Source organism: Heloderma suspectum, chromosome W (assembly GCF_057233095.1).
Source record: "Heloderma suspectum isolate Gila_16-S chromosome W, 16-S_ref, whole genome shotgun sequence".
In the NCBI taxonomy this organism is placed as follows: Eukaryota; Metazoa; Chordata; class Lepidosauria; order Squamata; family Helodermatidae; genus Heloderma; species Heloderma suspectum.
In genome coordinates, this window is record NC_139475.1 from 635,323 (window position 1) to 702,183 (window position 66,861).

At 53.5% G+C, this 66,861-nt stretch overlaps 3 protein-coding genes across 7 annotated transcripts; 2 read left to right on the plus strand and 1 right to left on the minus strand.

The window, feature by feature from the left end:
• Window positions 1–13,020: 13,020 nt before the first annotated feature.
• LOC146333894 (uncharacterized) lies at window positions 13,021–37,654 on the minus strand. Of its 3 annotated transcripts, XR_014786411.1 has the most exons (3): window positions 37,054–37,631; window positions 32,537–32,754; window positions 13,885–14,661 (listed from the first exon to the last, which is right to left on the minus strand). XR_014786411.1 is itself a non-coding variant. In XM_084825063.1 (2 exons), exons 1-2 carry the CDS (start codon window positions 37,542–37,544, stop codon window positions 14,541–14,543), a joined length of 612 nt encoding a protein of 203 aa, XP_084681189.1. In that variant the 5' UTR covers window positions 37,545–37,654; the 3' UTR covers window positions 13,021–14,540. The 3 variants fall into 3 exon arrangements, 2 of the variants coding, with proteins under 2 accessions (XP_084681189.1, XP_084681188.1); XM_084825063.1 differs by lacking the exon at window positions 32,537–32,754 and having other exon boundaries at window positions 13,021–14,661; window positions 37,054–37,654; XM_084825062.1 differs by lacking the exon at window positions 13,885–14,661 and having other exon boundaries at window positions 32,443–32,754.
• On the plus strand, window positions 23,281–26,501 carry LOC146333895 (leucine-rich repeat and immunoglobulin-like domain-containing nogo receptor-interacting protein 3). Its single transcript, XM_084825058.1, has one exon. It carries the CDS (start codon window positions 24,608–24,610, stop codon window positions 26,423–26,425), a length of 1,818 nt encoding a protein of 605 aa, XP_084681184.1. The 5' UTR covers window positions 23,281–24,607; the 3' UTR covers window positions 26,426–26,501.
• On the plus strand, window positions 37,483–57,876 carry LOC146333896 (lamin-B2-like). Of its 3 annotated transcripts, none has more exons than XM_084825059.1 (12): window positions 37,483–37,774; window positions 41,368–41,504; window positions 45,610–45,766; window positions 47,885–48,010; window positions 48,379–48,549; window positions 48,850–48,975; window positions 49,720–49,940; window positions 50,589–50,862; window positions 51,008–51,115; window positions 52,068–52,187; window positions 52,817–52,918; window positions 53,299–57,876. In XM_084825059.1, the coding sequence occupies exons 1-12, from the start codon at window positions 37,568–37,570 to the stop codon at window positions 53,338–53,340; spliced, it is 1,791 nt and encodes a 596-aa protein (XP_084681185.1). In that variant the 5' UTR covers window positions 37,483–37,567; the 3' UTR covers window positions 53,341–57,876. The 3 variants fall into 3 exon arrangements, with proteins under 3 accessions (XP_084681185.1, XP_084681186.1, XP_084681187.1); XM_084825060.1 differs by having other exon boundaries at window positions 50,589–50,769; XM_084825061.1 differs by lacking the exon at window positions 37,483–37,774 and adding an exon at window positions 38,506–38,656.
• Window positions 57,877–66,861: the final 8,985 nt, after the last annotated feature.

The window sequence follows — 66,861 nt, forward strand, 5'->3', positions numbered from 1 at the left end:
ATCTCGGTCTCCTGCTGTGGAGGAAGATGGATTGGGTAGTGGTGACGGCGGCAGCAGCATGGAATGAGGGTAGAAGAAGCCGCAGGGGAGCAGACGTGCCAAGCGCTCGCTCCCTCGCTATCCAGAGCAAGGCGGCCCCAGGGTGCTCCCCTCATTAGCAGGTCAGGGGCCTGAAATCTATTTTGGAAGGGATGCTCAAGGGGGGGAAGACAGACCCATTTAATTTGTCCGCTACCGGATCTCGCTGCCTGAATTTGCCATCTGATGCCCTTGGTCATGGAATCAAAGGCAGCAACTCGGAGATGTCCCAGCAGAGAGGAAATGCTACTCTCCCACCTCTCTCTCTGGGCCGAAGAGTTTGCTTCGAGGGGGATTTGACTCCCACAGAGTTCCGAGTGTTCCGGCTTCAGTTGCTTGGCTCGTCAGCCTTGGCCAGCCTGGTGCTCTCCAGGTGCGTTGGGCTGCCCCTACCACCATTCCCAGCCAGCAGGGCTTGATTTGTGTGCATGTGAGGGAAACAGAGTCTGTGAGGGGCTCTCTGCTGGTCTCGCCAGTCCAAGGGATGCCACATGCACCATCAGAGAGTGTGAGCCATGGTGTGTGTGGGCAAAGATGGCATTTGGGTGTCGTCCCTTGGACTCATAGATTCATAGCATTTCTATCCCTCCCTTTGGCCAAAAAAGGCTCCTGATGCATTTTAGAAAGCTAAGCAATGATAAGACTTGCAATCTAAAAGGCACAACACAAAAGGAAAGGGGATTAGGAGGGAGGAGGAAAAGAGCAAACTTAGGCTCTAGATTTTTAGCTGCTTGGTTCAGCGGGTCGTGGAGGTGGATCTAAATGTGGGTGGTGGGAAGGGTGCCGCTTCCTCTTCCCCTGATATCCTCAGCAGTGGCTGTTGCAAGAAGGAAGGAGTAGAGGGGGCTCCTTGTTGGAGCTGACTCCAGACACGGTGGAGGCTGCTGGACTGCCACTTCCAGTCCTTCCGATGACCTTGGCAGATGTCCAAAAGGAGCTTGTGTGACCCCCTCTGCTAGTGGGGAGATGCGCAGGTGCTGCCTTCACACCTGGGGCAGGTGCATCTCCTCTTGGGCAGAGCCTCGGTAAGGCGGGGGCAGGAAGCACCATCCTCTGGTCTTCCTCCCCCCCAAATATGCAGCATTCCTCTCCGACACTCTGGGATTCCTTGCTAGGAACTGACACAGCTATCCAGCCCTCAAGCTTTCTCCAGCGTTGTTGGTGCCTGTCTGAGGTACGCAGCCTCCACTATCTGCAGTTAATCATTTGTTGGTCAGGTCTGCTGACAAATAAATAAATCTGCCAGTGTGGAGGGGCTGCAATCTCCCTGTTTCGGTTTCCTGGCCTGCGAAAGGCACAGATTGAAACCCACCCCCTGATCTGGCACCCTGGTTTCTCTGCAGTCATGAGGGTTAGCAGCTTGGCGGCTTAATTGTTTTGTTTTTTAAAGGGAACGTTCTTTTATGAAATGTGAATGTTGAGCTCTGTGCCAAGTCCTAGTCAGAGCACCATGAATTAAGGATGATATTTTTATCCCGCAGAGTAGACAGTCTGTTCTGAAGACCCAAATGTGCATGGTTGCACTCAGGTGGATCCCTCCAAAGATGCACCCGCAGGCAACCCTCCTCTCCCTCCTCTCTCTCTCTCCCCCCCCCACTGGGCCCACACCCAAGCGTCTCCATTACAAGCGAACATAATTAGGGACCTCTCTTCCTTCTGCCTGCCCCTCCCGGCATCTGCCAATTCTGCAGCCTGCATAATGGATGAGCTGCTGTAACCAGACTCTGCTCTCCGTTGCCACCTTGGCCGGGCGCTGGTTGGCACGAGGCGAGGAGGATGGGCAGGGGTGGATGCTGGGCTTTGCTGGCATCCCTCTGCCTGGGAACCTGTCGATCCTCCCACACACGTGCACATTCGCCCGCAGAAGCAAGCCATGAACGTCGTGGCCCCCTTTACGTCCAGAACAAAATACCTCACGTCTCTTGCGCTGCCTTTCTGCCTTCGTTTCCCCTTTGCCTGCCTTGTAGGGCACTCCACGGGGCAGCTGGTGTGGGTGGATGATGCACACACAGGTTTGGTACCCTTTGCGCACACACCCCTTCCACCAGCACTGTATAGGATGGGCTGGAGCTCTTCGTTGCCTTCTCCTAATGTCAGGGTCTCTATCTTGCTTGCCTGCTGTTCCTGAGCACCTTGATGAGAAGGGAACTTTCCACCCATCATAAGAACAGAAGAAGAGTCCTGATGCTGGATCAGAGCCGGGGTCCCTCCAGTCCAGCATTCTGTTCACACAGGGGCCAGCCAGCTGTTGACCAGGAACCCACAAGCGGGACACGAGGGCTACAGCACCCTCCCGCCCGTGCTGCCCAGCATCTGGTGCACAGAGGCTCAGTGCCTCTGATCCCGGAGGCAGCACAGTGCCATCAGGACTAGCAGCCGTCGCCAGCTTTCCCCTCCTCCTCCTCCAGGAATTTGTCTAACCCCTCTTAAAGCCATCCAAATGGGAGGCCATCACTACGCCTTGCGGAAGTGAAGTCCATACTTTGACTCTGCGCCCTCCACTGCTGCAGCAAAAGCGTTGGCACAGGAACAGGCGAAGGTGACCTATGCTGAGTCAGCCCCTCGGTCCACCTAGCTAAATATTGTCTGAGTCTCCAGGGTGTCAGGCAGGATTCTTTCCTGGCCCTCCCTGGAGATGCTGCCGGGGATCCAGCGTGGGACCTCCTGTGTGCAAAGCGGGGGCTCCCCCACTGAGCCACAGTCCTCCTTCTGAAGTCCCATCTTTAGGGCCCAGAAGAGCTTCTCTGACCTGCCGCCACCCCCAGTCTTAGGGCTGATCCTCCTCATTGGCTCACAAAGGGCCCAAACCGGGTCTGAAGCAGAGCTCTTTTGGCTGCCTGAGCTACATTCACGCAGAGCAACTCTTCTGTATTTTTCCGTCTCGACAGCTTGGATCTGCAGTTCTCTAGGCAGACAGTGCAGGAGATACCCAGCTTAGAATCTGCAAGAGGGGCAAAGACCCTCACCTGACGATTCCACCCTGGAAAGCACAGCGGGACGACGCATCTCGAGGAGTCTGGGGGCTGGCATCTATTCTAGAATAATGCTTTAAGAACTGCAGCTCCCCTGAGCGCGGGGAGGATCGTGCATCTCCTCAGCAGGTAAAGTGCTGGCAGGGTAGTGGAGGAGGTGCCGCATAAAGTTGTGGAACAACTTCTGTCAGAGCCAGGTCTGGGTGTTGTGGGGGGACCCCACTGGGCATCAGGGCCCCGGGTGGCTCTTTCCCGTTTTCTCTGAACTCACCCGCCTGGAAAGGAGAGCAGCGTCCCCCACCCCGTCTGTCCCGAACACCTTTGACTGGAAAGGACCAGAGGCTGCTCGTCGCTTGTCCAGGCCGCATGGGGAACAGCTGTCGCCCCGGCCTCCCTGGGCGCCTCGATTCTCCCTTGCTTTGCTGTTGGAAATTGTTTCCTCAGGTTTGTCACAGTGCAGTGATGAGATGCTGCATGACGGATAGAATGTCAGGCATCTGGAATATAATGCTTTCCTGTTGTGTCGATGGCCGGGGAGGCCCTGCCTGGCCAAATCGGACCACAGCTCTGTCTCCCGCCTCCGGCGCCTATCAGCTGGGCCCGGCCACTGTGCTTCCGATGAAACAAGCGGCCCAGGAGGCAAAATGGGGAGACACACCAGCCAGGGCATCGTCTGTCGTAGAAGTCTAGATGGCTGACGAAATTCCAGCTTGGCTTCTTGCCCCAGAGCAAGAGACAGGCGCTTCTTCCTCTGTTCTGGCTGGTCTCCAGCTGGGAGGCGCTTGCCAGGCCCCCGGCGTCACCCTGCTTGAGTTCTCCTCTCTCCTGGACTTCCCTGTTTCCTCTGCATCTATCCTTCAGGGTCAGCCTGACCCACTTGCTGTGGGAGAGAGACCCAAGCCCCTCTTTGCCCAGAGCTGCACGGACGCGTAGCACCGCTGCAGCATGTCCGCTATACACTCAGCAGAAGAGCCTTTGCTGGGAACATCTCTCTGCATCTTCTAGCAACCAGCCAAGAGGTTAGACACTGACTGGACCTGCACAGTTATATGCAGGCCAATGCACAGTCCAAGGCTGCCCATCCTCAGAGGGTCACCCACAGAGAAACCACTTCTTGGTAGGGGGTCATTTGAGGATTAGGGGTTCTCTCTAGGAGAACCTCAGAGTGGCAGGAGGAAAGGAGCGTAGAGCTGATGAATCTTGGAAATGGGGGATGGGGGCTGAGGTTTTTTCAGCCTATCTAGACGCTCGAGGGGGGGGGGATCACTGTCCATTTCGTTCCCTGCTGCATTCTGGCTTTCAGTCCTGGTCATTATTTTGAAATGGGTTTTATCACTGCTTTATTCAACAAAAGTGCCTTTTGAGCACTAGAGCAGCAGAGTACAAATAACACATTAAGAGTGTGTTTTGTGTCAGTGGCGAGATGAGGCCATGGGGCTGGCCAGAAACAGCAAGGGAGGGAGGGGGAATGCAGACCCTGGGGCAGAGGGTCGCCGTTTTGATACTTTCCTGCCAGGCACTGTACGAAAGGCATTGGTACTAGTCCTGGTACTAGTCTGTGTTTGCTAGAGAATCCAGAGATGCAAATTTGGGAAGAATGGCTCTGATTTGAAAGAGAAAGACAAGGCGTCTCTCACCCCAGTGGGGGAGATCCTGTGACCAGGTGAGCTGTGTGCCGCTACTGGGTCAGCTGCCCAGGTGCTGCTACCTGTGCATGGGCAACTCCAAGCCCCCCCCCCCCGGTTCTCCCTTCTTAGGGGGTCTTGATCTCTGAACCGGACTTGGGACAGATGCCCCATAAAACAGGGGACGCCTTCAAATAGAGGACCATGCTCTGCAAGGGAGGCCACCTGGCCACCGCGAGTGTCTGTGCATGCAAGAGAGAGCGCATGAGGTGGGCTGAGTTTGGCGGGGGGTGCAGTTGAATGAGGCTGAAAAAAGTATCAGTTCTGGATCCAGGAATCTCTCTGGGAATCTGCTTTCAGATTTAGAGTCCCGTCTTCATTGCCTGGGGGAGGAAGACCAAGTACAAAGGGGTCATGTCCTGACCTACAGTGTGTTGCACCCTGTGGCACTGTGGTGCTTTTGACGGGGAGGTGGGAGCTTTTTAAAGAGCAGAGAAACTATGGATGAGGTCCAGGGGGGCAGCTCCAGTAGCTTCTCTTTCTCCCACCCCCCAGGTGACAATACCCACTGTCCTTTGCACCTGGACACCCTGAGAGAGACAGGTGTTTGGGTTTTAAAGAATGTTACAATTTAAAAGCAGCTCCTGGCGTACGGGACCCTCTTTGAGCCAGCTGCTGGGATATGATCCATTCTGGCCCAGTGCCCCCAGCCTCCCTGCCATACCCAGAGGAGGCATTCAAAACACCACCCCCCAGAATGCCCTGGAACCCCTATTGCTTTAGAACAGGGGTCCCCAACATGGCACCCTTGGGAGCCATGGTACCCACAGAGACCTCCAGTGGCACCCACAAAGCTCTCCCCTCCCTGTCCCTTTAAAAAAAATTGTTCTAAGAAAAACCCTGGAAAATGTTCAGCAGTCTTCTTTCTATCCCTTTCTAGCCTCTAGCCTTGCTCTTTCTCTCCCCTCTACCTTGCTGTTTCCCCCTCCTTCCCAGCCTCTAGTATCGCTGTTTCTCTCCCCACCTCTTTCTCTTGCTGTTTCTCCCCCTCCTAGCCTCAAGCCTTGTATTTTCTCTCCCCTCTCCCCTTGCTTACTATTTCTCTCCCTTCCTCTTACCTACCCTCCTTTCTCTCCCTTCCTAGTCTCGCTCTTTCTCTCCCCCCCAGACCACTTTAGCTGACTTTTGACTAGCCAGGCACCCCACAGCAGCCATTATGTGACTAGCCACATCCACTGTGACAGCCATTTTGTGGTGGCACCCACAGAAGATTCTCAAATTCCCAAATGTGCCCGCAGGTCCAAAAAGGACCCTTGGGGGCCCCTGTGGGGCAGAGGCCTCTCTTGAGGCTGGTTCAGTCCCCTCCTGAGGGTTTCTCCTCCTTCCAGGGACGTGTGCGGTACAACCCTCATTTGCCTGTTGGAGATGGTGGCTTGGGATGTCTTTTAAAATAGTGCCCAATTTGCATTCCTGCAGGCTTGACTCTGAGGTCCCCAGTTTTCCAGGTATGGGGCACAGAACATGGAAGGGCCTCCAGGCATGTGAGGGTTGCTAGAAGCAGGGAAGAAGTCAGGCAGAAATAGGATGCCCAGTGCTGATCTGGGCAGGCCATTCCTCTCTCAGCAGCAGCCTCAGGACCCTCGGTCCCCCTCCTGCCTTGAGTTCCTCTCTGTTTCTCCCCCCGCCCTGCTTCTGCTCCCCCCTTCCCCCCCCCACTGCCAATTTTAATCTGGCAGTGCCAGTAAGGGATGAAGCTGCGCTGACAGCCGCCGTCTCCGGCTGTTGGGTATTAAGAGAGGAGAACGAGAGCCAGGCCGCCGCAGTTTGTGCAGGCAGTGTGGGACCTGCCTGCAGAACAGAGAGAGCCCCTCCCTGGTGGGCTGGGGTGAGTCAGAAAAGCTCTTCTGCCTTGGCTACCTTGCCTGGGGGCTGGGGAGGAAGGGACCTCTCAGGAAGCTTAACGCAGGCGGGCAGCCGGCTGTGGAAATCGGATAGTTTTCTGGGGTGTAGGTTTGGGGGCAGTGGGAAGAGGAGAGAAGGGGCATGGGGGGGCATGGTGTCACCCACGCCTCCCACTCCCCCAGCCCCTTGGCTGGGACAGGCACAGGCAGACCGGCCTCGCTGCTGGCCACGAGGCAGCATGCTGTGTTGTCGTCGGGAGTGCGCCTTGCTCCGAGGGGATGGTTTTCCTGCAACAAGCTATGCAGCTGGTGCTTAATGGCTTGGCAGCGGTGGTGCCCGCCCAGCAAGGCTGCCTGTGTGGAGACCCGTCCAGCCTGGTCTGGGTGGGGTGGAGCTGGGCACCCTGAAAGAGCGGGAAGGGGCCATTGAATCCACCCACTGCTTGGGGCAGGAGTCCAGTTTCAAGCCTCCCTGACCGGTGGCTGCCCAGCCTCTGCTTGGACACCTCCAGGGACGGAGAGCCGAGCGCCTCCCTCAGCAGCTGGTTCCATGGCCTGACTGCTCTGACCCGTTAATTCAGTCCTAAATTAGGTCTTGTTTAACTTTAGATCTTAATACTAATTGGGTTCTAGACACTCTGGTGGGTAGCCAAGTGAAGTCTAAACAGGCAAACGTCACTACAGACTAGAACACAAACTAAAACCTATTAAATGTGTATGTTACATTTTCCTTCAGTGCTAATCATATAATCACAAAAAAGCTTCTAATGCTCATAGAACTACCATGCTGTCTTCTCTTTTGTGATTTTCTTAAATAAAGCAATAGATTCAGTTTATGCTTTAGTCTGTAGCGGTGTGTCTGTTTTAGACTTAGTTTGGTTACCCACCAGAGTGTCTAGAACCCAATTAGTGTGGGTTCTGAAGTTAAATAGGACCAAATTAATATGACCATTAGGATGTTTTTCTTGATGCTCAACCCAAATCTGCCGCCCTGTAACTGAAGCCTGTTATTTTGCATCTACAGTCTCGATGTCTTTGGCTGATTGTTCAAAAATAGTGTTTAGATATATGTTATTGTATGCCATCTCTTTATATGTTTTTATATAAATGGCCTTACGCGTTGCATAATGTATTTAATGGTTTTTAATCTTTGTGAACCACCCAAAGAGCTTTGGTTATGGGGTGGTATAGAAATAGAATAAATGAAATGAATTGATGATGGAGAACAGGTTGCGGCCCTCTTCTGCGTGACAACAACGCTTTCGGGACTGGAGAAGTGCTCCCATCTCCCCCCTCGGTCTTCTCTTCTCAAGGCTACACAGACCCAGTTCCTTCCACCTTTCCTCGTGGGACTGAGTCTCTAGTCCCCTGATCCCTTTGTTGCCCTCTGGACTTGTTCCCGTTTCCCTGAATCCTCCTCCAAGGGTGGTGTCTGGAACAGCCCCCTTGGACTCTCCTCACACCTCCCTGTGGCTAGCTGCCTTGGCAAGGAGAGGAGCTTCTCCGGGTGGGGCTGTGCTTGTATCACACCCAGGGTGGTGAGGGCAGGAGGAAAGGTACATGTGTGGGGCTGGTCTTGGACACACCGCTCTCCTGGTGGGACGGAGCATGTGCAGAGATGGCCAGGCTTTGGTGACCTGCTTCATCTGTTTTGCAGGCTTCCCAGATCAAATCTCAATGCACCCACTGGATTCTTCTCTGAAGGACTCCTCATCTGGAGGGGCTCTTCCTTCGTCATGGAGGCGCTGCCTCCCCATCTTTGGCCCTCTTTCCCTTGTGGGGCTTGATGAAGTCCAAGCTTCCACATCCTTGTTTTACTTGCCAGGGTTAAGCCTGTCTTGGGTCAGTTGTCATTCTTTCTCTGTGTCCTGGGTAGCATTGTAATAGCGCTTGCTGCTTTGCTCCCCTGGAAGTCATTTTCAAACCCACCCACCCCGCTTTGAGCAGTCTTCCCCAACCTGGTGCCTCCCAGATTTATTTATTTCTTTATTTAAAGCATCTTTACCCTGCTCTTCAGCTAGAAAAAGCTCCCAGAGCAGCTTACAAGGATTAATATTGAGACAGTCCCTGCCCTCAGGCTTACTGTAGATAAGGCATGACACAAAAGGAGAGGGGATGGGGAGGGAGGAGGAAAAAAGCAAAACTCAGGCACTGCTTCTTAATTTCAGAGTTCTTCTAGGTGGTCTTTTTTTGCAGGGAAGAGGGAAGCAAGCGTGAGGCCAGGTCGGTGCTTAGTGCTCCTGCAGCTGGGTTCCCTCTGCCCACAAAATGGAAAGACCCAGAGAGCCACTGCCTGCCAAAGCAGAAGATGCTGTACTACCATTTGGCCTGAGAGATAAATGGCCTTCCTGATCTCTGCTTCTGCCTTGCTCTAAACTGGACCCCCCCCTTTCCCCCCTTTTTACGCAAGCTCCCTTTCTCTCTTCCATACACAGTTGCCCCATCGTTTCTTTTGTGTTCCGCTTCCCCACCATTGGTTTATTACATTCTACCCCGTCCTTTCTCTAAAGTGCTCAGAGTAGGTGTATATTTACATGCCCACCTTCTAGTCTTCACAGCAGCCCTGTGAGGTAGGCCAGGCAGAGGCCAGCCCCAGCTCGCTTAGTGTCCCCACTCAGGGTCTTCCTGGGTTAGGCCTAGCCCTCTCCCCATGGCCTCACCCTGGCCCTGAGTGCGGAGACCTTCCTGGGCAGCTTCCGGGCACTAGTTGCGAGGGAGAGGGGCCACCTGCCAAAACTGAGAAGTGCCTGACCTTGTTGTGAGGCGCAGGGTGGGGGGAGGGCGGGGGATGGATTCGTTGTGCTGACCCTAAAATGTCTCTCTTGTGTTAGCTTTCCTCTGCCCTTCTGCTGTCTCCCCCTCCCTCAGGGGCAGTGACGGCATTCCCAGCTATTTTAGCGTTCAATCAATTGAGGCTTTGCAAGGAATTCCCACCACATGTACGCATTCCCCTGGCCTCTGGGATGTGCAGATCCCCTCCCGCAGAGAGGCCGGTTCCTAATTAACCCCCCCCCACCGCCAGGCACTTTTAGCCATTTGATCACACCAGCCGCAAAATGCCCGGCCCCAAAGGAAAGATGGCAGCGTGACATTTTCCATTAAGTGTGTCCTGGGTAGGGATGTACGAAAGTCACTTACCTTTTCGAAGGGTGACATTCACGGTGGGGGGGAGGCGCTCCGTCCCTCCCCCCAAAATTCTCCCTGGCCGGCTCTACTCTGCGGCAACTCCACGGAGCTGCCGGCCAGGGCCACCCACAGCCGGACATCCGGCTGCTGGGCAGCCTGCATAGGGACGCAAATGGCGACTGCCGGAGCCGCCGCCATTTGCGTTCCCTTTTGGTTTTTTTTGCCGTGATATGGTGGTGGCCGCAAAAGCAGCGCGAACAGCATCAGGTAGGTGCTCCGTTTCGCACGCTTTTTGCAGGGCGGGGGGCTTCGTTCCGCCATGGATTTCGGGGGAACGGGGGAATGCACTGGCATTTGGCCTCCTGAGAGCCGTGACGGAATTCTCTGACATCCCTAGTCCTGGGGCATCCTGGGAAGGAAACTCAAGAACTTTGGGGCCCAGATAGTTTTCTCATCCATCCTTCCAGTAGTTAGAAGAGGGATAGAGAGGGAAAGGAAAATACTCCGGGTGAATGACTGGCTACAAAGGTGGTGCCAGTGCGAGAGATTTGGATTCTGGGACCACGGGCTATAAATGGACTGTTGGCAAGGGATGGGTTGCACCTCACAAGGGCTGGGAAGAATGTGTCTGGCCACAACATGAAGAACTTGGTTCTAAAGGAAGCAAAAGCTGAGTATAGTTAATTGCATACCCTGGATTTTAGGAAAGCTGATTTTAATAAACTCAGAACAACAAGTAAGGTCCCATGGCAAGCGACAGTAATGAGAAAAGGTGTCCAAGATGGGTGGGAGTTATTAAAAAAGGAAATTCTAAAGGCTCACTTACAAAAAATTCCAACAAGAAAAAAAAGGGGAAGACCACAGAAGAAGCCAACGTGGCTTCACAAAAAGCTTAGAGATGACCTGAAAAAGCACACATAGAGGAAGTGGAAACAAGGCCAAGCAACAAAGGAAGAGTACAGGCAGGTAGCACAGAATTGCAGGGATGGCGTCAGGAAGGCTAAAGCTGAGAACGAGCTGAGGTTAGCAAGGGATGCTAAAAGCAACAAAAAGGCTTTCTTCAGCTACGTGCAAAGTAAAAGACAAAGGAAAGAAATGGTGGTTCAGCTATTCAGTAAGGATGGCAAAATGGTAACAGAAGACACATCAAAGGCAGAAGTGCTCAACTCCTACTTTGGCTCAGTCTTCCCCCAAAAGAGGGTCTATGACCCCCTGGCAAAGGCAAAGTACAGGCAGAAGGGGCAGGATTGCAGCTTGAGATTGATAGGCATACGGTCAGGAAAGGAAAAGGAAAGGTTCATTCCTGACCCCTAGAGGGACGCCGCTTGCACTGGCGTTTTCATGGCAGACTATAGCGGGGTGGTTTGCCATTGCCTTCCCCAGTCGTGACTACCTTTCCCCCAGCAAGCTGGGTACTCATTTTACTGACCTCGGAAGGATGGAGGGCTGAGTCGACCTGAACTGGCTACCTGAGACCCGGCTTCCGCTGGGATCGAACTCAGGTCGTGGGGAGAGTTTCAGTTGCAATACTGCCGCCCACCACTCTGCACCACACAAGGCATATGGTCAAGAAACACCTAATTACTTTGAATGAGTTCAGATCTCCAGGGCCAGATGAACTGCATCCTAGAGTAATAAAGGACCCGGCAGAAGAACTCTCAGAACCGCTGTCTATTCTCTTTGAGAAATCATGGAGGATGGGGGAAGTGCCAGATGACTGGAGGAGGGCTAACGTTGTCCCTATCTTCAAAAAGGGTAAAAAGGAGGAACCTGGGAACTACAGACCAGTCAGTCTGACATCAGTCCCTGGGAAAATTCTGGAGCAGATCATAAAGCAATCCATCTGGAAGCACCTTGACAACAATGCCGTGATTACTCGAAGCCAACATGGATTTGTCAAAAACAAGTCCTGCCAGACAAATCTGATCTCATTTTTTGATCAAGTCACCTCCCTTGTAGACCGTGGGAATGCTGTAGACATCATACACCTCGACTTCAGCAAAGCTTTCGACAAAGTGCCCCATGATCTCCTGATGAGCAAACTAGCTCGAAGTGGGCTAGATGAAACAACGATCATGTGGATCCACAGTTGGCTACAGAATCGGACTCAAAGAGGGATCAATGGGACCTTCTCCAACTGGGGAGAGGTCACGAGTGGGGTACTGCAGGGCTCAGTCCTGGGCCCAGTGCTCTTCCACATTTGTATTAATGACTTGGAGGAGGAGGTGCAGGGAATGCTGATCAGATTTGCAGATGACACAAAATTGGGCGGGATAGCGAATACTTTGGAAGACAGAAACAAAATTCAAAGTGATCTGGATAGACTGGAGCGCTGGGCAGAAAACAACAGATTGAAATTTAATATGGATATATGCCAAGTTGTGCACCTAGGAAAAAGAAACCAAAGGCACAGTTACAAGATGGGGGATACTTGGCTCAACAACACTACAAGTGAGAAGCATCTTGGAATTGTGGTAGACCCAAGCTGAATATGAGCCAACCATGTGATGTGGCTGCAAAAAAGGCAAATGCTATTTGGGGCTGCATTCATAGAAGTATAGCTTCCAAATCACGTGAAGTACTAGTTCCCCTCTACTCAGCACTGGTTAGGCCTCATCTGGAGTACTGTGTCCAGTTCTGGGCACCACAGTTTAAGAAGGGTGCAGACAAACTGGAGTGGGTTCAGAGGAGGGCAACAAAGATGATCAGAGGACTGGAAACAAAGCCCTATGAAGAGAGACTGAAGGAACTGGGCATGTTTAGCCTGGAGAAGAGAAGACTGAGGATAGTGATAGGATAGGATAGCGCTGTTCCAGTACTTGTCCCAGAGAGGAAGGCCAGGATCTCTTCTCGATCATCCCAGAATGCAGGACACAGAATAATGGGCTCAAGCTACAGGAATCCAGATTCCGACTGAGCATCAGGAAAAACGTCCCAACTGTTAGAGCAATATGACAATGGAACCAATTCCCTAGGGAGGTGGTGGGCTCTCTCACACTGAAGGCATTCAAGGTGGACAGCCATCGGTCAGGGATGCTCTGACTTGGATTCCTGCACTGAACAGGGGGTTGGCCTTGATGGTCTTATAGGCCCCTTCCACTATTCTGTGACTCTATGATTTATGGTGTGGAGGTCTGGGAAGGAAGGATGAGGAGCTAGAGGTGAGGTCTGCGGAGCTGCAGCCAAAATGATGCTGAAACACCTGGAGTTGTGAATGTGAGAATTGGCTTTTGCTTGCTGACAAGACAGTTGTGAGAGGGGAGAGGCCCTTGCCCTCAAGACCTCCTCGGTCTCCCAGTAAGAAAGAAACATGAGTTTGGGCTGGAGGGAATTTCTTTTACTAAAACTCCCATGTCAAATCTTGTTGAAAACAAATCTTAGTTCCCAGCAGAGCGATTGGAGGCGTTTGGGCCATACTGCTTTGGGAAATGCCCTGACTGGACACTTTCCCTGTGCATAAAAGTTCCCCACACAGCGAACCCCACTCAGCGGCCTCCTTAGGAGTATGGTGCTACACTTTAAAAAGGAGGTGGGCAAATCGGAGCAGATTCAGAGGACAACGAAGATGTTGAAGGTCAGGAAACGAGTTCTTGTGTGAGGAATGGTTCAAGGAACTTGCTGTATTCAGCCTGGAGAATGGGGTATACGTCCACTGTCTTCAGATCCCTGAAGGGCTGTCACACAGACTTGTTCTCTGTTGCTGATCCAGAGGGCTGAACCAGATCAGAAGGGCAGGGTAGGTTTGGGAGGGTAGATTTTGGTGGAACATTAGGAGGAACCTCATGGCAGTAAGAGGAGTTTGATGATAGAATGGATGACCTCGAGGGCTGGCTGAGTGGGCTGTCCCTTGCTGAGCCTCTTCAAGCAGAGGCTGTGCAGCTGTCTCTTGGGGATTTCTTGCATCGAGTTGGAGGTTGGATGGCCTCTGGGGACCCCCTCCCCCCCCAACTCTGCAGCTCTGTGATCCTTTTCCCTGGCTTTCTGCTAGTTTCCATGTGAGCACAAGGCCCAAGTACAAGAAGGCAGGGCGGCCTTCTGACAAATATCCCGAACAAGCTAAATACACTTTAAAATGGGTCCCAAGGGCATCGTTGGGGTGTGTATCTCTCCCTCTCTCTCTCTCTTTGTGTGTAACTATGACACAGAGTCATAGAACCCGAGAAGCAACTTTGCTAATCATATAAAACTGAATAATGTATTTTAAAATGCTTTAAATACATCGGAAGCCTTGGGCTGTGAGAGGAGGGTGGGCTGCGCGGAGCAGGAGCCGGAAAGCGCAGAGCGGCCAGGTGAGCGTTTGGCATCCGTCTTTATGGCCGAAGATGCAGGAGATGACAAAGGGGCACAAATGCAGTTGTGGGGTTCCAGGGGAGGCCACAAGCCAGGCACAAAATTCCTGGATGCCTGGCATAAAGTAACCAGCCCACAGCTCTACGCTGCATAGATCACTGCATGCGTGCGCGCGTGTTTGGGCTGTGCGGGGGACTCATGCCGCTTCTGAGCGCCCCAGAGCCAAGCTCACAGTGGGAGATGTAGAGAGGCCGTGGCTCAGTGGCAGAGCCCTGCTTTGCGTGCAGAAGGTCCCAGGTCTGATCCGGCAGCACCACCAAGTAGGGTGGGAAAGCCCTGGAGAGCCCCCGCCTTCTGTGCAGAGAAGACCGAGGTACACGGGCGGAGGGTCTGACTTGACAGAAAGCAGTTTCCTGCGATCCTGCTTAAATCAGACATTGACTGAAGGACTGCAGACTGAGGGCAGACCTGTCTTTTTCCTGAAAGCTTGGACAGAAACGCTGCCAGTCAGAGCAGGCAATCTTGGCCTGGATGCTTCAGTGTTCTGGCTAGCACAAGGCAGTTCCATTTGTTGAGGGCAGGCTGGAGAGAGGCAGGACACCACTGTTCATGGTAAGATTAAGAGATGCTGAGGCCCTAAGCCATGTCAAGATGCAGAGGTGCTGCACCCTGGAAAATAAAGGGAGAGACATGGATTACGTTACATGAGAAAGGCAGACCATTATATTTGCATATATAGAGAGGGACAGGGGAGTGCGACCCTGTTAATTCTGCTTGATCTCTCATCAGCTTTTGATACCATCGACCGTGGTATCCTCCTGGATCGACTCTGCGGGATGGGTATTGGAGACACTGTGCTATAGTGGTTCTGCTCCTACCTGGGGGGCTGATTTCAGAGAGTAACATTGGGTGACCATTCCTCGGCCCCTTGGCATTGAGCTATGGGGTGCCGCAGGGCACCATCTTGTCCCCAGTGTTGTTTAACATCTATATGAAGTCGCTGGGAGTGGTCATTAGGGGATTTGGAGCCAAGTCCCATCAGTATGCTGATGACACGCAGCTCTGTCTCCCTGCGACATCTGAATCAGGAGAGGTTGTGCAAGTCCTGAATCAGTGCCTAGACTCAGTAATGGGCTGGATGAGGGCTAATACACTGAAGCCAAATCCTGGCAAATGGAAGCCCTGTGGGTGAGTGGTTCCCGGGTCCGGGAGATAGGCTCATTGCCTGTTCTGAATGGGGTTGCATTCCCTCTGGAAGATCAGGTCTGTACTCTGGGGTACTCCGAGATCCATCATTGTCACTGGAGGCCCAAGTGGCGACGGTGGCTCGGAGTGCCTTTTACCAGCTTTGGCCTCTCCTGGACAGGGATAGCTTGACCACGGTACAGGCATCAGTAACCTCAAGACTGGATGACTGCAATGTGCTCTATGCGGGGCTGCCCTTAAGGCTGGTCTGAAAGCTGGAGCTAGTGCAGAATGCAGCAGCTCGGCTGTTGTCGGGAGCTGCCCCTTTTCAGCGTGTAACTCCTTTGCTGAGGGAACTGCACTGGCTGCCTATTTGCTACCAGGCCAGGTTCAAGGGATTAGTACTAGTGTACAAAGTCCAAAACAACTTGGGACCAGGATACCTGAGAGAGCGCCTCCTTCCTTACCAACCTGCCTGGTCACTGAGGTAATCAGAGGGCATGTTCCTGGTGGTTCCACATGGACCCATGGCCCAGTTGGAGTCCACCAGGAAAAGAGCCTTCAGTGTGGTGGCCCCCTTCCTGTGGAATTCCCTGCCTTTAGAGGTCAGGCAGGCACCAACATTGTGTTTCTTCTGGCGCCTCCTGAAGACGTTGTTATCTCAAGAGGCCTTCCTTGCACGACCAGCCATGGTTTGTTAAATTCCACCTTGTTGGGGTTTGTCTTTTTTTTTAATGTTTTAAGTCTTTTAACCTGTTGTTTTATTGCTTTATGTTGTTCACCACTCCGAAATCTTCTGATGTGGAGCGGTATATAAATATTGTAAATAAATAATAAATAAACATCTGCAAAGATGCAATGAGAAACAACAGAATAAAACACTCTTCTTCCAAAAAGGGGGGGGGGCGGGAGAGGGGCCAGGAGGGGATTAGCGGAGATGGCGCCTGGGTGGAACGGGGCCTTAGGGTGGGTGCGTGGGTTGGCTCCCACGGCTCCCCAGGTGAGGCTGGGCAGCCGCAGAGGGTGCAACTCGCCTGGCAGCCCTGGACGGGGGGTTGATGGGACTGGGTGTGCACTGGGATGGGGAGGGCAGGGTCCAGGATCGTGGTGCAGGGTTTCACATGAAAAGCTATGTAAGCCAAAGTGATTCCAATCGTGGTAGAACTTCGTTCTCCCCAGGGCATCGAGAGGCTCCGCGTAGCATGCCGCGGCTCACTTGGCTTGTTCCTAAATCTGGTGCTGCCGCCACCGCAGGATGACCACCTTGGGGTTCATCCCCAGCACCTCCGGCTAAAACACGGGTGGGGGACTCAGACCTGCCCCCTGAGGATCCCCCATGGCCACACCCCCTTCCCCGGCTCCCCCCCCAGCCACTGACCATTGGGTGATTTCATGGCTTTTGTGCAGCCCCCCCTTAAAAGGCTGAAATGCCCCTTTGGAGGCAGACTGACTGGCAGGAGGAGCTCTGACCGACATGAAAGAGAAGTCTGCACTGGGCTTCGAAACCCACAGCACCTTAAGCACCAGGGCATCCCGGATGGGGAATGCTGAAGAAATTCAAAAGACTATCTTCTACAGGTGGCTTTTGTTAGGTTTGTTTGCTTGCTTTTGCCAGCAAGCTTGGTTTAGGCAAACGGGCTGGAATTTTATCTCTGTCTCAAATGTTATTTCTTTATTTTAACATTTTCTACCCCACCCTTCACCCACAAAAGCAGATTCCAGGGCTAAAATTATACAGCAACACTAGAATATAACAAAACCTCAATCCCTAAAAATGAGAGGAATAAAGCCACGATGTATTTATTTGGTTTGTATCCCCACCTTCCTACCCAAAAATGGCATGCAGGGCATCTTACAATCACTGATGAAAACAACAATAAGCAAAGACATTAAAACACAATGAAAAGCATGACTTGTCAACCAGCTGAAATCAGAACACGATGTTTACAATTGCCCAGGCAAATAAAAATGTTTTACCCTGATGCCTAAAAGACTGCAAAGTTGGCACCAGGTGAAAATCCCTTAGGTGAGTATTCCAAAGCCAGGTGCAACCACAGAAAAGGCCCTGTCCTTGATGCCTTCCTGGTGTGCTCAGAGAAGGGCCTCATCCAGTGATCTTAATGCAAAGGCAGGTTGGGATGGGAGGAGGAGCACCTTCAAGCAGGGGGTAGAACCCCTTTCAGCCCGAGGGCTGCATTCCATTGCAGAGAAGCTCTCAGGGGTTGCATTCCAGTGGTGAGTAGGGCCAAAGGGGCAGGGCCAAAATGCCAGAGATACCGAGAATATGAGCCTATTGCAGCCTCCAGCTCTCCCTGCCAGTAACGCAGCCCCTGGAGAGGCATTTCAACCATTTCAAAACTAAACAAAACCTTGGAAACCCCCAAAGCCTGGGGCGGGGAAGGGGTGGTTTTGGCTCCGGCACGTGAGAGCCTGCACCTCTGCCTTGAGGCCTTTGGGACCCGATCCTTTTAGGGCAGAAGGGGAAGCACCAGCACCTTGTGCTAACTGCCACCGAAGCTTTGGTGATGCCGGCTTCGTCCAGAAGCACATCCCGGATAAAAGCTTCCATGGGAAATGGAGTGGCTGCCTGGCTGTGCCCCAGATGCAGCTGGAAACGCCCCAAGAGACTTGGTTTCAAAGCCCGCTCTCCCTTTGGCCAAGAAGCCCCTCCCCACAGCCTCCCCTTCATGCAGTCCCTCCAATTCGCCCCTTTTGGTCAGACAGCGAAGGAAAATGCTCATGTGGCCTAAAAGGCAGAAAAGCACATTTTCTTCGGGAGCAAAGCAGTGTTGACCCCCAAGGGCAATTGTCTTGAACATATTACATGCCTGAAAAGAGGCAGTGGAAGAGGCGAGTGGCATGCGCGGAAAGGAAATGGCCGGCGGTGGGCAGGGAAGGCGGTTGGGTTTCCATGACAGTGCAAATGTAAAGACTTTTTCTTCCTGGAGCCACGAAAAATCCCGTTGGCCTGTCACAACCCTTGGAGTTGAGTCCCTTCGCGGATGCCCCCACAGCTCTCCTTTGCTGCCCAGGCAGAGTGTGCGACGCAGTGACTGAGTGCTCTGTCACTACAGCACACTGGCTCTGGGGTGTCATTAAAGGGCAGCCAACTGTTCGGGATTTAATTGATCTGTGCTGTATTTTTACTGCCAGGGCGGAGGAGAGGTGGAGTTTTTCTGCCTCAGGCGTCAAAATAACTTGATCAGTTGTGGGTTCAATAACGTGCCATGGCTTGCGGGATGGGCGGGGGAGAATGCACCATTTGTTGCTTTGCCTCGCCTCATAAAATGTCTCAGGCCGGGGATGACTCACAACCAACAGAAATGGCTCTTGGAAAAGGGCAGCTGAGGATTCTGATGGGGGAAGCCATGCCAAGGGCATCCATGTCCATGGAGCCACATTTGTAACATCACCAGGCTTGCCTCTTCACTGGTTGGCAAACATCGAACCCACCGAATGCAGCTGCACCTCGCTTTCTGGGTCATTTCTTTGACTTCAGTGGCTTCCTAGCGGCTGCAACGTTGCCTTGGCCATTTTGATATGCTCCGAGCCTAAAGAACGGGGCAGAAATCAATGTTCCACTGGAGGTCAAAATATCTGTGGTGGTCGCCACCAAATACGCCTCAGAGGAGGCCTCTGCCTGTCCGTCTGGCAGTGTTTGCAAGACTTTTCACATTGTTATGGAAGCAGAATTGGGTCAAGGGATGGGATTGCTGTTGTTATTCTGTGTGTGTGTGTGGGTGTGTGTGTGTGTGTGTGAAAGAGAGAGAGATAGAGAGAGGGTGTGTGTGTGTGGCACTCAAAGGTACCCAGCGAAGGAGAAAGACCTTGGATTTTTTCCATGTGGCTGGCAAGAAGCAATGTTGGAGGGGGCCTTTGCAGCCAGGGACAGACAGACAGCGTGATGATGCTTTATAGACTGCCACAGTATTTCATGTCCATGTGTAAGGGCACATTCATGAGTCCCAGGCAATGGCCTGTGGGTACACAATGCAGAAACCTCGAGGCTGAGCTGCTCTGGGGAAGGGTGTCCATGTCTCCTCTTTTACAGAGGACACGCATCAGTTTGGAAGGTTGGGAGAGGACCGTCCTTTCTTTGAAGTCAGCCTCTGTTTCATCCTCCTCCAAGCTGGTGCTGCCAGAAGTTCTGGACTTCATAAGAAGAGCCCTGCTTGGTCAGACCAAGACCCATCTGGACCACCGTTCTGCTCACACTGTGGCCAACCCACTGCCCATGGGAAACCCACAAGCAGGGCATCAGTGCAACAGTGCCGTCCTGCTCTTGTTTCCCAGTACTGCCTCTGATCCCGGAGGTAGCACAGTGCCATCAGGACCAGCAGCCATAGATAGCCTTCTCCTCCTCCTCCAGGAATTTGTCTAACCCCCCTTTAAAGCCATCCAGATTGATGGCCATCACTACATCCTGGGGTAGTAAATCCCATAGTTTGACTCTGCGCTGTGTGAAGGAGGACGTCCTTCTATCTGTCCTGCATCTTCTGCTTCCCAGCTGCATAAGATGACCCCGTTGGGTTCTAGTATTATGAGAGAGGAAGAAAACATCTCCCTCTCCACTTTCTCCACGCCAGGCATCACTTTCTCCATACCTCTATCATGTCTCCCTCCCCTTACTCCCCTTTTTTTCTATGCTAAGCTCCCATCAGGCCCAGTCAGCATGGCCAGCAGTCAGGAATTCTGGGAGCTGTAGTCCAAATCATCTGGCAGGCACCAGATTGGAGTCAGCTACTCTGTTTGAAAGGCTACCCAGTCCAATTCCAGTTTCAAGATCAAGAACCATAAGAACTGCGGCCCGTCACCAGTTAGCTCCTAGGCAAGTCTTCTGCACAATGTATTTGTTTACAGCATTTTTACCCTGCTCTTCAGCCAAAAAAAGTTCCCAGAGGGGCTTGCAGAGATTAATAAGACTATTCTGAGATATATTGTATTTCTACTTAAATTATAACAATTATTTCTACATTTTCATCTATATTATAAATCTGTTTATGCCCACTTTAAATACAAGTTGTTATCCTCTCTTGTGGTGATTTGTTTCCTCTTTTTTGGCAATTCATACATGGCAGCCTTAGCCGCTGGGCCTAGGGAGACCCCCCTGAGAACCCCCATTCCCCCTCCCATAATGGAAGAAAGGAGGGGTGTAAATGTACCAAATCAAAGCCACCGTGAAGTCTCCAGTCCTCAAGGAAAGAGAGCCTGCCTCAGGAGAGGCTGCCCTTCCCTGCCCCTCACTGTGACTGGAACTCGGGGGAAATTGGAATGCAGTCCTGGCCCTGCTAGGTTTGCTTTGTGCCACTCTCTGTGGCCTCAAACTCCCCCCAAACCCACCTTCTTCCCTCCATCTTGCTTTGCTGGGTCTTTGCCTCTGACGTTTGTTCCTCTGAGCCCCCTGCAAGCTCCCCTTGAACAGCTCAGCCCGTTACCCCTCCTACACTTTTGCCTTCGGCTGGAGGAGCCAGTCCATGGGACGGATGGGCACAGAGCGCCTGTTCGACAGCAGCCGGATCCCCGGTATCCCACAGCACAGTTGAGGACGTTTGAGGCCGAGAGACAGAGAGAGGCAGCAGTGTTCTTGGGGCTACCCGGTGGGTCTCTGACTGGACTGGGAATATTCCCCAGTCTCTGTGGCCTCCTGCACCCCAGGCTGGGCAAGGGCATTTCACCCCATTTCTGTCTGGTAATTGTAACGCTCAGGATTTCCAAAGCCATCCATTCCCTTGCTGCCGAGGCATAGCGCACAAGTCACAACGGCCCGGGTGGCTTCCGTGTGACCCACTCCCAAGGGACCCATACTCCGCCTCCCCTGAGACTGCAAACGACAGTATATTATGTAACAATAACCGGAGGAGGAGGAGGAGGAGGAGAGAGAGGAGAGGGAAATCAAAACAGCTGCAACACAAATTCCTGCCTATTCACCTCCCCTCCTGAAAAAGAGAGGAAAATGAATCCAGTGTATTTTTAGCCAGCTAAGAGGAGCCTTTGCATTATTATTTCTCAAGGGTAAGCGCCTGTAGCTATTAATCCATAATCTATAAAGAATGGATTCTGCAAGTGCAGCCCCCCCCCCAACATGAAATCTGCCAAGGATGTTTTGTGATCTGCGGAGATGGGGAAAATCCTCTTTGCTGTGTGCAGCCATGAGAGTGCTTGTTTTCCGGGCCGAGGGAGGATAGATCCCTGCCCCCCATGACACACCCAGGCACAATGTTCCTCCTAGCTCACAAGGCATTGAAATTATAGTCAATCAATCTCTCTCTCTCTCTCTTTCTCTCTCTCTCTCTCAGATTTATGGTATTGCACAGGGAGCTAAGCCAGAATCATGCAATATTTGGGGTGCAAAGTGTTTGGATGTTCCTTCGTGGTGATTATCTTTTTTATTTCTGTCTTTCATTTGAAAATCTATTTTATGAAGTATTATAGAGGTATCTGCAAGATCCAAATGATAATCTATCACCATTCCTAAAAAATCCAAAGTTATCTTGGGGAAATCATGAAATCCCCAAAGTTTGGATTTTCTTTTAAACACCGTAGTTGGTAGATTAGAAGCTTGCTTTTCTTTTTGAAACTGGCCAAAGGAATCCTCATGGGTACACAGAAACTAACTGTCTCTAATGAAGTGAAGCCATGTGTATGATTTTATTCGTTTATAGGGTGCTTCCCAGAGAGAACACGGCTAAGGCAACCAAGGCCCTTCCCCAAGGTACTTACAGTCTAAATTCTGCCAAGGAGGAGAGGGTGGGAGGTAGAGACAGCAGCACTGGATAACTGTCTCTGGTGCACACATTTATGTAGTGGCCTTGGTTTGGGCTGGGGGCTGAGGGAAAAAGTTCCAGAGTCAAGGTCCTCCGGCCACCTTCCAATGTAATGACATCAGTGGGCCTATTTTAGTGTTAATTACTCTTTATTAGTTAACTTGGCATCTGTCCAGTTGCCTTCTTTTGCTCCCATTGCCCTCTTCTGTTCCCTGGGGCCATTTAGCTGTTTTCCTTCCACAGGGAGCCCTTCTGTCATGCTTTACTTGGCAACCCACCCCAAGCCTTTGGGTCAGTGGCTGTTGAATCCATTTCAGCCCAGGGCCAAATTAGGTTTTGGAGAAGCTCTTGGGGGCCACATTCCACTGGTGGGTAGGGACGAAGGCAAACGGGGTGGGGCCAAGGCTGCACCCCCCACACACATACTGTAGCTTCAAACCCCTTCTGCCTTGGGAGGGGCATTTCAGCCTTTTCCAATCGGAGAGAAACAGCACAAATGCTGGGAAACCACCCCATGACCAGTGATGGGTGGGGCCAAGGGGAGGGGGTGTGGCCATCTGGGGCACACCAGAGGACCAGATTTGGACCCCCAGAGGGCCAGATTTGTCCCCCAGCCTGAGGTTGTCGTCCCCCCGCCCTGCTTTTGGTGCAGGCAGGGAGATGCAGGACCCTTGCCACGGCCTTGTTGCTGGGAGGCATACCTTACTCTTGTCCTGGGTTTGAATCCTGAAGTTACAGGAACTCTGGGTGAAGTGACCATGTTATACTAGAGTTCTTGGTTCTAATGGAAGCAAAAGCCAGGTGTAGCCAATCGCGTACCCTGGATTTTAGGAAAGCCAATTTTAATAAACTCAGGACAATGATAAGTAAGGTCCCATGACAAGCGACTGTAATGAAGAAAGGAGTTCAAGAAGGGTTGGCATTTTTAAAAAAGGAAATTCTAAAAGCACAGTTACAAACAATTCCAACAAGAAAAAAAAGGCAGAAGACAACAGAGTTCTGCACCTAGGAAAAAGAAATCAAATGCACAGTTACAAGATGGAGGATACTTGGCTCAACAACACGACAAGTGAGAAGCATCTTGGAATTGTGGTAGATCACAAGCTGAATATGAGCCAACAATGTGATGTGGCTGCAAAAAAGGCAAATGCTATTTGGGGCTGCATTCATAGAAGCATAGCTTCCAAATCCCTGGAAGTACTAGTTCCCCTCTACTCAGCACTGGTTAGGCCTCATCTGGAGTACTGTGTCCAGTTCTGGGCGCCGCACTTTAAGAGGGATGCAGACAAACTGGGGAGGGTTCAGAGAGGGCAACAAAGATGAACAGGGGACTGGAAACAAAGCCCTATTTTTATTTATTTGTTTGTTTGTTTCATTTCTATACCACCCAATAGCCAAAGCTATATGGGCGGTTCACAAAAATTAAAACCAAATGGCACACAATAAAACAATATAAAATATATAGAACATTAAAACCACAATATAACAATACAGTCACAATAAAACCTAGCAGCACTGCAGGAATTTGAAATACAGATTTAAAACAGCAAAGCTAAAAGTCTAGAAAGCTAAAATGCCTGGGAAAATAAAAAAGTCTTCACTTGGCGCCGAAAGGAATACAATGTAGGTGCCTCTCCTATGAGGAGAGACTGAAAGAACTGGGCCTGTTTAGCCTTGAGAAGAGAAGACTGGGGGGAGACATGATAGCGCTCTTCAAATACTTGAAAGGTTGTCCCAGAGAGGAAGGCCAGGATCTCTTCTCGATCATCCCAGAGTGCAGAACACGGAATAATGGGCTCAAGTTGCAAGAAGCCAGATTCCGGCTGAACGTCAGGAAAAACTTCCTGACTGATAGAGCAGTACGACAACGGAACCCATGACCTAGGGAGGTGGCGGGCTCTCCCACAGTGGAGGCATTCAAGATGAAGCTGGACAGCCACCTGTCAGGGATGCTTTGACTTGGACTCCTGCATTGACCAGGGGCTGGACTCGATGGTCTTGCAGGCCCCTTCCAACCTACTATTCTATGGTTCTATGATTCCCACCAGGGCTCACTTGGGGTCGGCTCTTGGGCAGCCAGGCTTTGTGGGATGGCTACATTGCCCCCGCCTGCCACAGCTGTGAAGCCTTATTTCATTCAGGTATGTATGTATTACATTTTTATACCACCCAATAGCCGAAGCTCTCTGGGTGGTTCACAACAATTGAAACCATAAAATATAATACCATAAAACAGAGATGACAAACTACACTATAAAGGTTTAAAACTACAATTTAAAAATAAAACCAAACAGAAGCCAGCAGCAGGGCAAAACTTTAAAATACAATACCAGCTATAAAACAAACTGAAAAACTAAAATGCCTGGGAGACTAAAAAGGTCTTCACCTGGCACTGAAACAAGTGCGATGTAGGTGTGCCAGGTGGACCTTTCTGGGGAGCTCATTCCACAGCCGGGTGCCACAGCAGAAAAGGCCCTCTTCTTGGTAGCTGCTCACCTTACTTCCGTTGGTAGGGGCTCCTGGAGAAGGACTGCTGGAGCTGAAACCTGCTTGGGGGCTGAGTCCAGAAAGAGTAGATCCAGCCTGTGCTGCCCAGGTTTCAATCACGTCTCTTTTTCTCTCTCTTTTCCAGGTGAGTGGGAAGATGGTTGCACGTGCGTAGGACCATGTGCCACACAATGCCATGTTGTCTCCTGCTCCTGGTCTCCCACTGCATCCTCCTGAGCATGACTCCCGTTGTGGCTTGCCCAGCGCGCTGCGAGTGCGTCCCCCAGATCAAGTTGGTCTCATGCCACCGCAAGCGCCTCACCGCCATCCCCGAGGGCATCCCGACGGAGACCAAGATCCTGGAGCTCAACAGGAACCGCATCCGCTGCCTCAACGCCGGCGACCTCTCCCCGTTCCCGCTGCTGGAGGAGCTGGATGTCAGCGAGAACGTCCTGGCCCACGTGGAGCCCGGGGCCTTCAGCAGCCTCCTCGGCCTGCAGAGCCTGCGGCTGCGCCGCAACCAGCTCAAGCTGATCCCACCCGGCGTCTTCAGTAGGCTGTCCAACCTCACTGTCCTGGACATCAGCGACAACAAGATCGTTGTCCTTCTGGACTACATGTTCCAAGACCTGCGGAGCCTCAAGAGCTTGGAGGTTGGGGACAATGACTTGGTGTATATCTCCCGGAAGGCCTTCTCCGGCCTGGTCAGCCTTCAGCAGCTGGCCATCGAGAGATGCAACCTGACAGCCCTCTCTGCTGAGTCCCTCTCCCGCCTCCCAAACTTAGAGGTGCTCCGGCTCCGACAGCTGGGCATTGCCTCAGTGGAGGACCAAAACTTCAAGAAGCTCCACAGCCTCCAGCTGCTGGAAATTGACAACTGGCCATTTCTGGAGGAGATCTCACCCAATGGCTTCCAAGGACTCAACCTCACCTCCCTCTCCATCACGAACACCAACATCACAATGGTGCCCACTGCCGCCCTGAGACCCTTGGTGTACCTCATGTACCTGAACTTGTCCTACAACCCCATCAGCACCGTGCCCAAGGGTGCCTTCAGGGACCTGATCCGGCTCCGGGAGCTCCACCTGGTGGGGGCTCTCCTGGTCTCGGTGGAGCCCCAGGCATTGAATGGCTTGCGGCAACTGCGCCTCCTCAACTTCTCCAGCAACATCTTGTCCACTTTGGAGGAAGGAGCCTTCCACTCTGTCAACACCTTGGAAGCGCTCCGCATTGACCGGAATCCCTTGGTCTGCGACTGCCGCCTGCTGTGGATCGTCCAGCGCCGGAAGACGCTTGACTTTGATGGGCAGCCACCAATGTGCTCCTCGCCACCAGAGATCCAGGGCAATGCTCTGCGTGACTTCCCAGACTCCGTACTCTTTGAGTTCTTCACCTGCCAAAAGCCCAAAATCAGGGACCGAAAGCTGCAGCACGTCATGGCCTATGAAGGACAGGTAGTTTCCTTTGTGTGCCGGGCAGACGGGGAGCCCATCCCGTCTATTAGCTGGGTGTCCCCTCAGCACCGGATGATCACTGCCAAGAGCACCGGCCGGATCGCAGTCTTGCCCAGTGGGACACTGGAAATCCGCTACGCTCAGGCTCAGGACAGCGGCACGTACATTTGCATCGCCAGCAACGCCGGTGGCAACGACACCTACTTTGCCACCTTGACGGTCCGGGGGCACGCAGGGGATGGTGCCCTGTATGCAAACCGGTCTTTGTACCTCAGCGAGTTCAATGACACTGCCCGCAACGAGACGCAGGTCTTCCTGAAGTTCACGCTGGACCTCAAAACCATCCTGGTCTCCACTGCCATGGGCTGCATCACCTTCCTGGGTGTGGTCCTCTTCTGCTTCCTCCTGCTCTTCGTCTGGAGTCGGGGCCGTGGGCAGCACAAGAACAACTTCTCCGTGGAATACTCCTTCCGCAAGGTCGATGGCCCGACCATCGCATCTGGGCAGGGGGGCGCCAGGAAGTTCAACATGAAGATGATTTGAACCCCTGGCGGGCTGGGAGGGTGGGATCCCTGACGAAGGTAGTAGTGGCCGGAGGTGGTGGTGGCCGGAGGGCCCTCCAGGTAACGGCACCTGGAAAAGGAGGGCGAAGGAGTGAAAGCCACCACTCCTCCATCAATATGGTTCCAACCACAAGGGCTTAAAGGCGAGAAGTGAGTGGGAGGGTCTGTCCCGCCACTCTTGCCAGAGACATTGTGAACAATGTTGCTGCCCAGTGCCAGCGCTGGCATGGTGGGGCAAAGGCTGGGGCCCACCACAACTTCTAGAGTTGGCTGCACCGAGCAAAGCTGTGGTCTGTTCGGTGCCTATGTCATGGCTGGTGGTGCCCTCCAATGACGCCGCACCCCCAACCCCGACGCGCGCAGGCAAGAGCGGGGCCGGTATCGTTAACGGGTCGCCATTGGGCAGTGGATGCACACCTTGTGGCGGTGTCACACTGTGGGCCCCCAAGCCTGGGGCTGTCTCGAGGGCTGCAGCGATGGTGATGGGCTTCTGATCTGTTACACTCTTGTGCTCTCTGGACTCTGCATTTACTGTGCTTCCACCCCAGCCCCGCGTTCCCACAACGGACAAGGCATGCACGCACATAACCTGTGGTTTTGAAGTCCTCTCACTGTAGCTAATTTGGGGGGGGGGGATATCAACTATGCATTTCTTAGATACAGAGGGCAGTATGTCTGGGCTTTGAAGACCCTTCATTCCTCTCTTTTTTAAGGGACAATTTTGAAATCCTGGGGTTGAGTTGAGGGGGTTCATTTTTACACCGTTTTCTATCTGTGTGCACGACCGATGTCTTCCTGTCCGGCTGAGGAGGCTCCGGTGTGGCAAGGATGACAGTTACCACCACACCTTCGCCTGTCCCACCAGGCCCGGCAGTGTAGGGGCTTTGGTTGTGGGGGCAGTGCAGTGCCTTTAAGAGCCCTTTCTAGCATTTTCTAGCAGGGGGTGGGCGGGTTGTTGGCAAACGTGAGTCCCAGAAACCTTCCACTGCAAAGCAATAATCGGCGTCTTCCATGCATGGAACTCGCAGGGTGGGTGAGCTCCTCTGTGGTCTCTTCCCCCCCAATACTCAGCATGCAAAAAAGAAAAAAATGCAGTGGCGGCTGCAGTCCTCAGCATCCTTGCTGGGAAGGAAATGCCCCCCGAGTTCAGTGGGACGTGCTTTCCAGTAAACCAGGCTAGACTCTGGGCCAGTGATGGGCACTTGGTTCAGAGCTGCCTTCTCCAACCTAGCACCCTATAATGCCCATAATCCATCCAGCAGAGCTGGCTGGGGAAGCATGGGAGCTGCAGTCCAACGTATCTGGAGGGCGCCAATTTGGGGACAGCTGGCTTAGAGGGAGCGACAGCCATGGCAAAACGCGAGAGCCGTGTTCATTCGCACAGAGACTGAACTGGCAGAGGTGGTTTTCTCACACTCTTGGGCCATGATTGTTGCGCCAGGCCCCAAGTCACCTGGAAGCCCCACCACCAGCCCTTCCACCTCGTGATTATCAGGCCACTTTGCCATTCCTTATTTGGGTGGGCTCGGAGCAAGACAAGGAGCTGCTAAACCACGGCCCACCTGTCCCTCCACCGCAGTGGCCGGCTGAGCCCCAAAGACCAAGTTGCCGTGGCGAAGCCCAGAAGCAGGGCATGACGCAGGCAGAGGAAACCCTTGCTGCCAGGCCTGGGCTCTCTCTTGTTTGGGAGGCCCCGCTCAAAGGGCTGGCAGCTGAAAACAGAGCGAGATCATGCAGCTAGATGGCCAAGGGTCTCCCAGGAAGTTTTGTGGCTGATTTGCTTCTTAACAGCTAGTCCGGGGCCTGGTTCTGGCCCCATTGCCTTCCCTGGCCGCTGTCTTTCCCATGAGAGCCGGTGTTGAGTGCTGGGCTGAGGAGACCTGGGTTCTAGTCCCCACTCGGCCATGAAGCTTGCTGCGGGACTTCGGGCTGGATTTTCAGCCACAGCTACCTCACAGGGTTGTTGTGAGGATAAAAATGGAGAGGAGGAGGAGCAGGGGAGCCGCCTTGGGCTCCTTGCAAGAGGGAAACACGGCAGGATATACATATCATCATAATAATCAATCATATCTTTGGGCTGCAAACCCCAATTGCAAAAAGCCCATGCAGCGAGCTAAAAGGGGCTGGAGCATTCTGCGAAAGAGCAGGGAGCTTTCGTCCCCCTTCCCTCGCCCCCTTTCGCGCTCTTGCCCAGGACAGAAATGTGCAAGGAGATTGCTGTGCAACCTCCATGTCTCTGCCTGCAGAGCGAAGGGTTGTGTGCATCTGTGTGTGTGCATTCATGCATCTGTCCACACAAGCTGGAAGATTTATGCCTGTTCACAGTTATGTCTTATTTGTGCTATGTGAGGTTTCAGCTGACATATTTCCCCGGCATCTGTTTCGCCTTCCACTGAAAACACCAACTGGCAGCTGAGACCGGGGGGGGGGGGGGGATCTTCTTGACAACAGGAAATTGGTATTTTTAAGGAGAGAGCAGGAGCCAGGCGGCCGGCAGAGGAGAGGCAAGCAGAAGTGAGCATTCAGCAGTGGCTGCGTGGCGCCAATTGTATTTGGTGTTTACCTTCCCGAGGAAGGTGTGGGCGTCAAACAAAAGGAGCCGCTCCATCTGTGAACGAAATGAATGCAGGATAAGTGCCATCCTCCCACTACCTTTGCCCCCAGTGGTCTGCGTCGTGGTGGTGGTGGTGGAGACAGCCCCATGGAAGGCCTCAAGCCTGAAAGATTTGGCTGGCTGATGGGAATCCATTTCAGGGTGCTGCTTCTGTGGCCTCCTGGGCCAACAGTCCTCCGACCTCCCAAGTCTTCCCTATCTGCAGTGGGGCACACATGGCTGCCCACCAAGCCCGTGCATCCTCCCACCTTTAGCGGCCTGGCATTGCTTGCCCCAGCCTCCCCAACAGGTGCTAGCTTTGGACTCTAACTCTCATTAGCCCCAGCCAGCCTGGCCAATGGCCAAGAATGCTGGCAGATGTTTTGTTTGTCCAAAATATCTGGAGGGCGCCAGGTGGGGGGAAGGCTGGCTTCTTTCCATTTCTTCCCCACCCCATAGCCCCTCCTCAAGGTCCATCTCGGGTACTTCCAGGTTCCAACTGAGTGGCATAAATGCGGCGTTCAGACTCCCAGCTGAGTCTGACGGAGGATGGCCTCCACAGATGAGCTTAGGCTGCTGCCCACCCCTAAACTGGCCATGGCATAACCTGAAATAGGCAGGAGCCTACAGAATTCCCATTTGCTGCTGCCTCTTCAGCCATTTGACTCTGCTTCTGTGATGTCATGGCATGCCCTTGCCTAGGCTGAATGCACAGGGAAAGATGTCAGTCCTAGAATATGAAAGGCAAGTCCTGGGAGCGGGAGGAGGGGGCAGTGGAGCGAAGAGCATTCCACTGGATGGTGTCTTGGAGATGTGGGCCCGAGCCCTGCTGTTGCCTCCTTTTGGAAATCGTGACTTCTCCACTTCACTTCCCCTGCTTGTACGATGGGCACAGCTCGCAGGACGGTCATTCAAACTGGCCGGGATAAGGAGCATCCCTAGCATGAACCACTGCCAGGCCATTGCAAATCCAAGAGGGGTTGACAGGCTCCTTCCCTTGGGAATGCACACAACGTTGCAAGACCACCGTGCCCCCGAGGTGTAACACATGGGAGTTACAGCCTAATGCCTCCACCGGGCACCATTGTTACGGGAGTCATGTTTGACAGGGAGCCCTTGCCGTTCCCAGATTTTTGCTTCATCCGCCTTCCCCACGAATGGTGCTGCCCAGCTGTTTTGGGAGTACAGCTCCCAGCATTCCTAACCCTTTGGCGTGCTGACTAGTGCTAATGGGAGTTGTAGTCCAACCTACCTGGAGGGCCCCAGGTTGGGGAAGAGTGGTGATGGATAAATTGGCTGTGGGCAAGAGCATACAGAAATAAAGAAGCATCATCGTTTGGTTATGCAGTTCAGCCATTTCCAGAGACAGGGCTCTAGAAAAGGGATTTAAACACCTTTGTGAAATGCCGAAGGGCAGACAGGGGAACCTTTTTATCAGCAGGGAAGCGGACCTTGTCTGCCACTCCCTTCAAGACTTCCTTGTTCCCTCTGCGCTTAGCTGCAATCCTCACAGTATCAGGGGCAGGGGGGAGGAAATACCTTCCCCCAGCAACAATAGATGGTTCCCTGATCTGGACTTCTCCGGACAGCGTAGGTCTCTTTGGACTGCCACTTCAACATACCAACCCCCCACCCCCTGCAAAGGACAGAACCCCTCATCCAGGGAAGGAAAATCACGAAGTCTGAGACAATTTTACACCTTTCGCAAAAAAACTAGAAAAGTAACCAAGCACTGCTGGGAGTAATAAAATAACCACATGCTGTTGGGGTAATCCGCATACGGACATTTGTTGTGGTTGCTGGGATGGGGTGCGGTGTGGTGGATTGGCAGAATTAAAATAGCCAGGACTGCAAATGTTTCTCTTTGTCCCCATGAAACATCTTGTTTGTACGGAACATGCACATTTTTATATGTATCGACGCATGAACAATACAGCAAAGTCATATATCTATATACACACATATGTCTCCTGTTGGTATTTGTTGCTCTTTTTTACTCCCCCCCCACCCACATATTAAAGTGAAGACCTTGGACTAGGGGGTGGGGACCAGACACGGAAGCACCAGAAAGAGCTGAATACTTTTGCAGAAGTTGGGGTCCCCTCCTCAGCGGTTTGGCATCAAAATTCACTGGCCAGTGAAGAGCTGGCAGCAAAAACATGGCAGTTTTAAATATCATTTATTATTTAGGCACAGACACAACCCCCAAGCTCTGCCTTTCTCTGCTAACACCTCCACAAGATGGCTCCAGGCACCTCTGGGTGCACCAGTTTCCTGGTAGGCGCTTGCATGCGCTGAGTTTGCAAGTCTGCCCATAGATTGCAAGAAGAGGAGCCAGCAAATTTAGGAGACGTGCTTCAAAAGCCATCCATAGCTACAAATGTTTCTGTTTCTGCCTCTTTCCCCACCTTTTGCTGGAAGATGCAGCTGGCAAACTGCTTTGCCGTCTCTCCCAGAGGCTTCCCAAGAAGACACAGGTGCCCTCGTGTGGAGGAATCATAGAATCATAGGAGGGCTGGAAGGGGCCTGCAAGACCATCAAGTCCAACCCCTTGCTCAGTGCAGGAATCCAAGTCAGAGCATCCCCGACAGGTGGCTGTCCAGCCTCATCTTGCATGCCTCCAGTGTGGGAGAGAAGGCTACTCTCCATGGCTACTAGGCAAGATGGCTATAGAAGGCCTCTGAACACCAGTTGCTGCGGGGCATGAGTGGGAGGGTGCCGTTGTGCTCCTGCCCTGCCTGTGGGCTTCCCGTTGGGGCATCTGGTTGGCCACTGTGGGAACACTCTGGTCCAGACAGCTGGACTACAGCGGCTCCCTTGAGACTAATCCAGCTCTTCTAGGGCTCGTATGACATCTGCTGTGTCAATGTCACTGTCCGGCAAGGGCCAGGTGAAAGAGGCCTCCCGTCTCAGCTGCTCCCACCCCATGTAAGAGGGCCTTTTGTCCCAAGTGTTGGCAGAACACAGCCCCAAACAAATGCTATCTGAAAACCAGCAAATGGTTCTGAGCAGCTGCTGCCTCTTGCCTTTGTCCCTGGAAAACTGGGAGGCTAGAAAGGGCTCCCACTACCCCGGCCCACTCCTGCAGTGCTGGGTGCCCTTGCACGGGAGTAAAACACTCTGTCCACACCTGGTCAGCAATTTTTAAGCAGGATTATTTCTTAACACCTGCCAACAGCCTAATTCTGCAAGGAGAAGGACAACCGTGGCTACAGAATCTTAAAAAGGGTGTGCGGGGAGGAATGTTTACATCATGAAGAGCACGTAGATGTCTTGGGGGGGGGGGGTGGATATAGGGATCTGCTCTAGATGAGAAGATACAATCATTGCTACAGTTTCACACAACCCCTTTTCCCAGAACAAGCACTGAGTGAGCAAGTGAGAAACTCCAGACTGACTTTTTTCGGTTTAGTTTCAGCATAAAAGTTAGTAAACAAAAAAAGATTGTATCATGCAAGTACAACATAAATGGCAAGTAATCAATTAACTGAAACTCACACCCAACAGCAAGCCTTCTTGTTGAATGTTTTTTTCCTAGGCCTTGACCTAATCCAGTAAACGACACACAGATTCGACCTCGCAGACGTATCATTTCCATCCCATTTAGCTGTTTATTTCTTATTCATCAACGACCTATTCCGCACGCTAGCCAAGTATCGTAGGCTGTTTACCAACACTTGTAGGACTGCAGCCGTTTCCTCACCGTTCTTTTTCACCTGAGAGCCAAAGTGACACAAAGACCCAGGTTTAGATCCAGGACTGGCCTTCCTCGAGAGGAAGTTCTCCCCTTGTGGAAGGTCCCTCTGCCTGATTTTTGGGTGTCCCTGCTCCACAGTGGACCCCATTCAGCAGGGTCTCCTGACTCTCTGTGTAGCATTTCAGGGGGGCTGGAGGAGACAGGGAAGTCCACTTCTGCCAGCGCAATAAATCTGCATCCAGGCCAACATGTTTACATCCAATTTCTCTCACTCCCTTTACAACCAAGAGCGACACCCAAGTGACACAATACATAACATGCCATTGACGAAGCCCTTCCTCAAGTGCCCCTCAGGCTGAGGGCGGCAACGAGAGAGGAGGCTTTTTTATGGTGGCCCCCCAACGCTGCAATGCTCTCCCAAGGGAAGCACGCTGGGCAGCGACCCTGCCACCCTTCCAGCACCAAGCTAAGGCTTTCCTGTTCTCCCAGATGTTGAGGACATTTCAAATCTTTAAAAATATTTTAGTGTTCTTATCATCTTTATTATCTTAGTCGTTGTTTATTATCCTAGTCCCTGCAATGTGATACTGCATCTTATACTATGTTGGCACATTTATTAGTTTTGTGTTGTTTTCTTTTTTATCACTATTGCAAAATGTCTGGAGAGATTTATTTTATGAGGTATTTAATAAATATAGAAAATAAAGGGTTCACAGGGACCTCATACTCCACAATATCTTTAATCCTAATATTGGGAGAGATCCAGTGTGATGGACTGGGACTCGGGGAATCTGGTTCCAGTCCCCACTTGGCCACGAAGCTCCCGGGGGGACTTCGGGCCAGTCACTCCCCTGCCTCACAGGGTTGTTGTGAGGATAAAATGGAGAGGAGGAGGGCCATGTAAGCTATCTTGGGTTCCTTGCAAGAGGAAGAAAGGTGGGATATCAGTGTAATAAATAAAAATAAACAATATCTTTAATCCTAATTTTTTTTTAAAAAAACCCTTTAGCTTATGAGAACAGTGAAGTCACCTACACATTCCCTGAGCATGGATACTTTAAATGGAAGCCTTGACTTCCGCCCCGTGGAAGCGGTAAGCGCGTCCTACAGTCTTGCTTGCAACTTCGCCTTCTCCTGCTGACCCTTTCCCGAGGCTGTTCAGCCCCACTCTTCTTTCTCTGCAGCAGGTGGGGGCAGCACCAGAGCTCTGGGCCCTCCGGGGTCGAACGCCACCCACTGACCCTCCTGCTTTGCCTGTGTGCTGTCGTTGGAGAGCCTGGCGTCTGTTAGTCATGGCAAGATGTATGTTGGAGCAGGGAAGCTGAGGGATGGAGGATGCTGAGACAGAGACCCAAGCCAAGGGGGGGCAGCTGAGCACCGGGGGAAGCAAGCACCTGTGCCCGCAAACGGGAGGAGGCAGAGAAGAATGCCCGTGCGTACGATGAAGCAGGCCCAGGAGCGCCTTTTGCAACAGGCCAGCTCAGTTTAAAGCAATGGAACAAGACCTTCAGAGCAGCCTTCTCCAACCTGATACCCTCCGGATGTGTCAGGCTACAACTCCCACCATTCCCAGCCAGCATGGCCAATGGGCGCTGTAGTCCAAAACATGATATGGGAGTTGTAGTCCAGTACTTGAGTTCTTGGTTCTAAGGGAAGCAAAAGCCGAGTGTAGCCAATTGCGTGCCCTGGATTTGAGGAAAGCCGATTTTAATCAACTCAGAACAATGACAAGCAAGGTCCCGTGGCAGGCGACTCTAATGGGAAATGGAGTCGAAGAGGGGTGGGAGTTTTAAAAAAAGGAAATCCTAAAGGCACAATTGCAAACAATTCAAACCAGAAAAAAGGTGGAAGACAACAGAAGAAGCCAGTGCCAGAGGTGGTGGGCTCTCCACGAGGCTGGACAGCCACCTGTCAGGGATGCTCTGGCCTGGATTCCTGCACTGAGCAGGGGGTTGGACTCGATGGCCTTGTGGGCCCCTTCCAACCCTGCTATTCTACGATTCTCAGCCTGGCGCAGAAAAGGATAGCAATGTGGAGGCGCCAGGCGCACTTCCCTGGGGAGGAGGAGAAGCATTGCAGAGCTGAGGGGTCGCCACAGAAAAGGCCGTGCTTTTCTCTTTATGGAACACGTCCGCGCCTCTCCGATTAAAGACCGCAATCGCATTGCTGGGCCGACGTTTCAATGGCGAGGAAGAGGCCGCGGCAAGCGTGGGAAGCAAAGACAAGGGCGCCTTGTGGGATCGGAGGCGGGGAGATGGCTGGCAGGTGCGGCGGCAGCAGCTGCCTCCTCGGCAATCAGGAAAGGAACTTTTGCCAAGCACTGCGCCTCGGGAGGAGAAGGAGCGGCTGGGTGGGCCGGGGCTCTCCATGCAGGCAGGCAAGCAGTCTCCCTGTGCCCCGAGGGAGCTCCAGCAAGCGCACCCCCTCCACAGCCAGCCACGCAGCCCCCGCCCGCCACGGCTTTCCCTGAGCGCCTCACCAGCTGCCTATGCGCCTTTATGCGCTGGACCTCGCCAGCCCGCCACGCCGCTTCCCGCAGCCATCAGGCCTGGACCAGGGCGGGAGAGGGATCCTTGGGATGGGGGAGCGCTCCTCTCTGGAGTCTGCCGGCCATCCAGCAGGGGGCAAGCGGCTCGTTCGCCCGCTCGCCAGCCTGAGCCTCCTCCCTTCCTGGGCGCGCTTTTGCGCACAGCCGGAGGCGCTCCGGATAGCCGAACCAGGCTGCCTTCCAAAGCCACTCCGACCTCGAAGTGACCAGCAACCACGGCGTGGGGCTCCTGTGGGGCAGGCTGGGGCTTGTGGTCCCCCCGCCCCGCATCCAGTCACGTTGAGAAGCAGAGCACTCCAAAGCAGCCTGGTTATTTCAGCGCACCAGCTAGGAACCCTCCCAACAATACCTGCCCCCGTCCCTGGTGGCAAAAACTTCCTACTGTAACCTGGTGCCCTCCAGATGTGTTGGGCTACAAGCACATCTGGAGGGTCCCAGGCTGGGGAAGGCCGCATGAAAGAACTCTCCACTTGCAGCCCTTTCCTGCCTGGAAAAGGCAAAGCCCCCGACCTCTGCACAAGCTAGAAATGCTCTTTGCCAAGCCGTGGCTAGCCGCTGGCATGTCAGGGCAAAGGAGGACAAGCGATGGTGCCTGTGGCCCTCCTAATATTGGCTGGCAATACAAACAGAACTGAGTTGAGCTGCGTGCCGCAAGCTACCTGCAATGGAGCATTTATTTTGGGGATGCCTTTACCACCGCCTCTCTACTGTGGTGGCACTGCAGAGCTCCCTGGTGTCTCTCCCCACCCCAATCCAGGCACTGACCAGACCCAAATCTCTTCAGGCAGCGGCAGCACCCCATCCCTTGGACTGTGCCCTGGGCACAGCGCCAATGAAGTTGGCGGGGCTATGAGAGCCTGGCACCCACAGTCTACACCGTGCCGTTTGCGCTGCGATCCCATGTATGAAAAGCGAGTGCCCCAGGTCCCAATGCACTAGAGCGGCCCCCAAATTTGGCAGCTGAGAAGCCCCTTTAAAGCAAGGGTTGGCAGCCGTTGGTCTGCCCCTTGGCCCCAAGTGACCTTCAGAGGATTCTGAGAGGGGGAAGAGCCTGGCCAGGTCCAGGGACCACAGGGGGCTGGCAACCCCACTGCCTTTCTCTGGGTGTCTTAGTGAAGAGTGCCTGGCAGCAGCGAAGAGGCCATTTTCCTCTCCCTGGTCAAGGCTGCAGCCTTCTGCATAGCCTGTGCTTAAGCTGGGGTCAGGCGACTGTGGCCCTCCAGTGGTTTTGGCCTGCAACTCCCATCATCCTCACATGGGCTCTGCTGGCTAGGGCTGGTGGGAGCTGTAGAGCAAAACATCTGGAGGGCTGCAGGTTGTCCCGTCCTTCTCCATAGCTGGGGAGGGACGAGCTTAAAAAACCTTAAACAAAAAAAACTTCCCTCCAATTAACTATTCCCTCAAGTTAAAAAAGCCAAGGCTGCCACAGGGGAGGTAGAACAGCCCTACTTCCCACTCACACACGCACACGCACACATAAGTGTGTAAAGGAATGTATGTATCTGGGCCAAGTTATATCTAACTGGTGAAAATATCCGCTTTCCCCGACAAAGCCAAGTGGACTGGGAAAGAATTTGTTTTCCCATCACACGTCTGAATGTTTGGAGGGAAGCTCCTTCGGTCGGGCACAGTGCGCGCATGGGGTTTCGTGTGCGCGCGTGATATGCGCGCGCGCGTTTGATACATATCAACGTGCCCTTTTATATTGCAGTTTTAGGGAACAACCCCATCGGGACGCGGCCGCCTCTGACCCCGGAGGCCACCACCTACCCGGCGCGGGCAAGCAGAGCGCGGAGGGCATCTCTCCTGCGGACCTCGGAGCAGTGGACTAGCGGGGCTGGAAGGGGCCACGGCCATCGCGGCCGACCCCGGTCGCAGGACAGCGGGGCTGGAAGGAGCGCGGCGGAAGCCGCCCGGCGGGCGGGCCGGCGTCTGCCAGGGCGCGTCTCGAGCTCCGCGTTCTGGCTGCTGCCGCCGGGGCGCGCGGGAGGCGCCGCGCGGCGAACCCCGCCGCCCGCGTCAGCTGCCGCCCGCCCGCGCCCGCGCTCGCCACGGCCGACAGCCCCGAGTCGCCCCCGGCCGTCCCGGCGGCCGCTGAGCTCCGGCGGGGCGCGGCGGGGCGGGGCGCGGCGGGGGGGCGGCAGCGGCCTGGCGCCACTCGCGCGCGCGCATGGGCCGCGGCCGGGACTCCGTTTCCCGCGGTGCTCCGCGCGGGCGGGCGCCATCTTGCGCCGGCCTCTCCCCGCCCCGCGGGCTCGCATGAGCCGCCGCCGCCGCCGCCGCCATGTCCGCCTCGCCGGCCGCCGGCGCCCCCCGCGCGGCGGCCTCGCCGCGGAGCCCGGCGCGCCTCTCGCGGCGGCAGGAGAAGGAGGAGCTGCGGCGCCTCAACGACCGCCTGGCGCGCTACATCGAGCGCGCGCGCGCCCTCGAGCTCGAGAACGGCCGCCTGCTCCTGCGCGTCTCCGAGGAGGAGGAGGTCGTCACGCGCGAGGTGAGGGGCGCGCGGCGCGGGGCGGGGCGGGGCGGGGCGGGGTCGCGCGTCTTCGCAGGCCCGCCGCGGGGAGGGGAGGGGAGGGGAGGGGCGCGGCGGCCCCGCGCGGCTGGCGGCGGCGGCGGCGGCTCTGCCCGTGTGCTGCGGGGCCGAAAGCGGGCCGGGCTGGCTGCGCCCCCCCGCCTCACGGGCCCGTCGCGCCTCTCGCCCCGCTCGGCCCTGCGCCGCCATCGCCGCTGCTTCCCTCGTTGTCCTCAGTAAGCGGCTTTCCCGCGAGGGCACAGGCACGCTGCTCCCCCCGTCGTCGCCCTGCAAGGCGGGCTGGGGCGGCGGCGGCGGCGGCGGGAGCTCTGGTCCCGCGTCGTGGCGGGCCCCGAGGGAGGGCAGGGGCTGGCTTGCGCCCCCGGCCTACCCGCCGTCCCGGCCGCCCGGGCCGCTGCGCGGGAGGGGCGCCGGAGGAGGCGGCTTTGCGCCGGCGTCGCTACTCCCGTTGAGCGGCGCCCTGCGGGGCCGCGGAGGCCTGAGGCGCCCCCTTGTGGCGGCCCTGCGGGGCAGGCCAGGGTGGCGGGGGCCTCCCGGTATTGGAGGCGGGGGCCTTGCCGCAGGTCCCCCTCCCAGGGGGTTCTGCCTGTGTCAGTAACGCTCAGCGTGACCCCTTGCACGGTCCCCCCGTGTGTTGACCCCGTTGTGCCCCCCTGAGAGGCGAGCCAGTTGTCTGCGACTGGAGGCACGGGCTGAGGCATGGAGGGGCCTTCATACCGAGGCACTGTGTGAAGCACGGCGGCGGGAAGGGTGGCGCTTACGGGGGGGGTCTTCGTGATGCGGGGAGAAGAGCGCGGCAGCAAACGACTTCGTCGCCCCTCCTCAGAGGTGGCCAGTCAGGTCAGGTGGCCCAGCTCCCTGTGAAGCCTTTGAAGACTGTGGTGGTGGCGGCGGCGGCATATTCAATTACGGGGGGGCTTTTGGGGCCAGAAGCCCCTGTTGCTGCTGCTGCGATCCTCCCCTCCGCTCCAGTTGAGAGTTGGGCAAAGCCTCTTGCATCCAGATCCATGCGTGCGCTGATGCCTCTTGGAAGAGGAGCAGTGCCTCTCTGGTGGGGCCAGGCTCCCTGCATGCATCCCGAGGGTGGAGTGGGGGCAGAGGCAGCGACCCCTTTCTGTCCTGCATGGATCAGTGCTGGGGCGGGTCTCAGCGCGTCGGGCATTCTCACACCACCACCCCGTCCCCCGAAGCCTGCCTGGTTGGTCTCCTGCCCCGGGTGGCGTCTGCTTTTTGTTCCATTCTGCTGTCTGCAAGCGGAGGAGAAACGTGGTTTGTGCTGCACTTTGAAATGAGGAAGTCCCGCCTAAGCTTGGATGCTGCGTAATCTCCGAGCCAGTGGTCCTGCTCTGTGTTTGAGCAGGCTGTTTTTGGTGCGGGCTCCTCTTTCTCTGCTGAGTAGCCGCCGCTCTAAGCCACCTTCGCCCTCAGCCCTAACTTCGGCCAAGTCCCGCAGATTTCAGCAGAATGTGGTGCTTCCAGGTCTGCATATTTTGAATTGCGGGCTCTGTCTGATAACGCACCTTGTGGCCTTTGGACATGGTTATCGTTGCATGGGTGGAAATTTCAAACGCCCCCACGGGCATGTCTCTATTGGAGCAAGGTGGAGTTGCCAGGCAGCCAAGAGCATGTGCCGCATCTGTGTTGCTGGGATTTGGACCAGAATCCATGGCTCTCAAGGTGTCGGCACTCTCTTTGTATTCCTGGGATCTTCTGAGCTTTGGGGACGCATTGCTGTCAGGAGGGCATTTCCAGTCCAGCAGTCGGCACCCTTAGTGGGAAAAGAAGGGCAGCGCGTTTTGGACACAATGTAGCGATACATTTGAACAGCTTACTCAAATATGAAAATGAACGATCACAAACGAAACATAAAACTTCCAACCCTTCTTGGTTAACCACAGTGTGGGGCAGGGGCAGGGGGCTGCTTAGGATTCTTTCAGCATAGGGAGCTGTAGAAGGAAACACACAGCAGGAAGGGGTGAAGTCCTTGTATTAAGGGCATGTAATGAAGAGCTTTTGCTTTTCAGCCCCTGCGAATTGTACTATTACGGGAGTTGTAGACAAGGCTTTATTTATATTTCTAGAGATTGGCAAATGCAATCAAAAGAACACAAGAATAACTTTGCTGGATCCGGCTAAGGAAAATCTTCTCGCCCAGCATTTGAGCCCCCAGTCGTGTCTTGTTATGGCCAGTAATCATCGATACATCTCCCTTCCATGCATTTTCCTGTTTGTTTATTACATTTTTATCCTGCTCTTCCTACTTCCGTTCCAAATCTTTTAAGAACCTGCCAACCATAAGGGGAGCCTCCAGTCCTCTTAACCCATGACTGCTAAACTTTCTTAGAATCCTTTGTGGGAGACTTCGTCCAAAGCATTTTGTGAATCAGTGATTATAGGCTGTCTACCCAAATTGTTCTGAACCTTATAAGTATTGACACCTTCCAAGAATTCTAAAAGCTGGGTAAGGCAAGAAGATGTCCCTGTGCATATTCTTGCTTGCAACATTTTCCAGTATACTTAACGATTTTAGCCTTGGCGATGCTTTCTGTCATTTTGCGTGGGACAGTAGTCAGGCTGACATGGGGCAGTAGTCAGTTGCACGGGGCAGTAGTCAGGCCATAATTGCCTGGCTTCCCCCTTGGTAGAACCTGGCATGGCCCTGGCTCTTTTCCATCCTGATTTTAGTGATGTGGCATGTTTTAGCTAGAAGATGAACCATTTCCAGTTTAATTTTTTTAGGGACTCTATTCTTTATGCCACCTTTGTTGCCTTTGAAACATAGTTTTCAGTTCGTGTCTGTGGGGACCCTGTGAGTGGGAGTTCCTTTCCTTTCCGATGTGTCCAAAGAAAACTGGGGGAGCATCACAGTTTGCTGCCTGGCCTTGGATTCACCAGAAGGCCTCAGCATCATAGAGGCATGATGACAATCCTGGCCGACCTTCCAGGGTGGTTGTAACATTTACTGAGCTATTGTGTGATCTGCTTTTCCTGAGGTTCACATATAAATGCCAAGCATTAGGACCACATATAATATAAAGGACCACATATAAATGCCAAGCATTATTATTAAAGAAGCACAGACTTATTTTTTTTAAGGTAGGTAGAGGGAACGTGGTTTAGCACTCTGAGGAGACCGTTTCATTTTTCAGCCATGACTTTGGGCAAGTCGCTCAACCTCCACTCTACAGTGAGAGTGAGCGAGAGCTGCCCGCCTGCCACGCAGAGCTATCAGGGCTGTTTGGCCTAAGACGCCGATGGGGGCATGTCAGGAGATGGGGGCATGTCAGGAAATGCGTTGCTGCTGGTCTGTGCAGCTGAAGAGGCTTCCACTCCTCCTTCCCATCGTGTCCTTCGCCTCAGTGTCAGGTGGCTGCATCGGCTCTTTAAAGCTGGGGCATCTGGCTGGGGCCAGGATGCTCCTCCCAAGGTGGCAAATGGCAGGCCACCCACCACCTGCCACTTCTTAGAAAAGGTTTGCTCCCGGGGCCTTCGGCATTTCTGGCTCCCCAGAGGCTGCTTTCGGCATCTGAGTGTTGCTTCTGCCCTTGCAGGTGACTGGCATCAAGGCCCTCTATGAGTCGGAGTTGGCGGATGCCCGGAGAGTCCTCGATGAGACAGCCAGAGAGAGGGCCAAGCTCCAGATAGAAATAGGGAAACTGCGGGCGGAGCTTGACGAGCTCAGTAAGAGGTAAGGGACGTTGCCCCATGCCGTGGGGCCCCTCTCAGTCACGTAGGGCTGGGAAAGTATTCCTGGTACTTCTAGGCACCGGCTTGGCCTTCAGTCCGCCTGATCGTCTCCATCTCTCAGGGCCAGCTCTGCTAAAACGGCCAGGTTGGGGTGGAGATGGGGGAGTTTCAGCTTCCTAGATGGTGGGAGTGAAAGAAGGCAGGCTGGTGAACTTCACCTCCCTTCGGGCAACTCAGGCCTGTGTTTTTGGAGCTAGCATGCTAGGGCCAAAGTACCGGCTATGCTCAAATATGGGTAACGTGATCCCCAGCAGCTGCCTCTTCTACAGCAAGGGATTTCCCCTCCTCCCTCCCACAATGCCAGAGGCTTTTTTAAAAGCCTCTGTTGGTGACAAGTGAGGCTTTTATAAGCCTAATTACAATGTGGGGGAGGGGCACTTTCATAGGGGTTGCAGCTGGGGAGAGAAGGACTAACACTCCCCAACGCTAGGACAGCCTCCCCTGACACCCCCCCACCACTGCATTTAGGCTGCCCTGCCTGCCCATATATCCTTGCCTATAAGCAGTTCAGCCTTCAGGTCCCTGTACCCCACCTCCGTTTCCGGGCGGTTCCTCCAAATTGCACACACCCTCTAGAAGCTGTTTTTCCTTGGAAGACCTGGCCCCCAGGAAGCCTCTGTTCCAGGGCTTCACACGTAACATGAAGCGATGGCCTCAGCACTGCCAGCCCTTGGTGTGTTCCTTGGCCACCCTTACGTGGACACTGAGAATATGCCATGGGATCCAGTTCTTAGATGTAAATGTATTTAAATGTAGACAGCCAAGCTGAATATGGCATGAAATGGCTAAGAGAGCCTGTTTTGCTTTGTGGGGAATGTTCAATGTTTTGGAGCTGAAGTTGCAAGTAACCGGGCTGTGCCGACGTTTTGTTCCTGATGTGGAAGTTTGGGGGCTCTGCTTGTATCAACCCCTGCTTTTTTACAAAGCCTAGAATAACAATCCATTTAGTTACCTTGGCACTGAATTACTTGCTGCTTTGTCTGTACATAAAAATTTTGCTTTGAACAAATGCTAGATTCTTAGCATACCAAAGTCGTACTTCTGTGATCCTGGAAGGAGAGATGCCAAATATTCTGCTCTGTGCCTTGCACTGACTGGTGCACAGACCAGATTGATCGAGGGTGGGTCAGGGGGGAGAGTTTAATTACAGAGAGCCTTGTGTGCTCCATGTGCTAAACCCCTGTGCTTGGCTCTGACATAAAACTCTCCTTGACCGTGTGGGCTCTCGCTCTCCTGGCTTGGTGAATTGTAGATGTCTGGACACTTGGAAGGCAACCTGGAAAGGAAAGGGCTCCTTCCTGCGCTGGCCCTGTGAAGATTCTTGATGGCTGTGCATGTAGCGGGTGCCCAGCCCCGTGGGCCAGTGAGGAAGAATCAGTCCGTGCAAGAACGGTTCACCCATCAAGAAGCAGCAGTGTTCTTTGGACCTGTTATAGGGCCAGACTTCTGCCTGTTGCCCAGGGGAGAAGCTTGGGATGCCCCAAATCCCATGTCGTTGCCAGCATGGGGTAGTTTTCACTCAGCTGTCTTTCAGAGCAGTCCTTGCCATGGATGCAGTAACAGTGCCACCTACTTGGAATGAACTGTAGCAGATGAAAGGGTCTGAAGATCATAGCTGAAGTCGTCCTTGGTGCTTTTGTGGTTTTTACTTAAAATAAATTATTTTAATTGTGAAATTACAACAAAATAAAAGAAGAAGAAGAAAGTATATACATATGTAGATTTGTATATGTCAGTGACTACATATGGAATGCATACGTATGAAGACTTTCTAACACCCACACATCGGCTTCTATAAAAGTGGGCCAGATATCCAAATAAGGATCCATTTGCAGGTGGCGACTTTACACCATCTGTTCAAATATTGAAAGTGCTGTAAGGTCCTCAATCCATTGCGTTACAGGAGGTGAGTGTTTATCCTTTCGCTGTCATGACATCACTCTTGGCTGTCAAAAGGGTGCGGAGAATCCATTTGCGCTAAGCATGCATTCATTTCCATGAAGAAAGTAAATAATTTAAATGAGCATGTGCACCAGCAAATAGTAAAGACTGCTCCAGTATAAAATGTATCCATATAATAACCTCTTCCCCCAAAGAAGCAACTACTGGACGTTGACAAAATGTGTTGAAAAGAAGCATTTGCTGCATTGCATCGCCAGCAATTAACTGAATTAGACAAACCCGTATTAAAGAGCCGTTGCGGCATCCAAAGAGACATGAAACAAAAGTTTTTGCTGAATAAGACACAGCCTGAGATCCGCAGATGCTTCAGATATAGACACCAAAGTGGGGATCCATTGATTAGGCACAATGGGACAACCCAGTTCCCTGTTTCCTTCCTGCTTAGAACCCTGTATATCACATTTGTTTACCAATAACAAGTCTCTCTTGACATGGATCATGGGTAGGGATGTACAAAAGTCACTTACCTTTTTGATAGGGTGATTCGCGGTGGCGGGGAGGCGCTCTGCACCTTCCCCCGCAATCCTAAACCGGCTCTGCTCCGCAGCGGCTCCGTGGAGCCACTGGCCAGGGCCGTCTGCAGCCGGAGTTCCGGCCGTGGATGGGCTGCTGCAGATGCAAATGGCGGCCGCCGTAGCGGCCGCCATTTGCATCCTGCGAAGCTGCTGTGATAGGCTACGTAAGTATTTACATAGCCTATCACGGCAAGCCAAAAAACAAACAGCGTATGCAAATGGCGGCGGCCACCGCCATTTGCGTTCCCTATTTTGAGCCGTTTTAGCCTACGTAAATATTTACGTAGGCTATTACGGTGAAAAAAGGGAACAAAAATGGCGTAGTGGGTGCCATTTGCATTCCTTTCCCCCCCTCTGTTTTAGCCTACGTAAATGTTTTCGTAGGCTATTATGGCGGGAAAAAAAGGAACGCAAATAGCGCCCGCTACGCTCTTCGCGTTCCTTTTTTTTCATCGTAATAGCCTATGTAAATATTTACGTAGGGTAAACGGCTCAAAATGGGGAACGCAAATGGCGGCCGCCGCAGCCGCCACCATTTGCATACGCTGTTGTTGTTTTTTTGGCTTGCCGTGATAGGCTACGTAAATACTTACGTAGCCTATCACATCCTCCGCAGGGATGCAAAAGGCGTCCCTGCATTAGCCATGATAGGCTACGTAAGTATTTACGTAGCCTATCACGGCTATGATCAGGAAGTGAATGGCAGCCACGGGGCGGCCGCCATTCACAAGTCAGCATGGACGGCAGCAGGTAAGTGCTCCGTTTCGTGCGCCTTTTGTTGGTTGGGGGGGTGGGGGCTTCTTTCCGCCATGGATTTCGGGGAATCACTGAGAACCGTGGCAGAATTCTCTGACATCCCTAATCATGGGTCGCTTTGCCTGATCGGCCTCAATAAGTGCGTCTAATACGTACGTTCAGGACGAGGCTGGACAGCCATCTGTCAGGGATGCTCTGACTTGGATTCCTGCATTGAGCAGGGGGTTGGACTTGATGGCCTTGTAGGCCCCTTCCAACCCTACTATTCTATGATTCTATTCTATGCTGTAGAAGGGGCCTGGCCAAGCCTAGATACTAACAAATGCTGCAATTACGAATATTGCTACCCAGCCATTTGTGCTTTCATTAGCTTTAGTCAGGGTGAACTGAAAACACATGCAAATGTATTTAGCCAAAGAATAATGTCGAGTTACATTATGAGATGCGTTAACTTCAGACTGGATGGGAGCCTCTGCCCAGAAAAGTGGGAGGTCGTTCACCCACCCAGGCCACTGTGTGCCTATGTTGAAGGATCTACTTCCCTGTAGTTCATGGATGTGTCCCAGCCTACCAGAGGCAAAGCAGCCTGATCTGGACTGCCCTCCAGCTCTTGAAGGACACTCCCATGATCTGAGGAGAGTGGAAATTCACAGCCAGCACCATCGTCAAGGCATGGCGTGGTTCACTGGCACACAGGAGTGCTGGTGGCAGTGGGGAGGGGTCAGAGCGCCATCTGTCAGACCTCGCAGGCATTCGTTGCCGCTCAGGTGGTATGAGAGCCTGTGCCGACATCTCTTCCTCTTGTCTCCCTAGCTATAAAAAGAAAGATGGGGAGTGGTCCACGTCTCAGGGCCGCATCAAGGAGCTGGAAGTCCTCTTCCATCGGAGTGAAGCAGAACTCACTGCCACCCTGACTGAGAAGCGAAACCTGGAGGCCGAGGTAGCTGATCTCCGTGTCCAACTGGCCAAGGTAAATGTGGGGCAGGGGGGAGACCTAGTGGAATGTGTTCGATCAAGTGCCGGAGTCCCGTTGCTTGGATTTTAGAATGGCAGCCTCACAACCAGGGAAGGAGCAAACTGCTCTTGGTCAATTCTTTCTGCAGCAGCCTCCCCCAACCTGCCGCCCCCAGGCAGCCAGCCAGCCAGCCAGCCATGCAGGTGGCCGGCAGGACCAAGAAGCAGGGGGCTGCTTGGAGGGGGAGAGCAGCTCAATTCGCTCCCCATTCCGCCACCTAATGCACCCGCATCAGGCTGCTTCATGGTAGGGCTGGCTGTGTTTATGAGCATGCTGCTTGTAAAAGATAAGCCATGGCTTCCCCCCCAAACTCTCTTATCATTATGAGTGGACAAAGGGCTGGATGTGCCTGATCTCGTCTGATCTTGGAAGGGTTAGCCCTGGTTAGTACTTCGATGGGAGGCCACCTTGGGATCAGGCTTCCTTCACTGAGCAGGGGGTTGGACTCAGTGGTCTTGTAGGCCCCTTCCAGCCCTATGAGTCTATGATTCTATGTGCTGGGCTACAACTCCCATCCTTCCCAACGGACATGGCCATTGGCCCTGCTGGTGAAGATGATGGCAGCTGTAGGGCATCGGGGGAGGAGGCTCTTCTCCAGTCAGCTAACTGGAGGAATAGATGCCTCATTCCTCATTCCATATTTCCCGAATGCAGAATATATGTCAGAAACGTAACATGAAACCTTGGCAATGACAAATGTGTTGTTGGAGGTTGCTGAGGTGCAGCTACTTTGATTCTGCCACTCCTGTTACAGCACAGGAACTGAAGACCCCAAATTCCTTTGTTCATGTTGACTCCAGGAGTAACGTGGCCTCCTGGCTTAGGTTGTGTAGAAAACAAAATGTACATTCCCTCTTGGGCTGGCACGTTGGATTTACAACCCAGGGGAATATTTTGAGGAGGCACAAAGCCGAGTTCTTGGGCTTCCACAAAGCTGGAACAAGGCCTACGAAGTGTATACAGTATTGATGTTTGAGCGCCTGCCTCTAACCTGGCCTGGTCTGTGTCCTTATCTGAGTTGGTGGGGTTCTCTGTGCATGTTTAAATAAAAGTGACGGTGATACTGCCCAGGAGCCCTCACCTGTTGTCCTTTATTGATGTGAATCAGCTGCTGGGGTTCTTGTCCTCCCTTAACTTCAGCAGTCCAGCAGGCATTAAGTATATTCAAGGCAGAGTTAGGCGTTTATAAGAACATATAGTTATTGAAAGAAGGGGCTAACAAATGTACACAGTACTAATTCCCAATCAGCTTAGCAGTTTTTGCTCCTTTTTCCACTCGCTCCATTCCGCTGTCTTAAGAACTCTTCCCTTCCTCAGAAAATACCCACACACACCCCAACCACATCAGGTGTTGTAAGGTACTTTGACTGCTTAGAAATGCTTGTATTGCGTATTTATATGTGTAAATTCGGAGGTTTAATCTGCAGCTACGTCTCCCCGCTCCCCGCACCAGCTGCTGTGCAGAGGCTTTCTTAGCCCCCCACAACCCGCAGCCCTGCCTGGGTCCCAGAGACCATTCAGCCCCGCTGTTGTTGTTGTGCTCCGCCTGGTCCTGCGCCGCAGCTGGGAGGAGTGAATATGGTCGGGGGCTGTTCCTCCCCAGCTGGTTGGAACTGCTTTTTGGAAAAACAAAACAAAATCAGACTCTCAGATGATTTGGGCCACAAAGCAGCCAGGACTGTGTTTACTTCTGTTTAGATTTGAGGCTGGCTGTGCCTTTTCAGAGAGGCTGGCTGTGCCTTTTCTCCGAGGAGCCTCATGGTTGGTGAGGCTCCCTTCCCTCCTTGTCCCGTGTGCCCATTACACCTGACAGGAGCTTAGCTAGCAATGGTGTACCCAAAGACCATTGGCGCTCGGGGGAACTTGTGCAGCTGTATTTCTCCTGGAGCGTCTCCCTTCTGAAGGCCTGACGGGTGTATTAACAGGGCTTTTGGGGGTGGGGGGATGCTGCGTGAGCGTGAGGGAGACAGGCAGGCTGCCTACATTCCCAAGGGCCGTTTGCAGAAGCCCAGCAGGGCTCCCGCTTGATGCTGCGCCCACCCTGAGCACTCCCTCGTTCTGCCCTTCTCCCAGTCGGAAGATGCTCATGCCGTGGCCAAGAAGCAGCTGGAGAAGGAGACGCTCATGAGGGTGGACCTGGAGAACCGCTGCCAGAGCCTGCAGGAGGAGCTGGACTTCAGGAAGAGCATTTTTGAGGAGGTAGAAGGAGCTGCCGGTCGCTCGGGCTACAAGGGGAGACGGGGCGCTTGGGAGTGTGCTCAGCCTTGGCCAGATGCAGCGGTGGGAGCCAAAGCGGGTGTTGATTGAGCTGAGGGAGAACACAGCTCTGTCTGCACAGAGAAGGAGGGAGTGGCCCTGTCAGCACCTTTCTGCATCGGTGCGGGGGGGGGGGGCAGCGCTCTTCCAGACTAGCTCTGATGTGGCTTCCCAGGCTCCCCTTCCCCCACTCCTCCGCCACTGGAAGTTTGGTCCCTTCTGCCCATTACCAGGCGGAGGCCGCTGTGGGGGGGTCCTGCCCTGTGGCACCCTTGATCCGAGGCCGCCGCGGGCCGGCTTTGCTCCCACAGGAAGTGAGGGAGACGCAGAAGTGGCATGAGCGCCAGTTGGTGGAGGTGGACAGCAGCCGCCAGCAGGAGTACGAGTCCAAGGTCGCCCAAGCCCTGGAGGACCTGCGCAGCCAGCACGATGAGCAGGTCCGGCTCTACAAGCAGGAGCTCGAGCAGACCTATCAGGCCAAGGTGAGGCAGGCAGGCTGTGCCAGGGTTCAAGGGCAGCCCTTTGCAGGCTCCAGGGGCTGATTGCGGGGAGGGGGACACGTGGCATGTGTAGCATTGCTCTGAGTACATCTTGGGAAGCGCAGCCCGTAGCCCAGGGAGCCCTAGGAGCTGCTGGAGAAATCCGCTCCCGGAATCCAGGACTTTGGAAGCCCGTCTTGTCTTGGGTCGCTCTGTTCCCCTTCCCTCTTCAAGAGGAGGTAGATAGGCAGTGACTGCTTGAAACACAGGCGTCACATTTAAGGCCTCTTCCCTCTTTTCCAGCTGGAGAATGCCAGGCTCTGCTCTGACCAAAACGACAAAGCTGCAAGTGCTGCTCGCGAGGAGCTGAAGGAAGCCCGCGTGAGGATTGAGTCCCTCAGCTACCAGCTATCTGGGCTGCAAAAGCAGGTGAGGGAAAGTGCCCCCTCTCTTTCTCCTCAGCTATTTTCCTTGTCCTCCCCACAGCCCAGCCCAGCCCAGCCCAGCCCCAAATTTGCAGTGGGTGTTCTGGCCACTTGTGCTGAGTCTGGCCCCGCTGGGTCCATCTCTCAGGATTGCCTGAGCAGTGGCTCTCCAGGGCTTCAGGCGGGGTCCCCTACCTGGGACCTTCTGCCCGCCAAGCAGGGCCTCTGCCACTGAGCTACAGGGGCCTTTCCCCACCCAGGTGCAGTCCAGACAAATGCCCTGCTGGGGGGCTCTTCCCCTTCCCGTAAGTGCTGGGCTGTCTGCAAGAGCGGAGGGTGGCCTTGTCCTAGGGTCCTTGGCCCTTCCCACAAGCACACTTCCCTGCAAGGCAGGCTGAGGTGGAGAGGAGCTCCTGCTCTTATGCTGGCCACAGATCGTGAATAATAGCGGAGATCCCCTGTGTGCCACTCTCCCTCCCAGCTGGGTGCTTTGTTCCCCGCAGCGGGTGAAGGTGCAGAACAGGCAACGCCGGCACCTCAGTCAGGCCTGGCCTTGCTGCATGTGGCTTCCCTGGCTGGCCTGTGCACAGTGACTGAAGTGCTGGCTGGAGGAGCTGCACGTGGTGCTTCAGCCAGGGACTGGGGGTGGGTGGGCGTGGCCCTGCCCCCTGACGCCTCCCCCCCGGCCTCCCCGTAGCTTGTTGCCTAGGTCCCTGGCCAGCATCTCTCCCTCTCTCCTCCCCTGCAGGCAAATGCAGCAGAAGAACGGATCCGGGACCTGGAGGACCTGATGGGCAGTGAGCGAGAGAAGCTCCGGAAGATGCTGGAGGCCAAGGAGCGGGAGATGAGCGAGATGCAGGACCAGATGCAGCAGCAGCTGATGGAGTACCAGGAGCTTCTGGACGTCAAGCTGGCGCTGGACATGGAGATCAGTGCTTACCGGAAGCTGCTGGAAGGGGAAGAGGAGAGGTAGGCGGGAGTGCCCAGGGTCCTTGTCATCTGGCCAGTTGAAGCAGCGGTGGCTTCTGGAAGGGTCCATGGCTGCCCCGAGAGACGGCCCTGGGCAGCCTCTCTGCGAGCTCTATGCAGATAGTCCCATGCGTGAATCAGTCGCATCCAAATAAGCAAAGAAGGAGGCCAAGGTGCTGGGTTCAGGCCCAGTGTTCCTCACTGGGTGGGTTGTGAGGGGCTGGCTGGAAATAGGGAGGGCAGTTGGCACTGTTGCTCCTGGGAAGCCCAACTGGCCCCTTCCGACACATCGCCCTCTGGCCTGACGATGTGGCCACCTTGCTGAAGCCAAGCAAGTCTGGACTTGATTGGGGAAGAGTGGCAGACAGCTTGAGGACTCCCACATACGTCCCCCTGAGCTCCGTGGCGGAAGAAAGGCAGAGTACAAACATAATAAGGAAACATCCATGTCAGCCCTCATGAAAGCAAGGAGCATAATCATGGTTCTCTGGGGTGCTGGAGGACGATACTGATGAGGCTGGGTCGCCACATCTGCAGACAGTGACGGAGCAGGGCAGCTTCTGTGGGGGAGCGTTGCGTGGCCTTCCCTCTGGACCAGTGCTGCCCATTCTTTAGCCTTGCTGTTCACCCCCTGCCTTTCCTCGCCAGACTGAAGCTGACTCCGAGCCCTCTGTCCCGCATCACAGTGTCGCGGGCCACCTCCTCCAGCAGCACCTCGGTCACTCGCTCGGGCCGGGGGAAGCGGAAGCGCATGGGAGCCGAGGAGCTCTCCAGCAGCATTTCCAGTGGGATCGGCCCCGGGAGCAGTAGTGCCAGCAGCCGTTTCCAGGTGAGCCAGCAGGCCTCGGCCAAAGGCAGCATCAGCATCGAGGAGGTCAACCCGGAAGGGAAGTACGTTCAGCTGAAGAACCGCTCTGACAAGGTAGGCTGGCTCTCGTCGGGGAGGGAGGAATCGCCTTTGAAATGTGCACTGGGCACTCCCGGGGACCAGTCTGACCCAGCACAGCTGGCCTTTGCCATTTGTGATCGCTCCCTGGGCACTTAAAGGGCCCTGTCTCTTGTTCCAGGATCAGTCTCTTGGGAACTGGAGACTGAAGAGAAAGACTGGAGACGGAGAAGAGATTGCTTACAAATTTACCCCCAAGTATGTCCTCCGGGCTGGGCAGACAGTCACAGTAAGTCTTTCCTTGGGGGAATGGGACATTGACTGAACGGGATACCTGTGTGCCAGGCTGGCGCTTCTCAAAGTTACACAATTGCTCAAACGCACTCGGCCTTCTTCAGAGCCTTTCCAGACCCAGAATCAATCCCTGCGTGGCTCCTGTGCTGCTCCTGCCTCAGGAACTGGCTCTTGGTGGCCAGGGCCGTGTGATCCAGCCACCGGATCACACGGCCCTGGATGATCAGGGGACTGGAAACAAAGCCCTATGAAGAGAGACTGAAAGAACTGGGCATGTTTAGCCTTGAGAAGAGAAGACTGAGGGGAGATAGGATAGCGCTCTTCAAGTCCTTGAAAGGTTGTCACAGAGAAGAAGGCCAGGATCTCTTCTTGATCATCCCAGAGTGCAGGACACGGAATAATGGGCTCAAGTGACAGGAAGCCAGATTCCGGCTGAACATCAGGAAAAACTTCCTGACTGTCAGAGCAACACAACAATGGAACCCATGACCTGGGGAGGTGGGGGGCTATCCCACACTGGAGGCATTCAAGATGAGGCTGGACAGCCATCTGTCAGGGATGCTCTGACTTGGATTCCTGCATTGAGCAGGGGGTTGGACTCGATGGCCTTGTAGGCCCCTTCCAAGCCTACTGTTCTATTATTCTATGATCCCTGTGGGAAGCCCTGCGCTAGCCTTGCCCACCTGTGCCAATGGAAGGGTTTGCCATTCCAGTCTGAGTGACTGGTCCTTGCTGCAAGGCGAGACGGGCAGGGCTCTTGCTTGCCAGGGCAGGGGATCAGGGCCTCTGCCAGGTACGCTGGGAACACAAGGCAGGAACGTCCCTGCAGGGGGTTGGACTCGATGGCCTTGTAGGCCCTTTCCAACCCTACTATTCTATGATTCTATGCATAAGCAAACCGCTTGGGGTGACCTCCTGCCTGCCTGCCTGTCTCGCTTGCCTGTTAGGTCTGGGCTGCCGATGCCGGCGTGGCCCACAGTCCGCCCTCAGTCCTCGTGTGGAAGAACCAGAGCAGCTGGGGCACTGGAGCCAACATCCACACCTACCTGGTGAACTCAGATGGAGAGGTACGTCCTTGCGGTGTGTGTGTGGAGGGGACAGACACATACATATGGCGAAAGCATAACCGTTGGCCTCCTCTTGTGTCTGTGTGGAGGTAAAACAGAGGGCAAGCCAGAAGCCCAGTCGAGGAAGGGACAACGCAGGCTGTGCTTTGGCTCATCGATGCTGATGGCAGAAGCCTGCATGTGCAGAATGTGGAGCATTTGGGCAGGAGCCGGCTTGGGCTGGGGGGTGTGGGGAGGAGAAGAGAATGTTGATTTGTTGGGTGTTGGAGGGAGAGGGAGGGTCAGATGCGTCCAGTTGGCTGTTTGGGGACAGTCTCGGAGACAATCGTTTCTGGCTCCTTCGTGGATACTGATTAAAGCTGTGTGTGTGTGTGTGTGTCTTTCTTGCTGAAAACCACGAACTTAAATCTTGCCACTCTTAGTTCTTTCACACCTTTTCTACCAGTAGCTTCACATCAGAAGAACGGTTACCTGCTCCTTCGAAGCTTTGGGAGCTCTAGAGGGTGGAGACTGTCTTGTGCTTGGTGCAAAGCAATAACAACAGAGTTCCACAAGCAGAGGGTGCCTTGAAGCATCTGCCAGCCATCAGGGCGTTTGTCTGAAGTGGTGCTTCTCCCTGTTCTTCCTAGGAAGTTGCTGTGAGAAGTTTGACCCAGTTGTCCACTCTGCTGCAGGAGAATGAGGAGGAAGATGAAGCGGAGTTTGGAGAGGAAGACCTTTTCCACCAGCAGGTAGCCAGAAGTGAGAGGCTGGGGCAGCTGCTGTTACGCCTCAGAAGGGTGGCTCAGCTTTGGCTGGGAAACAGAAGGAAGCGGGAAGAGACTGAGCGCCTCCCTCAGAAAGGCTTCTCAGAGTGATCTGGAGAGGAGGGATGAGTGTGTGTGTAATCAATTTTGTCTGCTGCATGAGTAGCCAAACCTTTTAAAAATGGAAAAGGAGACAAAAGGGACCCCAGTAATTAAGGGGATATCCAAAACCCTTCTAGAAGACTGCCACCCTTTGTGAGGAGTGTCTTAAGCCCCTTAGTAGCGTGGCTCCACCTTCCAGTCTACTCCTCTAGAGCAAAATTGGGGTACTTCTTCCTCACCCTCTGTCTTTCCTCTTCCTTTAGGGGGATCCCAGGACAACGTCCAGAGGATGTGCTGTCATGTGAAATGAAGCTCACTGGCCAATCTTTTCTCCTTCCCCCTTCTGCTCTATTTTTCTTTTGCCCAGAGTCACTGAAAACTATTTTTATACGTCTTATATGATTTCTTCTTTTTTCTCTTTCTTTTTTTAAATGGAATTGATTCTTTGATACACTTTTTAAAGAGAGGACTGTCTCAGCCAGAACTGCCACCGCATTCCGAGGTTTTCCCTTCCTCCTGGGAAGGCTACTGGGCCCTTGCATTGGGCTTTAAAGTCAAGGGCAGCGTGGCTCTTGGAGTCCCCAGGGAAGACATTGCCTTGGGAAGGGTGGGTGCTTTTGACTCCCTGCCCCTGTGTGGAAGGTCTGGTGAGTTCCCATATGCTTCTGCTGTCATGGGCTTCGTGTCACCTGGACCTTGTGCTGGAACAGACCGAAGGTCATAGAGTGGGAAGAGGCCCTGCCGATGCAGGAGATCGGCTGCTACACTATCCCTGACAGGTGGAGGAGAGTCCACCTATTCCGGCCTTCTGTTCCAGCAGCCTCTGAAAAGGGACTTGTAGACACTCGGTTTGGGGAGATGCTGTGGGAGCACTGCGTTCAGTTGTCAGGTGGCCCGCCCTCCTTGGAGCATTTGCTCCCAGCACACCCTTGGCCAGGCTGCCACGTCCCTCTGTTGCTGCATGTGCCACAGTCAGCAGAGCAACACACAGGCACTGGCAGGGGAGCGGCCCTGAGGTCTTGGGTAACCCGGCCGTGCTGAAGCACCTGAGTGAGACTCATCTGTGCTTTGATGGACTTGAAGCTGAGCAGACCCCTGACTGGCCTTGGGGCTTGCCTCAGACAGAGACAGCTGGCCTGGAAATGGCACGCCAGGGGGGCTGGCAGTGCTGAGAGCAACGGGTCTGGTGGAGTCTGGAAAGCCGCTTTGTGCAGAGGTGGAACGGGGAGCGTCTCCCGCCTAGCTCTTCATGATAGCGTAGATAGGGAGGGGCACATTGGGGGAGGAATTCTGGCCTCCCAGCTCTTTGCAAAACCCTCTTAGCATGACCTTAGTTGCACTACTTTGTACTTCACTACTAATGAAGGAAGCCTTCATTAACTACATTGTAGAAAGATGCTAGAAAGACCCTTGACATTGAACTGTTGTGTAAAATGTGGAATCTTGGCCTTTCAGAATTCTGGATTTTGGTGGTTCTGAAGCAGATAATCTGCCTTGTAGGTGGGAACCACATTTATAAAAGCTCTTGTCGTGAAGACCCGAGTCCTCATGCACACAGCACGTCCAGGCTGAAATTGGCCCCCATAACATGAAAGTGCATTTACAGGCTGAGATTTCAGATTCTGGAGGTTGAATGTTGAGATTCAGGTTTTGCAATTGGCAGCATTCCTCTTCCTCTCCAGTGCTGGCCTTGGAGCTCAGTGCATTCTTTATTTTTAAAAAAGGGAAGACCAGTGACTTAAGCTGTGTGCAGGGGTCCCTTGCAGTACTCGTGAAGTGCGTTCACACCAGTGGGCATGTCAGTCACTGCTGGAGGACCTCCCACTCATGGACTCCTGGCTGAACGTCTGAACTGCTTCTCCTAAGCATTGTCATGTTAAGAGGCAGCACATTAAGCTCTCTCTGGTATTTAGGCCTTTTCTGATGTGCAAGTCGTCCCTTGATCATCCAGCGGTGGCATGCACGTCTGTCTGAAAGGATCCTAAGAGACGCCTGGGCAAAAGAGCAGCCAGCTTGTTGAGCGTCCTGCTTGCACTGATCTTAAGGGCGTAAGAGGTCCGTCCGAAAAGGATTCTGGAGCCTCCCAGAGTCATAGCAAAACCTCTGAATTCTGGCAGCAAACGGGACTTTGGCTGTGCTTTTCATTGTGAGCCCATGTGATCCCTTATATGGCTTCAGCTTGAGGACATGGGGATGTTTGTGGCCATGGCCAAACGTTCTGGTCAGAGAGAGGAGATTGACTGGCTGGAACTGGGGCCAGTGACACTTCATGGCTTTGCTTGTGTGCAAGTTGTGTGCATAGGACCGGGAATGAAAAGTCAAACTTTATATTCAAAATAAATAGATTCAAAGGTGCTAATATTCCACAGGCGTTTTGATGCCACAGGGTGTGTTAATGACCAATGTTGAATTCATGTAAAAGTGTTTTAGATTTAGATGTTTTAATCCATTTCCTATTGAGCCACTTGTGCAAACGCCCTGAGAAAAAAGGGTATATTGGATCAAGCATATAGCATTCTCTCTTCTCCTGCATCCCATGTCTTCCTTGCATAATCTCGCTGGGCTTGAACAGTTGGCTGAATATGTCATAGATCGTGCTTAAGTTGTCGCTCAAAATTAGGCTTCTCAGGCACAGCACAAGAACTATTTTGCAGCCTACGTCTTTACACACTTCCTCCCTGAGGAGGACAAACATGCTTTCCCAAGGCTGCTTCCTAGCCTCTGCCTCCCTCGGCGGTGGCCTGTGACCAGCCAGGCGTCTTCTCTTTCCTGTGAACCTTAAAAGATGTGAATGTTCCTTTCTGTGCGCACGTGCTACTGGGTGCAGCAGGCAGCTCCGTGAGTGCGGCCTGAGCCATCCCCCTTCTGCCCATTGTGAAACCTCCCTGACTCCTTTATCGACCCTGAAAATGGTCTGGAACTGAGGCAAGTGTAAACTGCCACTTGGCCATGAGGCTCCCTGGCCAAGCGGTGCTGAGGGCTGAAATGAGAGCGGCAGTGCTTTGCCTTCAGAGCCCCTCACCATTCGGGACCTCGGCTGGTCAGCTTACATCCAGCCTTCCTCTCCCATGGGACCCTCCAGTATACATTCCTGTTTTTGGGCAGGGAGGCACCTCAGTTGCTAGGCTGAGTTGCAACCTGTCTGGTTCTCATTCTCTTGCAGCCAAGCCTCGCTCCAGTCAGCTGTCTTAAGCTGGGAATCCCAGAAAATTTTTTTATCCCCCTGCTCTGCCTCTAGCTGAGGGAGTCACATCTTCAGCCTCCCATCTTTTAGTTGCCTCTGCCCTTCACGCTGCCCGTCTCCTCACAGACATGCCTGTTTAGGGTGGAGAGCGGTTGCCGTGCACCCTTCAGGCTTTCCATCCCTCCCCGTGTGCTGGGGCATGTCTTAAATTGCTTAGGGTGCAATCCTGTGCAAGTTAGGCAGGAAAACTCTACAACTCCCAGCATTCCCCAGCGAGCCATGGCTGACTGGGGAATGCTGGAACTTGTGTGACTTTTTTTTCTATCTAAACCTGCATAGGATTGTGCCCTTAGTGTACAAAAGGCCAACCTGACTCCCCGCTCCCTTCATAGAGCAACTGGGATTCTGCATCAGCTCTTCCACTGTGCAAACCTCAAAATTCCAGAGTCTTAAAGGCTGGAGTTCCTTGTCATGTGAAATTCCCCCAGTACATTTTGCCAAGGAAAGAGATGTAGGGTCACGTCTTTCTCCTATGTGAAAAAAAAGATTTTCAAATACTTCATCATCCCACAGATAATCTCACTTCACTTCACCCCTCCCCCCCAAATCTATCAGGAGCTGCAGGCTATTTAGGAAGCCACCTCTCTTACTGCCTTGGTTCCCCACCCCCCAAATCTACCTTCCACTGAATTTGTCAGGGCCTTGTTACCAGTCCAAGAGCAGATGGTAGGAACCTCGGTTGGGAGGTGGACGTGGCAGCAGATAGATGTCTGGCTGTGACCTGAGACACACAAATCCTCTTTGCTCTTGAAGTACGCCTAGCTTTACACTTAAAAAAACCAACAATGTAATTTCTTTTATCTTTTAAGCCTGTATTTACACATGATTATTGGTAAATGTTAATGCCGCCTTGAAATGCTAAAGTCTAGAGAACAAACTGCTAAAAGAAGTACAAAGCACTGGACTCTCTTGGGGTTAGGGGCATTTGGGTGACCCCCAATCTCATCTTCTCTTTGATATATACAGTGGTGGGGGTTGCTTCAGAAGTGTTTCCGTCTGGGCCTTAGCAAGGTGTCACACGCTGGACTTTCTACTGACATACCCACTTGTGCATGCGACCCACCAAGTTCTGCCACCATTAGTTTCAAGTGAGAATTTTCATGGGAACCCTCACACAATCCCCACTTGAAACGTGCCCTACATGGCATTTCCCCATAAGAGAAACACATGTATGTATGATGCCCTGCTGAGTTGCAAGTTCTCAGGCTATAAGCTGAAACACAAAAGTAGTGAGACGAGCTTTGCCTTTATACAAAACGATTTCCTTATTAGAACTCTATTTTTGTAGCTGTGAGTTTTTGACTTGTGTAAGTTTTGGTTTTTAAAAACAGGGCAGCTGCATCTATAACTCTAATGTGCAACAGGAAAGGGGTGTGGGACGGGCTTGCTCCATGAAGCCTCAGAGTTGTGGTGCAACAGGGACTGTTGGCAGCCGCACACTTTTGGGAGAAAACTGTGATCTAGACTTTCCCATTTCAAAGTTGTTTTGCTTTATTATGGATATGCATGCCAAGTGTCTTTTTCAATGATTTGTAATATACATTTTTTTTGACTGGAAGCCTTTTGTACAACACTCCAATAAATGTTTTGCATTTTTATCCTGGCTGTTGTATAGTGTGCAGGTAAACTGTCCCCAAAACTCCCCATAACAGCAGACCATTTAGAGATCGTCAGCATGGCTGCGGCTGCTGTTTGTGTCCAAGTGTGAGGATTATTGCCATGAGGCAGATTATTTGCTAGTGAGAGCCTTGCAGGCCATTTCTTATGAGCCAGGCAATAGCGACTGGACACTGCAAGTGACGCTAATGAGGGAAGGAGTCCAAGATGGGTGGGAGTTTTTAAAAAAGGAATTTCTCAAGGCACGATTACGAACAATTCCAACAAAAAAAGGTGGAAGACAACGGAAGAAGCCAATGTAGCTTCACAAAAAGCTTAGAGATGACCTGAATACAAAAAACAACACACACAGGAAGTGGAAGGAAGGCCACGCTACGCTGGAAGAGTCCAGGCAGGTAGCACAGAATTGCAGGGATGGCGTCAGGAAGGCTAAAGCTGAGAATGAGCTGAGGTTAGCAGGGATGCTAAAAGCAACAAAAAGGCTTTCTTCAGCCATGTGCAAAGTAAAAGGCAGAGGAAAGAAATGGTGGTTCAACTATTCAATGAGGATGGTGAAATAACATGACAAAAGGCAGAAGTGCTCAGTTCCTACTTCGGCCCAGTCTTCTCCCGAAAGACGGCCTGACTCCCCTGGCAAAGGCAAAGTAACCCTCTTGTATGCTTTTTCAATCACTTCTCTCTCCTGCAAGCCAGATGCTCCCCCTTTTCTCTCAGCCACGCAGGGACTGTGCCTGGTCTCTCGGTATCTCCAGGAGGATGCCAGGAGCTGCATCCCTGTATTCTGTTTTAGAAATTGGGCTTACATTGGCCACTTTCCAGGCTTCAGGTAAAAAGGCTGGTCTTGGGCAAGCTACATGTTTTTGTTAAAAGAGCTCAAATGTGGAATTGCTGGTTTTCTAAGAGCTGTTGGCTAGACGCCATAGAGAACAGCCCAGAAACATCTTCCCCCCAATGTTACAGCTTTCAATTAAAAGTTGGAAGCAGCCTAGAATGGACATTGGGCCAGTTTTAAATGCTGGACTAGGATTAAAGCCCACAGACAGGGCTCCAAATGAGAACATGAGACTGGGGACCTGGGGTGGGAAAGGAACATCCGAGACTTCAAGGCAGAGAGCGCCGTTTGTTTTGTTCCTATCGCGCTGTTCTTCTTAAATGAAAATGTCCCTAAGGCGCTCTTCGTCGGCATCCACGGCTCTGGATCCGCCCCTGCACCATAGCCCACTTTGGCCTGTTGTAGGCCCCTCAGGACAGGGAGCGGCTTCTGCTTTTTGTTTGCCATTGTCCATACGGCGTTTCTCGGATTTTGAGAGTGTATAAAATATCGAGCCGGGAGGACGCAGTCGCGTGCAAGGGACCTGGTTCTCGCTCTTGTGTGCGCCCGCTTTCGGGCCGCGGGGAGCGTGGGGTGGGCGATGCAGCATCCCACCACCCGCTGCCGTGGGCTACGCAGCCTTTCCCAACCTCAGGGTGTCTTGGACTGCCGCTCCCAGCATGCACGACCGAAGGGCAATCGCTTGGGGCTGGGCGGGCTGGCGGCGGCGTCTTTTAGCGTTTGCCGCGGCCGGCGCATTGTCTGTATCGGCGCACGCCGCGGCTCAGAAGTAGTTCGCTTTTTTTACTTTGGCGGGCGTACCTCCGTTGTTTCGCCCCTGCATTTTGACGCCCCTTTGCATGTGCTTTTTGTTCTCACGGATGTGATTCCGATGGCGCGGCTCTGCGAGACGCCGGGGCGAGGGAGAGGCGCGGGGAGCGGGGGAGAGGAAGCCGGGCCAGGGCTGGCGCGAGGGGGCAGCCGCCGGCTCCGCCGAGACGAGGCTGGCCTGGCTGGGGCCGGGGGCAGGCGCGGCCCGGCGGGCCCCCCAGGCTTTCTCCGCCCTGGCCGGCCCGGCTGCGAAGGCCCGCCGCGGGGAGGCGCCTGGGCGCCCCCGCCCTGCGGAGGGGGAAGGGCCCCCTGGGGTGAGCAAGCGGGGGCGGGCGCCCCTTGGACCACCTCGGGGTGGGGGGGCGCGCAAGGAGCACCGGCCCCCGCTGCGTGTCTGCTCCCCCGGCAGGACATGCCTCGAGCTTGAAAGTGGCCGTGGGAAAACACGCCCCCCCCCCCCCGAGATGTACACAGACCCTAGAAGGGTGAGCGACATTCAGTTTTCTACGAACGAGGGCGGCGGGGAGCGATGAGGCCCTGCCAGGAGGGGCTTTGTACAGCCGACCCTCGCTCTGGACTGGAGGCTCCCCGGGGCAGCGCCCTCTCGCTCTCGGCCCGTCGACGGCCGGGGGAGGAACCCGCAGGACGCGCCGGGGAGGCTTGGGCCAGGGGCTGGGCGGGCGGACGCTCCTCTCCGCTTCGCTTCGCCCCGACGAGCTGCAAGCGAGAGGCGCGCTACGGACGGGGCAGGGCAGGGCAGGGCAGGGCAGGGCAGGGCAGGGGTGGCGCCCCCCTTCATTGCTCCTGCGGCCTTCCAGCCCCGCGTCCTATAGGGCGCGGAGCCGTTTTGCCGGCTGAAGCCTCCGCCCCGAGGAGCGCACAGCGCGTCTCGCCCAGGCGCCGCGGCGGTACCAGGTCCCGGGGGGGGGGGCAGTGCCTGCCTCAGACTCCGCCCCAAGCTAAGCCTCCTTTCCCCCGCCTCAAGGTCAAGGGAGGGTCCACGCGTCCCCCGAGGCGCGACTGAACGCAGCGGCGCCTCCTCGGACCTGCCATTCCCAGAGGGGCAGCGCCGCGTTCGTGTCAGCTGCGGCAAAACGCGACACAGTCTTGCGGCGCCTTGAGGACTAGCGCGTTGATTCCGGTGGAAGCTTTCGCGGGCGGGGGTCCGCTTCGTCCTCAGTCGCAGGTGGGGGGGGTGAAATAAAGAGGAGTGAGGCCAGAGGGGCCTGCCTGCCAGGGCGGCTCAGGGATGGGTGAGCGAGAAGCGAAGGATGAATTCTCCCCTCTCACCTTCCGCACTCACACCGTGTCCTCTCGGCCCCACCGCCTCCCTGCCATGTTTCCTGCTTCCAGAGTATTTGAATAAATTTGTAATCGTTGTTCTGATAGTGGGTTGTTTGGGTTTGCTGGGGTTTTTTTTAGCAATCTGCTCTTCAGTCCTTCCCTCCTCCCACCTACTTTTGTTTTTGCAAAATTGGCCTTCCTGGGATCCTGGAGTGAAAGGGGGCCTCAGAGGCTATCCAGACTGCCCCCTGCTCCACAGACAGACTGCCTGGGCCATGTGAGCCAGGTCCTGTTGATTTGCCCAGGAACCCAAGGAGGAGAGATCACTGACTCCTTCAAGGCGGCCCTCCAGATTCGTTCAATTACAACTCCCACCATCCCCAACCATTGGCCATGCTGCTGGGAGTTGGAGCCCAGGAACATCAGCTTTAAGGGTATATACTGCAGCCACGGCCAGAATACAGCATAAATCCCCATTTTTTTTGTTTAAGAATTACCTGGAGTTGGCCCCATTGAACTGAGTGGGACTTCTGAGTAAACATACGATGAAGCTGTAAGCTTCTAAGGTAAAGGTAGAGATGCCCTGCCTTCATCCTTGTGATTGTAACACTGTAATGGGTGCAATAGCCTTCCTTATTGAACAACTGCCTTGCAAAGTAGACCATATAGCAGGTGCATGTGCTCTCATGCATACACAGCATCTTGGGATGGGCTTAACAGATTAAGGTCGCAATCCTATGCACGTTTAGACAGAAAAAGTCCTACAACTCCCAGCATTCTCCAGAACTTTTTCTGTCTAAATGTGCATAGGACTGTGAATTTACAGAATTAATCATGACAGAATCTTCCTTGCATCTAACAAGACAGGCTCTGGTCCTGAAAAGTATCTTCCATAATACATGTGTAGCCTTCAGGGTGCCACAGAACTCTTGTCTGTTCTCACAGGCACGTACAGAGTGCTCCCACTCCGTCTGGCACTGGTCACTGCAGGGGGAACCAATTCAGCCATATGCAGCAGGGGAAATCCAACAGCCCCATGAACTGAGGCAGGAAGCATCCGACAGCTCTAGGCCAGTGAAATTTTTGCCACGACAAACGTGTTCGACCTCCAGGTGCCGCAGGACTCTTCTTTTGTGCGTTTGCCACCACAGATACAACCGCGCTGCTTTGCTCGGCCTTGAGGGCCATGGGACTGTGGGTGTCTGATCAGTATTTCCAGCAAGAAAAATAATAGGAACAATCTTTGTGTCTGCAGTAGTGACCCTGTACTCTTTGCACCCATTTGCTGGCAATGCAAAACCTTCTCCGCAACCTGCTGTTCTTTCTGGCCACCCAATTGGCCCGGCCTGGCCTGGCCTCCCTGCGTCTCCACCCCCCTGTCTTATAAGAAGCCCGGCATGTGCTCCTGCCTGGCCAGGCGCTCTTGGAGCAGCTGGAGGAAGCTGGGGAAGGGAGGGGGGCTGGGATCGTACTAGGAGGGGGCACCGCTCTCCACCTGAGTGCAGAAAGCTTGCGGGAGGGCAGCATGGGCAGGATGGAATACGCAGCCCCAAGGAGACCCAAGAGGGATAGTCTGGAGTATTTCATTGAGGATCCGGGCACAGGGACCCTTTACAAGAGAGGCCAGCTTTTGGGAAAGGTAAATCTCCACCAATAGAGAAATGGATCAGGTATTCGTTTGTTTGTTTTACAGGCACCGTTGCATAGTTTTCCTTGTGTTCTCTGCTGCTTACTGTAACGACGATGCGTTTGCCTCTTCAGATGACGTTGGCTGGAATGTCCAGCGATGCCTTTGATTTCATGCGCTTGGTTTCGAGATGCCCGCTTGCAGGAGGACGCAGGCACTTCCAGCGCTTTTAGGGTTGGGGGAGGCTGGCTGGCGTCACAAGTTTCTTTTCTGGCACGCAGGGCCCTTGCTCAAGTCACTGCATGGTTGTTAAGCAACTCAAAGGGCGCTCCTGACTCCGCAGCACTGTGACGAGGCGGTGGCGAGGGTGATGCCATCTGCTGGGGGAAACTGAGTCACAAGCTGGCGAAGCCACTCAAGGTCACTCAGCAAGAGCTGTGGTGGATAAGACTCCAGAGCCCCCTTTCCTCCTAGGACTGAAGGCAGATCCCAGGCGCCCCGGCCTGACCTCCTAGCCCCACCCTCGCCCCCTTCCTCACCTCATTGGACCCCACGTCTCTCCTCCAGAGCTGGAATCAAATCTGGTGAGGGTAGACCATCTCAATACACGGTCACAAGGGAGAGCTCAGAATCCTCTTCATTAACACTGCCACACATTATGTTACGGATTTTTTCCTCTCTCCACTTCAGCATTTTAGGAATGATCTTTCCTGTAAGATTTGTCCATTTTGTAATACATGCAAACATTATGATTGCACAGTGCCACGAACATACAGGGTTTAGCAGACGAACATTAAGAAAGTTCCCTGTCCTTGAGGAGCTTACAGTTGAAAATAGACTATTTGGAAAACTGCAGAGGGAGAGAGAGCAGAAGCTTGAGGGAGGGACGCACAAAAATTAGAGGCAGCCGGGTCGGCCCGTTAGGGGGAAAAGATCCAAAATCCACAGGAAGGCAAATACCTTCATTAGAACAGACTGAAAACATCGTAAGAAAGTCAGCAGTCTTCCACATTCTACAGAATTCATCAGGCAGGATGAAGAGTTCTGGAGAACCCAAAAGCTTGCTGATTCTTTGCAGCATTTTACCAGTCGGATGAATGCAGTTATATGTACTTAAATGGGGAGGGAGGGGAGAGAACGGACATTTATTTATTTATTTATTTATTTATTTATTTATTTATTTAATTTCATTTCTATACCGCCCAATAGCCGAAGCTCTCTGCTAGTTATTCCAAATTAACAATTGGTGACTACAAAGAGGTAATTTTTTGCATTTGTGGAGCCCTGATTCCGACACCCTCACTCTCTACTTCAACAAACTATACTCCCCCCCCCCGGCCCCCTCCAGAACTGTGGAATTGGACCCTTTTTTTTGCCCCCTGCTTGAACTAGGAGAAGCTGTTCCAAACCCAGATCGGAAACTCCCTGCTTTGCTTGGGTTTTGCTTATCCGCTCTGCTTTCCTTTCTCTGGGATGTGGGCAAACATGTCCGGGCTAGTTAAAGGTGGAGAAGGCAGCTCAGCCCAACTGGGAAGTTGCAGGGGTGAAATTGTTTGTGTGGGGGGAGCCACCTGCAATTTCTGAAGAGAGGCCAGTTTGTGTCCGGGTGTCCTGCTCTCTTTTACACCCAAGGCAAAGGAGGGTTGACCCTGCACACGAGAAATCAGACTTGGGCGTCTGAGGGGCCTGTCCTTGCGACAGACATGAGCAGTCTCTAGATGCCAGATGCTGGAGAGAAGCAGGAGGGAAGCTCTTGTGGCTGTCTTATTGGGGCATCAGGCCAGCCCCCGCTGGAAACCATATACTGGGGAAGAGCAGGGTTCTCCTTTCAGAGGGATGGTGTAGCAGTAGCTGTGACAGCTGAATGGAACCACCCTCCCCAGGGAAGCTGGAAACAGGCAGCCAGAGGAGGTGAACCTTGGGCCTGATCCAGAAACGTTTTTCTTAGATTCTTCCTTCACTTTTTCTTGGGGGAAAGGGAGCTCCCTGCCTTTAACAGCAGCCCGGCAAGCAGCAGTCCAAGCTGCTTGCCGGCAAGCTGGGTGGGGAAAATCTGCCCCTCTCTTGACATACCTGCTCCTCACATGAAGCTATTCAAGGTGCAGGAGCCCGGCCAGGAAATGTGCCTCCTCCATGTCCCGTGTGCTGTTGTGGCATCATGCTGCCGCTGCACCTTGCAGTATCACCCATCCAGCACGGCCCGTCTCTCTTCCTCTCTGGCCTTCGCCGCTGCCATAATTTTCTCCAGTTCTGGAAGCCTTCCTATGGGACTAGTTCTTATTACCGCCAAACTGGCCTCTTGCCTGGAAGGCTCAGCCTCGAATATTTCATTGCCCAGATGGGTGGGGAGCCCATCACCCTCCTCAGATCTCTTTGCTAATTGGATGTGTTCCACCATGAAGAACGTAAATAGAGAGGGTCCCCCTCCCGCATTCCTCTCCCATAACACTAGAATTCAGAGCCACCAATACAGTGGATTGGTAAGAGACCCAGGATGCAGCCCTGTGTGCCTTTATTTGGGAGTAAGTCCCATGGAACTGAATGGGGCTTGCTTCTGAGTAAACATGTATAGCATTGCCTTGTCAGGCAGACAAAACAATGCAGAGATGGGGTGCTGGCCGCAAAAGAGGAGGGGGGTGGGCTATTGGGGGGAGGGAACAGATTGGCCATGCTGGCTGGGATAATGGAAATTGTAGTCCAACAGCAGGAGGGCACAAGGTTGGGTGAAGGCTGCCTGAGGAATTCTGTGCAGAGGGTGACTGTGGCAGTATCCCTCACGGGTGCATGTCCCAGCATCGACCAATTTGCCACGAATTCGTCACTTGGACCGAGGTGGGCCCATCTGTGTTCCCAGTCAGGAGCAACAGCAAAACCCCCTTTTCTTTGCCCAGAACCTCTATTTAGAAATACGCTGCCTTTGACCGTGGGGGGCCTGTTTAGGTCTCCTGGGTCACAGACGCTGGTAAACGCCTCCTCCTCCAAGAATTTGCTGGGTGCTCTCTAATAATCTCAGAAGTGCCTGGCCAGATCAGTCCCTAAAGGTTCAACCCGCCCAGCATTGGTGCCAACCGAGGCCAGGCAGATGCCAAAATGGGAGCCCCCCAAGCTAGGCAGAAAGACAAGAGCCCCTGCTTGCTGATTGTCTATGCACAGAGATAGATTGCCCCTGAAAAGCAAATAGCTGTTGGTGGATTTTGAGCACAGAAATCCCACCCACCCCGCCCCGCAAGGGCCATGTCCCATCCTGGCTGTGCTTTTAGGCAGCTCTTTTGGGGCCTGGTGGTGGGCCAGCACAAAGACACTGCATTTTGATCCACTTTTAATTGGGTACTGGAGGTGCCTCTCATTGCCCTGCCTCCGTGTGCCTTCAGGATGGGGCAGCCCATTGGCTTGAATATATGCCTGTAGCAATGCTGGGAGGGAAGTGATCTTCCCCTGGCAGTGCCAAAAGAACCCCCAGGCAGACGGGCCCAGGGGAGAAGCCCCCTGCTCTTGAAGATCATCCTGGTTGGGTTGCATGGATGGAGGGGGCTCCCCACTTTTCTCCCCACAGATGGTTAAGTAATAGACAGATGCTGTTGGGGAGAGGTGCCTACTTTTAAAGAGGGTGGTGGCAATTTTGTTTTTAACAAAATCTAATAGGCGAAGGAGAAACACAGGAGGTTTGAATGTTTTCACCAGAAACTTTTGTTAAAGCTGGAAAGTGGCATATGAGAGGATGAACGTATGCAGTGTGTGAGTGTGTATATGGATGAATACATATCAGACCAATTTGGGGTGGGAGAACCATTTTAGGTTGGTAGAAGAAATTTTAGAGTGTCACAGAAGGCTTCACGCCTTTGTGCTTGGCAAAGGTGTCCTGTGGGACTCTAAAACTGGCACATTCTTCCAGCTACCTAAGATGGTATATACGTGCACAGCAGACATACACACGTGCTCCCTCCCTCCCTCCCTCCCTCCCTCCCTCTCTCTCTCTCTCTCTCTCTCTCACACACACACACACACACACACACACACGGGGTCGGTCACAAGCTGAATATGAGCCAGCAGTATGAATTGGCTGCAAAAAAGGCAAATTAATCTTAGCTTGCAATAGAAGTATAGTTTGTAAATCATGGGAAGTGATAATTCCACTCTACTATGTGCTGGTCAGACCTCACCTTGAATACTGTGTCCAGTTCTGAAGGAGGATTCAGATCAGTTGGAGCGAGTTCAGAGAAGGGCAGCAAAGAGCATCGGGACTAGAAACTCAGTCCAGCAAAGAAAGGTGGAAGGAGTTGGGTTTGTTTGGCTTTGAGAAGAAAAGACAGAAGGGGAGATATGGTAGCACTTTTCCAGTCAATCAGAAGAGGGCCACAACCTGTTCTCTGTCATCCAAGACTTAGGGCATGAAATAATGGGCTTAACCTACA

What these genes read in the sequence shown, in the direction of transcription:
- LOC146333895 (XM_084825058.1), top strand. Translation starts at nt 24,608, where the DNA reads ATGTGCCACACAATGCCATGTTGTCTCCTGCTCCTGGTCTCCCACTGC.
- LOC146333894 (XM_084825063.1), bottom strand. Translation starts at nt 37,544, where the DNA reads ATGCGAGCCCGCGGGGCGGGGAGAGGCCGGCGCAAGATGGCGCCCGCC. An exon ending in GCTCTGCTTGCCCGCGCCGG is followed by an intron (nt 14,662 to 37,053) that starts GTAGGTGGTGGC and finishes TTTATTTTCCAG; the next exon opens with GGTGCAGCACCTCTGCATCT.
- LOC146333896 (XM_084825059.1), top strand. Translation starts at nt 37,568, where the DNA reads ATGTCCGCCTCGCCGGCCGCCGGCGCCCCCCGCGCGGCGGCCTCGCCG. An exon ending in AGGAGGTCGTCACGCGCGAG is followed by an intron (nt 37,775 to 41,367) that starts GTGAGGGGCGCG and finishes CTGCCCTTGCAG; the next exon opens with GTGACTGGCATCAAGGCCCT. An exon ending in AGCAGACCTATCAGGCCAAG is followed by an intron (nt 48,550 to 48,849) that starts GTGAGGCAGGCA and finishes CCTCTTTTCCAG; the next exon opens with CTGGAGAATGCCAGGCTCTG.